The sequence below is a fragment of the Gossypium hirsutum genome, chromosome D06 (assembly GCF_007990345.1).
Source record: "Gossypium hirsutum isolate 1008001.06 chromosome D06, Gossypium_hirsutum_v2.1, whole genome shotgun sequence".
Taxonomy (NCBI): Eukaryota; Viridiplantae; Streptophyta; class Magnoliopsida; order Malvales; family Malvaceae; genus Gossypium; species Gossypium hirsutum.
This window is the reverse complement of record NC_053442.1, coordinates 33,690,492-33,762,580: the sequence shown is the minus strand read 5'-3', so window position 1 is coordinate 33,762,580 and position 72,089 is coordinate 33,690,492. Positions and strand designations below refer to the sequence as shown.

The window sequence follows — 72,089 nt, the reverse complement described above, 5'->3', positions numbered from 1 at the left end:
GACTTTGCAAGTGTGACTATTCCATGACTTGTGTCTAATAGAGATATAAAAGACAAAAGGATATAATACATGAAAATTTATCATATAAAGGTTATGTTGAACCATGACTTCTTGTAACTTGGGTAGCGATGATGCAGTGCTAGATGCCACTCATTGCTTGTAACATTAGAAGTGTTCTAGTATTACTACCAATGTTACAAGAGCCTACAGGGTCACACCCTATGGTTGAAACGAACATAATCTAAACACAGTTGGTATTAAATTTAACTGTCACGAGAATTATATTAATTATTGAGTTAATTTAATTTGACAGTTAAATAATAAACACAATACATGTACAAATTCATTGTACAAGAATAGAGAACATAGTTAAAATAAATCTATGAATTCGATTCATATTAAATATTAATTATGATTTGTTTACCGAAATTATTAAAATAAAGTATTATAATAACTAATTTCGGTCAAACATAAAATATATATGGAAATTAATATCCTTTTGGAAAGGATATTTCACTGTGATATTTTCATATATATTCTGGCACCAAAAATAGGATTCCGTTTTTTAGGGGATATTAAATAAAAGGAATCATAAAAAAACCTTAGGGTATAGAAGAGTGTTAACCAACATTAACTAGAAAAAGATAAAAAACCTAGATTTCTTTTTGAAAAAAACTCTCTGAAGCATTCAGTGAGAGTTTTTGTTCGCTTTTTCGCAACAGGGTGGACTAAGTAGAGGCCGGGATGATTCTGTTGCGACTTTGGATTGACAGCGTGTGAAGGGATTAAAATAGCAATGATTCATTCCTATCTTTCAGAATACGAAAGGTATATTTTTCAAAACTTTTCTTGCCAATTCGTTCCTCATGCATGGGTTCCTAGTTTGGATTGCCAGAATAAATTTTCTGCTGCACCATGAGGCATCTCGATGATCCAACAGTAGTATCAAAGCCACTTGGATGATACAGATTCGGGATTAAATTCAATGGTTGAGTCAATTGTATAATATGCATGTTGTTTGTTTCAATTTGTTCAATCTGTTATATGTATATTTGATGCATGTAATCTGTTTAACAAAAAATTATGATTGATTAATACACTGCTTGTTAAGGGTTAACGAATATGTTTAAGAGCAGTGGGGTTTTCATTGAAGTTAACAGTTAACTTATTGGAATTTCTGAAAGGGAACAATAGTTGCTCCAGTAATCCTATTTGAAAATTTACTTATGCGACAAGGTTCGTTTTTTAACAATCGACTAAAGAATAAAACATAACATATTTTATTTTACAAGGGAACAATAGTTGTTCCAGTAATCTTATTTGAAATTTTACTTATGCGACAAGGTTCATTTTTTAACAATCGACTAAAGAATAAAACATAACATATTTTATTTTACAAGTATGTTGTATGTTGTATGTTATGGTTGATTTACACGGTGTTTGGAAATGCATGGTTATAACTCGATAACCAATTTATTTTATTATTTGAAAAAGTTATAAATCTTATAAATACGACCTGCATGTCGTGCCTTACTATTTTTCTCTTGTATTTATCTTCTCATCTTACTCCCTCGTATGTAAAATAAGTTTCTACAAATTGTAAATTACATGAGTTGCTGTAGGCTAGACAAGTAGAAAGATATGCAAACTAAAGTAGACAAGAAGCTTGTGAAACGCTTACACCTTTAAGTTTCCTTTTGGTTCTCCCATTGGCTTGGGAGGACCGACCTTAGTTTATGGGCTAGAACTATTGCATTTATTTATTGCTTGATTTATTCATGTATGAGATGCTATGGATGTCTAAAACATGCCAAATTTTAAGTATGTTAAAATTTGATAACTATAAACAACATTAATTGATGAGATTAATTAAAGGACTAAATGGACTAAAGTAGACCATAATTGGTGAGATGCAACCTTAATAAAATCCCCTCAATCAAAATATTAAGTCAACATTGCATTCCAATCATTGTCCTCATTAAGACCTCGATCGATACTAAGTAGGTTCTGCTAAAGCGAAGTACTAGTATCTATCTTGGTTAAACGCGAAGAATAAGTAAGTGATATTCTCTAGTTAAAACATTGGCTAGTGACTTAACTAGGTTACTCTAATAGGATTAGAAACCTAGAGGCAAGTAATTTGGATATATCATAAGATGATTAGAACAAGAGTTGTTCACCTAATATTTAGGAGTTACATGTGATGTAATTAGTAAGTGTTGCTTACCTAAATAACCATAATCTTGAGAGTAAAGCCAAAGCCAACTTAAGAGGAGGTGAAATATGATCCTTACCCACTAGAAAAACATTCGAGTAAGTCTTTTCGAAATTAAAATATGAGGGTTATTAATTTTGAATAAAATAGTGAGAAAATCTTTTAAGAAAGTCATTTTAATGATTAATATAAACTTGGTAAATTTACTCACTCGCATATTTCATTGTTGTAGATATATTATGGTTGCAAACACAAATTCACTTTCATTACGATCGGTCCTTGTCCTTGAGAAAGACAAATTGAATGGTTTGAATTCCCTTGAATGGTTCAGTAACTTAAGGATTGTCCTCAAACTAGAATGGAAATTATATGTCATTGAATAACCCCTTCCTAATGAACCGCCGAGTAATGCCTCGAGGGCTGATAGAGATGTTTACAATAAGCAGCTCGATGATATGGTAGGCGTTGGATGTCTTATGCTTGCCACTATGAATCCTGAGCTTCAGAAGCAACATGAAGACATGGTTGCTTATGATATGATCGAGCACCAGAAAGAACTTTATTAGGGGCAAGTACAGCAAGAGAAGTTTGATACCTCTGAGGCCCTTTTCCAATGTAAGATGGCAGAAGGAAGCCAAGTAGGGCCTCATGTTCTTAAGATGATAGGCTATATTGAAAGCTTGTCTAAACTTGGATTTCCATTGAGCCAAGAGTTGACCACTGATGTTATTCTGCAATCGTTGCCTGATAGCTATAGCCAGTTTGTCTTCAATTTCAATATGAATGAAATTGACAAGACTTTGCCGTAGTTACTCAGCATGTTGTGAACTGTTGAAGGTAACATGAAAAATACTGAACCCAATCCCATTCTGATGGTCCATAATAACAAAGGCAAGGATAAAGCAAACCTAGGTCTATTTTAAGGAAGTCAAGAAGGCCAAAGTAAGCAGAGCATCTGCTTCAGGTATTTATGTTATTGATATTAATTTATCAACTACTTCTTCTTGAGTATTAGATACTGGTTGTGCTTTTCATATTTGTATTTCTGTACAGGGACTACAAAGGAGTAGGACTATGACTAGAGGAGATGTGGACCTACGAGTTAGAAATGGAGCAAGAGTTGTTGCATTAGCTGTAGGAACATATACTTTGTCATAGTTCAAAGAATTAAAAAATGAAGTACAAAATCAACTAGGAAAAACTATCAAGACACTTCGATTTGATCGAGGTGGAGAAATTTTGAGCCTAGAGTTTGATGACCTTTTGAAGGAATGTGGGATAGTTTCACAACTTACTCCTCCAGGTACTCCTCAATGGAATGGAGTTTCTGAGAGAAGAAATCAAACTTTGCTAGACATGGTTCGATCAATGATGAGTCATGTTGATCTATCGACTTCTTTTTAGGGACATGCACTTGAGACAGTTGCTTTCACACTGAATCGTGTTCCATCTAAATTGGTTCAAAATACACCATATGAGATATGGACTAGAAAACGTCCTAGTATGTATTTTATGAAGATTTGGGGTTGTGAAGCTTATGTTAAACGTTAGAATTCTACTAAGCTTGAACTCAAATCTGAAAAGTGTATATTTGTGGGATATTCGAAATAAACTAAAGGATATTATTTCTTTAGTCCTACTGAGAACAACGTATTTATTGCTCGGACTGGTGTCTTCCTAGAAAAATAATTTTTCTCTAGAAAAGGAAGTGAGAGAAAGATTGCACTTGAAGAAATTTGAGACCACAAAAAACCAATGAACCAGGGATAGAACAATAGCAGGTTCCATAAGAAATTGAGGAACAAGTAATTACTGTAGAAACACAACCATCGCGCAGATATTTAAGAGAATGCCATGCACTTGAGAGATATGGATTTATCATTACTACACATGGCGACGTTCTTCTTATGGATTAAGATGAGCCTTGGACTTATCAGAAAGTGGTGGCGAGCCCAGACTCTAAGAAAAAGTTAGAGGCCATGAGGTCTAAGATGGATTCCATGTAAAGAAACCAAGTATGGATCTTGGTTGACCCACCTAAAGGGTTAATCCCATAAGGTGCAAGTGGGTTTTCAAAAAGAAAACCGACATGGATGGTAATGTACAAACATACAAAGGGCGATTGGTCACTAAAGGTTTTCACGAAATTTATGGTGTCGACTATGATGAAACTTTTTCTCCTGTTGCTATGTTTAAATCCATTCGAATCTTGCTTGCAATAGTTGCATTTCATGGTTATGAAATTTGGCAAATGGATGTCAAAACAGCTTTCTTTAATGGGAAACTGGAAGAGGATGTGTACATGACACAACCTGAATGTTTTGTCGATTCGAAAGATGCTAGAAAGATATGCAAGCTACAAAGATCTATTTATGGATTGAAGAAAGCTTCTCGAAGTTGGAATATTTGTTTTAATGATGCAATCAATGAGTTTAGTTTTATCAAAAACGAAGATGAGCCTTATGTTTACAATAAAGTTAGTGGGAGCATTATTATGTTCTTTATACTGTATGTAAATGACATACTTATCATAGGAAATGACATACCTACCCTACAGTCTGTTAAGACTTGGTTAGGACATTGTTTTTCTATGAAGGACTTAGGTGAGGCCACGTACATTTTAGGATTCAAAATCTATAGAGATAGATTAAGGCGACACATAGGTCTAAGCCAAAGTACATACATAGATAAAGTATTGAAAATTTTTAGTATGGAAGAATCTAAGAAAGGATTCTTACCTATGAGACATGGTATCTCACTTTTGAAGGAAATGTGTCCTTCAACTCCACAAGAGAGAGCGAATGAGGAAGATTTCATATGCTTCAGCTATTGGGTCTATCATGTATGCCATGTTATGTACTCGTCCAGATGTATCGTATGCTTTAAGCATGACGAGTCGGTATCAAGTAGATCCCGGTGAAGGTCATTAGGTAGCAGTTAAAAAAATCCTTAAGTACTTGAGAAGGACTAAGGATGCATTCCTTATATATTGAAGTGAGGAAGAACTAAGTGTAAAAGGGTACACAGATGCTAGCTTTCAAATCGATAAGGATGATTCACGATTGCAATCATGTTTTGTGTTTTGCTTTAATGGTGGCGCTGTGAGCTGAAAAAATTCAAAGCAATGTATAGTTGTTGATTCTACAACAGAGGCCGAGTATACTGCAGCTAGTGAAGCTGCAAAAGAGGCTGTTTGGATCAAGAATTTCATATCTGAACTAGGGCTTGTGCCTAGCATATCAGATGCTATAGAAATTTGTTGTGGCAACAATAAAGTAATTGCACAGGCAAAGGAGCCCAGATCTCACCAATGATCCAAACATATACTTAAGCACTTTCATCTCATTCGAGAAATCATTGATCGAGGAGATGTAGAAATTTGCAGAGTACCAATAGATGATAACATTGTTGATCCATTGATGAAGCCTCTAACACAGTAAAAGCATGATCATCACACTAAGTCACTTAGTATTAGATATCTGAGTAATTAGTGCTAGTGGAAGATTGTTAGAGTATGCCAAAAGACCAATCATGAGATGATTGTAATAACATACTTATTTTACCTCATTTATTAATATAAGGCATTGCCATTATCATTTTAGTTTCTTTTTTTGTGTATATAAATAAACTATTTTATAATAATATCCTAAGAATAATATGATTATTCTTAAAAGGTCCTTGGTCGATTATTGTTGAGGGCTTGGACAACAATAATGCATTAAGACTAACATGTAGTTGATTGATGACAAAGTGTTGTCATTGAAATGTGGATGTCAAAATTAATACATGAGTATATGTTAGAGAACAACATATTGGACTGACCCACTATGAGTATGTTTCTTGGATTATTATATAATAGTCACAACATTACTCATAGTGATAACTATGTATACGATCCTTAGACTTGAGATCATCATTGTCCTAACATAGTGAGTTGTATATTTTGATACAATCAAACGTCTACTGTAGCAGGTTGTACTATAAAGACTGATGTTGGGTATGCCACAATCTATGTAGTGGGATATGATTGATCAAGATAGGATTTGTCCCTCCTGCATAATGGGAGTAATATCTTAGGCCACTTGATGAAGTGAGACTTGAAATGCATGGCCTTGCTCAAATAAGTTAACATGAGATATTACACTTATTTGTTTATTGTAGTCAACTTCGGGTATCAAGAAACATGAGCTTGGACTTTGCAAGTGTGACTATTTCATGACTTGTGTCCAATAGAGATATAAAGGACAAACGGATATAATACATGAAAATTTATCACATGAAGGTTATGTTAAACCACAACTTCTTGTAACTTGGGTAGTGATGATGCATTACTAGATGCAACTCATTGGAAAAGCCTACAGGGTACACCTTATGGTTAAAATGAACATAATCTAAACATAGTTGGTATTAAATTTAACTGTCACGAGAATTATATTAATTATTGAATTAATTTAAATTAACAATTAAATAATAAACACAATATGTGTACAGATTCGTTGTACAAGAACAGAGAACATAATTAAAATAAATGTATGAATTTGATTCATATATATTCTGGCACCAAAAAGGAGATTTCATTTTTTAGGGATATTAAATAAAAGGAATCATAAAAAAACCATAGGGTGCAGAAGAGTGTTAAACAACATTAACCAGAAAAAGAAAAAGAGCCTAGGTAGACTAGTGAGAGTTTTTGTTCGCTCGGTTTGCAACATGGTGGACTAAGTAGAGGCCGGGACAATTTTGTTCCGACTTTGGATCGACACGACGCGAAGGGGATTAAAAAACAATGATTCATTCTTATCTTTCAGAATACGAAAGGTATATTTTTCAAACCTTTTCTTCCCGATTTGTTCCTCGTGCATGGATTCCTAGTTTGATAACGGAATAATTTTTCCACTATGCCATGGCACATCCCAATGATCCAAAAAATATATGTTGTGAATTTTTGGATTATAATGTGACATTGTGACATGTGTAATAAGCTTATGATGGCTATTGTGAAAGAGTGAATTGTGGGCATGATATACGTGCCTTATGAAAATGAATATGTTGTGCTTATAATGTGATTATGTAGAGAGAAAGTGCAGTGAATGGTAAGTAAATGTGTGTGTTAATAATGGATATTTTGGCCTTGTGAACCTTGAGACCATTGGATATAGTTGGCATGCCATAAGATTGTGAGTACTCACTTATATGTGTTATGTGATTTGGGTATTGAGGCATTGGGACATGTTGGAGAGAAAAGAAAATGTGAGCTAAGCTATATTCAGCGAGATATGTTTGGTGTGATGGAGAGTGCTAGCTATATGTTTTACTTTTTGGGATATGTTCAACTCTATGAGTCATTTGGTGTGTTGGAGATCCGTGTATCCGATAAGTGGTGATAGAGCCCACTTTTACGTTTCATAGCTCAATTGCCAAATTATCAATGAATATGTTTATGAGTATTGTGGTGTATGCTTAAATGATATGTGATTATTATTTAAATAAATCATTGAAAGATGCATGAACAAGTAATATGAAAATAACATTAAGATGTTGTATTTATGCTAAATGGAGGTTTTGTTAATGCTTGATGAACTGTTTGCATGGTAGTTGTTCTAGACATTCACTAGCTTGTTAAGCTCACTCACTCCTTTCTTTAACCATTATAGATTAGTTGTGTGCCGGTGTGAGTGGTGTGGTTTCGAAGGGGTGATCCAAACAAGTCCATTTTCGTGTTTTCGTAGGTATTATTGTTATTTGTTTATGTTTTGGGAATAAGGTAATGTGGTGACTTTTAATGATATTTTTCATGATGCTTTGGAAGTTCTATAGCTTAATTACTTTTAGGATTTTAAGAATTGAATCGTATTATGTCGATTATCATTTGAAGTTAGTTTCGATGTTTGATACTACTATTAAGGCCATTTTGATGTTTATTTGATGACAATATGTTAGCATGATGAATTGGTACATGTTGGAGTGATTTATATGCTCAAGTTAATTGTATTTTTCTGATCTGGAACAGAGGTATCGATATTCATGTTTTAAAATGATACCTCTGTTGAACTATACAAGGAGATAGTGACGCAATTTGGTATCGATACCTTATCACGAGAATTGATACTCGAGATAGAAATATCGATACTTTGGCAGAGGTGCCAATAATTTTTGAGGTTTGGGTTTTTAAGCGATAAATAATAAGCAGTTTTGGTACTGATTTTCCAAGTGGTATTGATACCACTTGAGAGAATTATCGATACCTCACCTTCAGTATCGATACTTACGTGGTCAGTTTTGAGATTTTGCTAAATGGACCTTATGCATGTTTAATTATTATTATAAGACTATTCGATGCATGTTTAGCATGTAACAATGATGTTTAGAATGAGGTTTTACTTGTTGTGTATAATATGATACGGTGGTGTGGCATCCTGATATTCATGCTTGGCGACTAGGCCGGGTATATGGTGTTACAATTTCTAAAGTTCTAAGGCAAACCATTTCCAATCATTTTTACCTATTCAAAACACATTAAAACATGCCAAAACATACCAAAATCATCCAACCTAAGTGCCTAACCAATATGCCTTCAGTGACACCTCAATTTGAAATATAAACACCCATCATACAATCAAACATGTACTTCAAGTAAAATTCTTTCAAACACAAAGCATTTCAAGGTTGCTTATTATCCTAAATTACTAACACAACCATTTAAATGCATCTAAATATCAGCTTATGCAACCACCATCACAAACCACAACCAACCGAGTTACCAAATAGGATTTACATCAATATACATACCATAATTTCAAGTCCCCATAATATAACCAAAATAATTATAATTTACATATCCAAAACCCTATTTACATGCCACTTATAATCGGGCCAAAATAAATAAAAAGGCTATCAGATAAGTTGTCGAATAGTGTGATCTCCAACAATGTTCCAATCAACAGTGAAAATTCAACAATCTGCAATGAAACAAACCAAATAAAGTAAGCTTTCATAAAGCTTAGTAAGTTCGTTAAATAAAACAACACATACCTGCTAACTTAATTATAAATTATACAAAAACATGAAACTAACGATCCTTGTCATATCTCATCTTTTAAACTTTCCAAAATACTTAAACCTGGATGATTCATGTCATCAAAATACAACACATCAAATAATCACATACTAAGATACGGTTCATCATATCATATCATATCATCTCATTCCATTTTCCTTTTAATAATTATTTATTTTTCTGGAAGAAAGATAGTAAATCAACTTCGGATACACGAGAGGGTAATGCTCATACGAGTCAGCATAAAGACTTTAACCAATACACGATGCTGCTCAGACAAGCTTCAGAAAATCCATAACACTTGCAGGATCTCAAGTCATCGGTATGGTATCTATCACCGGTACATAGTACTTGCTAAATAAACATTGACTCACAGCTTGCTAAATAAACACCGGCTCAAGGCCTACTTTTTCGTACATCTCATACTGACTTTATTCTTTCATTTCATTCCTCTTCCAATAAATAATAACAACATTAAATACATTTATTTAAACACGTAATAATTAAAATCATTATAAATATAATAAGCATAATGCGAACTTACCAAAATACGATAGCTAACAACACAGACGACGATTACTCGATGACTTTTCCTTTCCCCTGTTTATCCACAGACTGGTCCGTTTCTTGATCTAAATATAATAGTTTGATTCACTTTAACCAAATTAAACATCTTAAAACACTTAAATTTAAGCAATTAACCCTTTAATGAAATTTTACACATTTACCCTAAACTTTTACCTTTTATCCAATTTAGCCCCTACAACCTAAATTCTCACAATTATCACAATTTAGCCCAAAAAACATTGTGCCGAATTCTATATGATCCCTAAAAAGTCCACTTTTATCATTATATTACAAGATTTACATGTTATTTTACAATTTTAATAACTTAGTCTTAATCTCTAAAATCAACAAAAGTTACTTAACAAAATAGCCGTATTTAACAACCAAGCTCAATAATCTATCATAAAAATTCATAAACACCACAAATTCATTCATGGTAAAATTATAAACATTTAACAGTTTTATGAATTAATCCTCGATTTAGCTAGATTAAGCTACAACGATATCAAAAACATAGAAATTACTAAAAACGGGTAACAAAAGCATACCATGCAAAGTGAACTAAGCTTGGCCAAACTTCAACTCATAAAAATGGTTTTTTTCTTCTTTCAATTTCGGTGATGAAGATGAAATGTAGATGATAACATATTTTTATCTTTTAATTTTACTTATTTATTAAATTACTAAATTAACCTTGTTTTTTAAATTTAATTTCCACCTACCCACCACCTAACCGTTTACTATGTTTCAAATGTGTATAATTACCATATAAAACCCATAATCCATGATTTATAACTATTTTATACAAATAGACATATAGTGAGTGACTTTTGTAGCTACTACGATTTAGTCTTTTTTTACTTAATTAACTATCCAAACGGTAAAATTTCTGAACCAAATTTCAATGTGACTATATAATCATTCCGTAAATATTTAGTAAAAATATTTACCGCATCGGTTTCTAGAAACGAGGTCCCAATACCTCATTTTCCAAAACCACTTGACTTTAAAGACAAATCTCTTGTACTTAACTATTCATTTAATTAAAAAAATTATCATATCTAAAATTCAATATAATATTAGATTTAATTCATAAATATTAAATAATAATATTTACGAATGCATTCGTCAAATTTGTGGCCCAAAAACCACTATTTTCGACACCACTAAAAAATGAGCTGTTGCACACACAACCATGTGCCTAGGCCGTGTTACAATCTGCAACCGTGTGGACCTAAATGCAAAAACTTACAAACAATCACACGGCCGTGTGGCTGGGCCGTTTGAGAGACTGAGACCGTATGGAAAATCCATTGACCATATTTATAGTACCACATGGGCATGTGGCCAGCCCGTGTAACAATATGAAGCTGTGTTTAACTAAAACCTCTTAATTCATAAATAGTACATAGCCATGTCACATGTCTGTGTGTGACACACGGCTGTGTGTTAGCCCGTGTATGAATTAGGTACCTCTTTATTCATGTTACAAAACCACATTTTCTAATATGACATAAGTATACACTTAACCAATCCTTAAACCTGTTCAATATGTACAAAAGCATGCCAAAATGTATCATTTTCTAGTTTTAAGCAATATGCCTCAAGACACCATCACAAACATGAATTAATACCAAAGTTCAACTCTATTCATGCCAAGATAGAAAGTAAGTACACATGTACCCTGTATACAAACAAAACAAAACTTTCAATCATCTAATATTTACCAAAAAGGCCAATTCTATAAACCATAAGCTTGATATCAAAACTAAACCACATATCATACCTAAAACATCTAATTCATTTGTTAAACTTTTATGCCATAATATCCAACACAATCTCACCTATTCAAACATTACATATCATAACTAAACATGCCAAACATCCATATAAATCTATCACAGTTCTCATGCTTAACCACCTTCAAAATTACCATTTCAAGCTATAATCAAACATATCCCAAATGCTATCAAACACATATACATTATATAACACCATTCACACTTTGCTTTTACAAGACACTTATATACAATTCAACCCCTATTTACATGCCACATAACTGAGTTGAACGATTAAAAGTCTACCAAAATGGAGGCTGGATGTGTGATCTTTAGAATGATCCGATTGTCGTGTTCCGCAAAACAATAACTATAGGAAACAAAAAGTGAACTAGAGTAAGATTCTAATAAGCTAAGTAAGTTCACAGGTTTAAAACATATAACTTATCTTAATTCCCACAATTATAAATTAACACAATTAACTAAACAGTTTACCCTGTTATCACAATTCATATCATCAGGTGAATTCATTGTATACATATTGAATAAAACATTTCATTCAATATAATTCAATATCAATCGAAGAGATCATCAAACCATTGAACATATTCACTTTTACATCATAAAACTATACTTTATCTCATTATAATACTTTTACCATTCATCATTATTCACTAACCATATCAATTTAGCTTGATGAACTATAATGAACAAATATGGATACGCGAGTAACCACCCAAAACATACCTAATTGCTCAAACAAGCCATACCATTGATGAACACACCTGGGCACTAAGTGTCAAGACCGTAGTGTAACACCCTCACCTGTAGGGGTGTAAATGAACAGAACGTTCGATGAACTGTTAATGAACCGTTCGTATACTGTTCATTTACTAAGCTAAATAAATGAGTATGAACACAATTTTTATGTTCGTTTAATAAACGAACGAACATGAACTGAGATGTGTTCGGTTCGTTTATGTTCACGAACAAGCTCGTTTAAAAGCTTGTTTATTGGCTCGTTTATAGAATCGTTCATGACTCATTTATTTATTAATGATATTTTCTTATAAAAATATTAAAATAATATCTTTCTAGATGTATGTATGTATTTATTGTTTGTTTGTTTATTATTCATTAACATTGTTCGTGAACATGTTCGATTAAGTTAAATGAACATGTTCGTGAACATTAAATAAGCGAACATGAACACACATCATTTTAAATAAAAAAACATGAACAAAAATTTGAAATTCTTAGCGAACATAAATTAAACAGGAACAATCTTAAAAATAAACAAACGAACATGAACAAAGGTTTGTTCATTCAAGCTTAGTTCATTTACAGCCCTACTCACCTGACCTGATCATTGAATCTGAGTGTGGAGTGCCACAAATGGATCGGTTTGGACTAAATACTGAATTTTAAACTTAATAATTTCAAGACAAACTTTATTAAATAATAAATACCTCTTACAACTGAAACTATAAATTAAAACAAAAGTTTACTATCTCCAATCTCAAACTTTAAGGGAACTATTTAACTACAATATATTTGACCTCGAGACGAAGCCTTTAAAGTTACCCCATTTTCTATGTGCATGACACCTTACTGACGATGATCTTGTATCTAACATGGTTTGGCTTAGTCCCTCATTGAGTTCCTTATCTCGCGAATCCTACAACGACAAGTCAAAATCCTTTTAAGTTCGAATGAACATAGCGAGTTTCTTTATTACATTACACAAAAATAGACCCCATATTACATGGTTTAAATAGAAAAGAACCAATCACACACTACTCTCTATTCACCTTTCGCCTTTCTTTAATGGCGGAATGATTGTTGGGCGATCGTTACTTGGTCTGCTTATGACCATTCAACTAATTCCAGTGGATACTCACTTGTCCCTTACACATATCACCTACTGTCCACCCTATTTCTGTAAGATAAATAGACATTCTACTCATAATGCCTTCTAGAAATGGCCCACGCCGCACTAGCAGTCTTATCCTTATTTTATCATTTCTAATTCTACTATTCATTCAGGTTGAAATTTTGTGCGGATTACTTCCTTGAAATCTTCCCTATTTGTGATACCTTGCTTTTAGGGTGTAACAAGTTCGTCTATATTGGACTTACAGTTTTCGATAGACAGTTATCTAAATAACCGTTCTAGTTCTCGGTCTCCCTTATATGACGATTCTCTATGAAAATTTTCCTTAGTGGATTTTTCGTCATAGATTTTCCTTAGAGAGGAATAGCCTTAACAGATATATTTGTCACCTAGATTACCCTCCTTAGTACCTCTTCTTGTCAATGGGTTCTAACTAACCCCTCTTTACCCAATAGACTATCCGGGCTACTTGTGATGGAACCCCTAGGTTACCAACTTTCTCTAAGCACCTTCTGGCGTTTCTTAATGACAGATCATTATCTGTGATCATCAAATAGGTCTTCTTTCGTTTTCCTATATTCCATACCTTATTGGCACGTCCTTTCCAATGTCTAAATCTTACTGGGTTACCACCTATGTGCCTTACAGCTTCTTCAATTACTGTTTAAGCAGACTATTCTTATTTCTACTACCTTTGCCTTGCTTGACAGAGTCCTAAGAATCCACTTGATAACTAAAGCTTGCCAATATTAGCATTTTCCTCAAACTCTTTTTTCCATATTCGTGATTTGCCATCATTATCGTCTTGGTGGTCTACCCCATGTTAAATGTCCCAACAGACTACATGGCGTTTAATGTCTTAGCAGACTACATATGTTTCCATAGTCATGCTAGAGTCTTAATCATCAGGCTCCATGTGTAATGTCTTGACGGACTTCCCTGTGTTTACTATCTCGGTGGACTACTCCATTTTTAGTGTCCGACGGACTCTCTTGCTGCCACAGTCGAGCTATGATCTTACAACATACTTCATGTTTAATGTCCTGATAGATTACCCCGTGTTTACTGTCTTGGTAGACTGCATCGCTTTTAATGTCCCAGTGGACACTCTCTATGCTGCCATAACCAAGCTATGGTCTTACACAATATACCCCATGTTTAATGTCCTGACGGGATCTATTGGTTGCCATATCCAAGTTATGGTCTTACACCTGAAATCCCATATTTAAGCTCTTAGCAAACGTCTTTCTGTTTACTGTCTCTGTGGACTACTTCATGTTTACTATCTAGACAGACTGTACTGGTTGTCAAAGCTAAGTTATGACCTTGTCTTTTGTAAGACCTTATCGCCATCGCGATGTAGCTCCATAGAGCCTGTTGATTGCAGTCGCGGTGTTGTTCTATAAAACCTAATAACTGTTGTCACAGTGTAGCCTCAAATGACCAGTTGATAGCATTTCATTTCACATATAACCTTGATGCTCGAACACTGCAGTGTTCCCTCCGCAAGGCTCGGAGCTTTGCACATCACGATTTGCATCCAGCAACATTGTATGGCAGAATATTAATGGAAATCCATTTATCTATTCTTCTGCCCATACCTTCAGTTCATTATACATGCATTGATGCTCGAACACCAAAGTGTCCCCACTGCAAGGCTCGGAGCTTCGCTCATCACAGTTTGCACCCAATAACATCGTATGACGGTATCCATAACATCCTTTCCCAATCCTAACTTCAGCTAAGTCATCAATAATCTCCCCCTTTCGTACTCCATTGTCACAAAAATGCAACGCATAACATACTTTCAAGGGGTGCGCTACTTTTCAGGCATAAAATGATAACCATTTCTTTCATACCGACACTATAACAGCCTGATTTTTTGCCTAGTCGGAACAGTGGTTTCGAGACCACAAATTTGACGAGTAAAAAATTATTTTTATTATATTTTTATGGTCTACGATTTCATGGAATGATTTTGTGAAAATTTCGTTCAAAAATTTCGATGTTTGGGCACTCAATCTAGTAAAAAGGACTAAATTGTAAAAAGTACAAAAGTTGAGTTCTACACGTTAAAAGTGTCCAATTCTTATGAAATTTTAAATTAGAGATCCTTAAATGGAAATTAGACCATTGGTTAAATTTTTGGACAAAAATGGACATGAGATAAGTGAAACAAGATATTTTTAAGTTGGGGACATTTTGATTAATTAGTGATTAAAAGAATTAAAAATGCCAAAATAGCCAAAAATTTGTCCATCTTCAAGCCTTGGCCGAATTTCAAAAGGGGGGGGAGCCATATTTAGGGTTTTCAAGCTTCTAATCTCCATAGTAAGTGATTCCAAGCCCCGTTTTTAATGTTCTTTACGTTTTTGGAGACCCGATAACTTGATTTAGCTTATTCTAGCAATAATTTAGCCTAGGGTTTATATTTGGAAAAATACCCATAGGTGAAATGTGTTTATTTTGATGTTTTGTGGTAAAATATGAAGCTTGAAATTATGTTAAACAACTTTTACTAAGCGATTTTAAGTGAAAACGAGTAAAACGATATAATCGGTAAAAGTACCTAATGTTCATAAGTAAGTGTTAGAGTGGGAATTCGATGCTACCATAGAAGGGAAAAATTTTCAGCATGTCATAGTACATAAGAATAAGGTATGAAGTTTAATTTATGAGCTTTGGGGCAAAAGTATAAATATGCAAAAGTTTAAGGGTAAAATTGTAATTTTTTAAAGTTTGAGTCAAGGACTATTTTGATAAATGTGAGTATTAAATAAGTTAAATGTGTTATTATAGATCAAGAAAGAAGTGGAATCGACCTTGATCGGAGAAAAGAAAAGATTAAAGACTAAATTGCTAAATTTTATATTGTTGCACCAAAATAAGTTACGTGTAAATAATAACAATATACTTTTATAAATTGTGAATTATATTTGATACATGAATTAATATTGAATGCGGAAGGAAAACTGTTCATGAATTACTCAAGTGATAAAGTGTTTAAAATAAAGTGTAAAGTGTAAATTCCCGGTTGAACTTAGGAATAGAAGTGGATACAAGTGACATGTCATTAGAGACCAGTGTTATAGTGTTACACTGAGTCCCGGGTGCTGGGTGATCTAGCATGTGTTGCAGATACCTGACAGCTTGTGTGAGCAGGCCCGTGGACATTTCCAGTGTTATTGATCAGTGGTAGCTTCGGTTACATTTCAATAGTAGCTATGGCTACATATCAGTGGTAGCTTCGGCTACATTTCAGTGGTAGCTACGACTACGTATCAGTGGTAGCTTCGGCTACATATCAGTGTGTCACTTATATGCTAATTCTCTACGTATCCGTGTATATTCCGAGTGTTCAACCGGAAATTGACTAAGTGAAAATACATGAGATCATGTAACGATTAAGTGTAATTGAATGATGGATATATGTGTGGAATTTAATTGAATAGTGATCGAAAGTGAAAAAGTGAAATTATGAAATAGTAGAATTAGCAACAAAATAGTTTTGGACAGAAACAGTTGTGTGATTTTGAAAAATCACCATAAATGGTGGAAATCGAATTAGAGAGTGAATAAGATATGAAATGAAAGCTTAATGAGTCTATTTTTACAGAAAAGAAACAAAGCAAGCAAAAGACTTATATATTTTGAGATATTTTAAGTTTAGTGAGACAGGGTCAGAATGAGTTTGGAATCCCCTGTTCTAACTTTGGAAAATTGTTAAAAATTGTACAAAAATAATTACGGGCTAAAATTATGTTTAGAACCCTGAATGAGTCTATTTTCAAGTGAAATAAACGTAAGTACCATCCGAATTCTGTACAGTGAGATAATTAATTTTTAGTGAAGAGAGGTCAAAACTGTCGATTAGTGAAACAAGGGAAAATTTAAAGAATAAAATGTACTTATTGGATAAGTCAAAAATTCTAAAAATTTTATGGTAAGAAGATATGTGAAACTAGTTTCAGGGAAAATTAACGGATCTTAATTTGGAGCTCTATAGCTCCAGATAAAAATAATTTAGTGACTCTGACTCGGATAGATAGCTTTGAATATACATGTGAGTGAATAGTAAAATTATAGAAACTGTTATTTATAAGAGTGTTATGTACATTAAGGATGTGGAATGGAGAGGAGGAGGAGGGAAAATAAAATATATGAATAATTTGTATATAAATTGGTCATATGCCGATTATATTTGATAAACGTTGAATTAGAAATTACATAATGTTTCATTTCAATTAGTTATTATGAATTGAATTGTAAATTCATATGGATGAAACCAAATAATTATTTGTTAGTATTATGCATGACATAATGTATTATTCTATATATATATATTTATGGTTGAATTATGATTGTTGAGAAAGATAGATAAATTGGAAAGAAAGTTCAAATTGAGTAGAACGTAGGGTTGAGTACTTTCGTTCAGTGAGAAAGACGAATTGACGGAAAATACCATGGATGAACCATGGCAATAAGTGATATGTAATTCCGTGTAAGACTATAGATGGGCTATGGCATCGGTATATGTTATGTGATTACATGTAAGACCATAGCTGGACTATGGCATCGAGAAAATAAAGTACTCAATTCCATAAGACGTTCACTAATTTGACAAAGTTGGTAAGTGTTACATGGACTCATACTCAAGTGATAGATTTATTGTGATCGTTGAAGTTCAATTCAATTAAGTGATTTCACCAATTGGATATTGTATATGGCAAGATGTGTTAGTGAATTACATATTTATGAAATGATATTTGAAGTTCAGTAAGTGATATATGAAATTAATATGAAAAGATTTATGATTGTTATTAGTATTGTTTTTGACATAATGTGGATTCTTCGATGTTGAAATGATTTAACGGATTTATTGAGCATATGAATGAGTATGAGACTCATACGAGTTAGTATAGATATGTACATGTGTCTTATAAGCTTTGAAATGATAAGACTTGTGAATTGTGAATTAATCTGTGTGAAAGTGTATAGGATAGATTAGCGAATCTTTATAAGATATTGAATATTTAATATATTACAATGGTTTAATAGGAAAAATATGACGATACAAGAATATGAAATGATACGGATCAATTCAGGTACTCGTGAGAATCAAGTAATAATTGATAAATTCATATGACGAGAAAGTGAAGGATTATAAGTTCATATATGGTTATGAAATGAACAAATGGTGATAACTATAAGGCTTGGATCGAATGAGTATATATATATTGGGCCTTGTAAGCCCTAATTAGCGATTCGAAGATAATAATTTGAAAGTTTTAATCTGTATGAAATTTTATAACTCAGTTTAATAAGTTTCTAAATGTATGTGTTTTGGTAATGCCTCGTACCCTATTCCGGAGTCGAATACGGGTAGGGGGTGTTACAATATGACATAGCCAGATTCGGCCATAACGTTTAGGCCGGGTTTGGGGTGTTACAGACACACTAGCGGATACTCATAAACCTACTCAACCTTATGCATACAAGTATTCTCAAACAACAAAGATAATACATTATGTTAGAACTCAACAATGACTTATGTTATTGACTGCCTCCGAACGTACCAATGTCTAGAGTATAAATCATAAACAAAATATGTTAAATAGGTGGTATCCGCAAGTATACAGGTCAGTTGTAATATAGTTACAACGAAGTTGGTGAGTACTCCGAGGATAGTACCCAAGGGAGGCGGACACTAAATTAATCCTAACCTAAGAAAAAATATAACTAATTAGTTCTTTAAATAAATTATATTACCACAAAACATAAAGAAAGAGTTTTTAATAACTAAATACATAAAATAATATAAATAAAAAAACTTGGAAAATCTGCTATGGAAACTTAATCAGATCTGAGCATGGGTGACTAGCTCACTTCGATAATAATAATTAACTGTTACTTTAGGTTCCTTCTTTAATAAACTAGTTGTTATCCTAGCAGGATCTCTTAATCTTCTGCTAGAATAACGAGTCAGCAATAACTACTTATCTCTCGACCTTACAGTCCAAACTGGTTCGGGGTTAAGGTGTTCACGGATAGGCCATATCAATTTTGGTTTAATTTCTCACCTAAATGACTTCCTAGGGTCGTCAAGCCTAGGATTTAAATTCGTCATTTCCCAAACAACTGATCCACTTAAGAGAGCCCTGCACAACAATCAATTAATCATACCTCTACTCGCTAATCCCCCACAAGAGGATTAGTTCCTCATGAATCTCAAAACCATAATAAACTTGATGTAAAAGATGAATATTAATTAAAAATCAAGAGATTATGGTTTAAGAGAATCCTAAATTGTATTTAATTGAAGCACGGAATCCATAAAGAGTTGATCAATGTTCCACAAATCAAATCTCCCGAAAAATGCAAAATTGAAAATAACCTAAAGCCTAAGAAAAAAGAAAAACTAAAAACTGAAACTATAAAGAAAATTATACAGTATGAAAAGTTGTCCATAACAAATGTTAAATGAGCTTATTTATAGATTTAGGGCTGTCATCGTCCTCAACCCTAGGTCAGATGATGCATTCGTGTTTAATATTTGACTGTACAGACCAAAACGCCAATGGCTCGTAAGTAATTTTCGTTCAGGACCGATGTCGCGACATCAAAGGCAGTATGATCGTACTCAGGGTAGCTTTAGGGGTGTGTCACGACTCCTTTGGTTGTGTCGCGACACTAAAGGCAGTCTTGAAATTCTTACTCTCTACTCCCTATGTTGCCACATCAAACTCCTCGTGTTGCAACACAGTAACCAGTATTGAGTTGATACTCCTAATGGTCTTTTGCACACCCACAAAATATGTTAGATTACCCTTAGGCCTCATTCGGCCCCTAAGGCCAATAAAAGACTTGAATTACACTTTTTATTGAATGTAAATGAAACTAAGAAAACTTAATTAAAACATAATAAAAAATACTTGTATTTAAGCTTTTCAAGTGCAAAAACTAGTTTAATCTGCTATACCGAATTACGATAGATCAGTTTGTTATACAACATTCTAAAAATGGAGTATGAAAACTCACTTGATACTTCTTGGGCTTCTCAGCTAAGCTTTTCCAAATGCCAGAGCTTCCATTCTCTTGGAAGCTAAGCGTTACAACCAAAATCGTAAGTTAAACTTAGCATTTTCAGCTTAAAACTCGATTTTCAAGAAGCATGCAAAACCTCTAAAAAGGTTTCTGGAAATCTTTTACTTCATTTTCTTAATCTTATGTATATAGAAGGACTAAGAACCTTACCATCTTACTGGATTCTCTATTTTTTTGGTTCAAACCTCATGATCACCTCATAACCATCTCTTTCCCAAGGAAGAAGATGAAGAAGAGTAGAAGGTGAAATAGATTTGTGAAGAACTCTTCCTAGGAAGTCATTTCCCAACTATCTATAGCCATTCACGCTTGATTATCAACCCCATAGAAACCATCCATTGGTAATCATTTTGTCTCCCACTAAGGAACCAGCTGGTCTTAATCCAACCAAACCAGAATTGGATCTCAATCACGTCTAAAATCAATTACTAAAGTTTCCTGATTTTTCAATAGAGGCCACCACCTTTAGCTTCTTTCAATTTAACCCCTCAATTATTCCTTAATTTTTGAGCTTAGAGGAAACTAAGTGTGATACGTAAGCTAAACATCCTTCTAGTAACACACTTGGGCACTGAGTGCCAAGCTTGTAGGCTTCATATCCCCCAAAACACACATGGATCACTGTAACGACAACTCAATAATCCGCAACAAATGTTGGATTTCAATACGATCAATAAATAAATAGTACGTCATCATCTTACCTCATATCAAACCTGTACAGTGCATGATATAACCCTATTGCTATTCCAATTGTATCCTATCCTATGGCTCAGTAAACATATCATATAACACTTTTTAATTCAGTCATTTTTCTCTCATTTTTACTAAATTGCAACATTTAAGTATACATTCGAATATTCCAGAAAACACAATTCAACATAAACATTATAAAAATACATAGAACTATATCGTATGAACTTACCAGGTGTAAACAATAATAGTAGAAGTGTTAGGGACTAATATGTTATTTTCTTTTTTCCTCGATTATCTATTGGTTGATTCGTTTCTTGATCTATAAAGTAATTCATTTTAAATTATAAGTTCTAATTACCTTATAACAACGTATTTAATGCATATGATATCCTATTATCACTTTTCACAATTTCTCTAAAGTTTTACAGGTTATTCAATTTAGTCCCTAAAATCGAAACAAGCTTATTTTCCATATTTAAACCCTAAAATTTAATCCCAACTTCAAAATCATCCTTATACAACTCTCAAGCATCTATATTATAATAATTTCATGCTAATTTCAACATATTTTCATTTTAGTCCCTAAATTCAAAACTAACCAAATTCACATTACAAATTAGTCTTTAATCATTTCCAAGCTTACAGATCTACCATTTAACATCAAAAACCTTAAAATAATCAATGATAACTTTTAAAATCTTTAACAGTTTTACAAATTAATACTCGGACTCGTTAAATAAAGCTACAACGATCTCAAAAACATAAAATTTACTAAAAATGGACCTCAATTATACCTTCATGCAAGATGAACAACTTGGCCGAACCTTGAAGCTTCAAAAATGGTGCTTTGGTTTGAATTTCAGTGATGAAGTGAAAATGGTTTTCTAATTTTTATGTTTTAACCTTTTATTAATACTATTTTGACTTAATTTTAACATAAAATCATTAATTAACAAGCATTAACCGTCCAAACTTTAGCATTAGGGTCTATTTGCCTTACGGATCCTTAAACATTTACTTAATATATATTTTAGCTAATAAAAATCAATAAAAATTAACCTTTACGATTTTTACGATCTAGTCCTTAATTAACCATCAAATCACTAAACTTTTCGGACCAAAATTTTAATTCACCTATATAACAACTCTGTAAATATTTAATAAAATATTTATGGGCTCAGTGTATAGAAATGTGGTCCCGATACCTCATTTTTTAAAATCACTGACTTTAGGGTCAAACCACTCATACTTTAACTATTTGACAAATTAGCAAATTTATTAGACTAAAATTCAATATAACACTATCATAAACTCGTAAATATTAATAAATAATATTTACTGACTCAATCATCAAAAAATGGGATTCCAAAACCATTGTTCCTGGTACCATTGAAAATAGGCTGGTACAAGGTGTCACTGTTTGGTTATTTCGTCAACTCCACCAATTTTTAACTGTAAAAATAGAAGAAATTTTTAACATAAATGATCAATTTGCTCTTTGATCTAACGTATAGGGGCTAATTTATTTATTTTTTAGAAAAGAGATAAAATATAATCTAACTACTAATACAGGAGACTCCATGATACTTTTACCCAATAATTATAGAGTTATTATTTATTGGCGAGGTTACAAGGAAGTTCAAAGGCTTAGCCGACATAGCGTTAGTAGAACTTGTAACATTCCAAGAGGGCCCAAATCTTTATCCGGCCAGAAAACCCTTAAAAACACAACAAACAAACCGAAAGATACCCAACAAGATAGCAAAAATCAGATTGCTAACATTTCGTTGGGTATGGTTTGGGATGTCAACTAAGTAGAAGAAAACATCAGAAAGAAGAAAAAAAAATGGGAATTTTGGCAGGCATAGGGGTTTTGTTGCCATTCCCATTTTACTACTTGTTATGGACATATCCACAGTCATGGGTGAACCTTTGTGGGAAAGGAAGGGACCCATCAAAGGTGATGGCCCTTGTCTCCCATTTCATCAAGCTAATTCAGTTCGTTTCTCTCTTTTCCGTTTCTTCCTTCTCTTGGCCTCCCCCTCTTTACTTTTGGCCCCTCTTTGCCTTCGGTCAGTTCCTCAACTTCAGGTCAGTTCCTTTCTATTTTTGTTATTATTGGTTTCGAAATAAGCATTTCTAGGCGGATTTGAGGAGCCTATTTTTCATTTCTATCCAAATATTGATGGAACAGAGTTTCATTTTTTATGATACTTGGGGGGTTCATCCCTGAGCCAGTTTTTGGATCAGAAAATATATATTTTTTGCCTGGATATCAGTGTATGAACTATCCTATCCGGTTGGCTTTATTGGAAAAGCTTTCTAGGTATGCCGTTTAGAAGATGTGGATAAGCAGGCCTTGAACAGTTCTTTTGGGGGAATTCTGTGTCTGAGATCTTTAGATTGAAATACCAAATATTCCAATTTGAAGGAGCAAATAAAATATTAAAAAAATATAAGTAGCTGAAGAACCTTAAGGTTAGGGTACTTAAAGAAGGCAGATAAAGTGTCAATGGTCCTAAAATTTTCTCATTATACTGATATGAGTCAAGGTTTCCCTCGGCGGAAAGTCCCGAGTTCTTACATGTTTTGGGATACGATGGGGGCTTCAAACCCCCTTTAGTGTCAACTTTTACTTTTCTCATTTTCCTACGGGGTTAAGATTTTGCTTTCCTCTGTACTGGCAAACGATTAGGTGTACGGATAATATGTTTTGATTTGACTATTTGATCACCTGGTGTTCTACCGTGAAACTGGGGAGAGAGTTTATTGATTATCATGGCAAATGCGGAGGCATTGCTCTAAGACTGGTTTGCTTCCCATGATAATATCTTAGACATGAGCATTAAGATGCAGTGACAGATAGATGACTCTGGGGGTACATAGAGCACTGGTTATTTGATGTTGAAAGCCTCCAAAAAGTAAAACTGGTTCACATTGTTCATCACCAAAGTTTTCTTCCATATCTTTTTCCACATGATTGTCGGATTTTAGCTTGTAATTACACATTGTTAATTGTGATGCCATATTGTTACAGTCATTATCATGGTACCGAATATATATTAAGTGTCCAAAGAATCTGATGGCCTCATTCTAAGAAATGAATTCCATGGCAATTCTAGGTAGTTCTTTAGGAATTTACTACTTGATTGCTCTTCATATAACAAATTATTTTTATCTTCCATTTAGTCAGTTTCCTTGTGGATTTAGCATCTTTAGGTTGTTGGATTGAATTAATTTGGTGCAATGTTGCTTGGAGCCTAGATCTTACCTGCAGAAGTTAACTGAATTCAGTTTTATAGGGTGTATCAATTGCTTGGTGAATCTGGAACTTATTACGGTGTACGCTTTGGAAAGAATATTCCATGGGTAAGGGAATTCCCTTTTGGGTTCATTAAAGATCCACAGTATGTTGGGAGCATCATGAGTCTTGTAGCATGTCTATCTTGGGTACCGTTTCAATATATTCTCCTTTGGTCGTTGGGCTATCTATTTATGATCCACATCGAATCAACTGAAGATGTGACAACACGTGCAAAGCCTTTATCCTAATTGTTGGAGGTTGCAGTCAGCTCTTTACTTATTTCTGAAAAACGTTTCCATGGTGAGAATTGGGCTCCTTTGTTGTTGTGAATTTGGAAATAAATCCATGTTTATGAGGATACAACTGAAAGCTAAAAATGAGGGTGAGCTTCTTTGACTGAATTGTTTTGGATAACTATATTTGTAACACTCCATAACTGCTCCTGAATTTGGTTTTCTGGTCAATAGCTTTAGAACATGAACTGGACAATAGTTTGATCTTGAATTTACTTGAATAGATCCAATAAATTTTGTATGTTGTATTTCATGTGTTCTTTTAGTATTAAGATTTAAGGCTTAGTTGAAAAATGCTTGTGAAATGGTGAGGACTGATCCTTTTCATCTATATTTTCATTTTCCATGAGGATAATGCAAGTTCTTCTTTTGTGTTTGGCAAAGAAAGCCTTGTCTCATTATTATCAGTATCTGGTTTTTCACATGGTGATGGTGCGGAGAATTGTAAGGTGCAAGGTAGAAGGTGAGAAGTGAGTTGGGTAGTAACAATGTGTTCGGCACATGTCCCATGCATGAAGTGTTCAAATTCTTTATGTACAAAGTTCTTTAAGTGTCTTTTAGACAACGGACTTAAATGATCATGGAGAGTATTGACTTTGTAGGTCGGTTCAAGTAGAATTTGATGGGAGCATGCGAAGTCCGTGGTGACGCTGATTATGTAAGGCAAAGTATGGTCCTCTAAATGAGTCGTCTTCAGATAAGATAACTTGGCGAGATATATATTGAGGTTAACCTAATAGGATATACTTTATGTGAGGTATAATAATTGTTGTTTAGTCGAAAGTGATCTTCTTTAAGACAAGAAGCATAAGGTATACCGAGTATTCAGATCACATGTGTGAGTAATATGTTAGACAATTGTGGAGTTGACGGAAGCGTGTTTTAGTGGAACACCTTGCGCTAGCTACATTTTGTTTCTATTAAGGACATTCAGGCATCAAATGTAACATCGACAATGTCTGGGTAATGAGTGTTACAACCAAAATGTCTACAAATAGCAAGAGACAAAACAACACTAAACACTAAAATAGCTCTTAGAACTTCGAATTTTGCCTTAAAACAATGCAAAATTGAAGGTAAAGGACTGAACAACATTTAAGCACAATTATTCACTTATCAAAATCCTTTTCGTTTGAGACAAAAAACCACTGACTCGTATGATTTGAAAAATATCCACTAACCCATCTAAGGCTTTTTTATTAAATGATTTTTACACAAAATGAAAACTTTGCCTTTTATTAATTAATTATTATTCTATTTTTTTTATCTTCAATATTTATCTTCAATAATTTTTAATTAAAAACAATAAAAATCTAATTAGAATAAAAATGTTTAATTATTATTATTAATTATTGTATTATATTATTAAATTAAACTATATATTACATTATATTATATCGTATCATATCATATTATAATCACATGTTAAACATAATGTGTTTTCAATTAACATATGTAACTACTTTTTGGAAGTTTCACATGCAGTATTATATTCTAATATAAGCATATGTTAAACATAGTATAATTTTCAAATAATATATGTAATCTTTTTGGAAGTTATACATACATCATACTTGTAATTATGAAGAATGAATTCAATTAATTGTGATCAAAATTAATCATTATAGATCATGGTTAGACTGATAACTAGAATATATCCAAACTTATACCAAAACAAATAGATACAAGGTCCAAGATATAAATCGGAATAAATATAAATTGAGAACCCATACATGTTGTACACATAGTAAGACTTAAATCTATACTAGATTTAATCTATAACATGGTTCACCTATGGTGGGACATAAACTATAATAAATGGACTCAGAACTTACATATGGTTTACACTTAGTGAGGCTCAAACTTGAGATATTAAAATTTCTAAAGGATTTAATCTTACTATTAAGTTAAAACTTCATTGGCTGTAATTTTTTTTTAAATTATTATAAATGATAATTATATTTTGTTGTCTTCTCTTTTATTTTTCTAAATAATTGTTTTTAGGAAAATACACGTTAAATATTTAATTTTAATTTAATTAATAATATTGACTTTAAGATGAATTTTTTTAATTCTATATTTTAATCAATTCCTTTTCCATTAAAACAATATAATTTTACATAAAAATAATTTAACAAATTCATCTAATAACTTAATTAAACATAAATTTAAAATATTTAATTTTAGTGAAGTTAGATATTTTTTAATGAAAAAATCGAATATATTTAATTTTATAGCAGTTCAATATGTAAATGTATATTTATATTATTTTATAATTAATAAAAGATAAATAAATAATCTAATTGGAATACATAGATAAATAATAGTAATGGTATAATTATATTTTTATTTAAAATTTTCTTAGTAAATATATTTCAAACGGATCTATAAGATTTTTCTTAAAGAAACTTGAGAAGTAAGCATAATATAAATCAAGTGTCTTTTACTTTATCTAAAATAATAAAAGTAATTTTTTTTTAGAAAAAAAACAAGGGTAAAATAGTAACAGCGAAAACGAAGTACTGTAAATATCCATTTATTGTTCGCAAGAGGTCAAATTATCTAGCTTTCCTGGTATGTTGAATCTGTTCGGATCGAAGATTAGACAAGTAGCGATTAAATTAATTTGTATTTTTGTGTGATGCATAGGTTAATAGTGTCCCTTCTTCGTATTTGGTGTGCCTGTAGAATGGCATGGGCAGGGCATTTGTTCGGTGGTGGATTGGTTACTGGCATTCCGTACCTTCGAGCGTAATCGATGCCCACCAGAGACATTTCTTGCATCCACCATATTAACCACTCCATGTCGGACAAATCATTGAGCCCTTGACTCGATTGACTCTTTTCTTTACTCATTCACTTTAGGAATTGCGGGTCATCCATTTTATTTTTCTGACGTTGGTTCCACTTGGTGATTTATTTTCATTCAAGCTCGACGTACTGAGTGTAGATTGAATTGACGATGAGGATAGATTGCTCCGTTGAGGACATCGGAACTTTCACTTTCTTACACGGGGCAGTCACGAGGTCTAGGAAAAATATCCTGACTTTTTTGCCACTTATGCAAGTAAGCATGGACTGGTAGATCCACTTGCCCAAGCAAATTTGTCTACACTGCAAAATGGAGTAAAGAAGAAAACGTTAACGTTAGATACATTAAGGGACGATGATATCTGGGTACATATAAACTACATCCACATTTTGGCAACCAGAAACATGATTGCCTGATTGAACGATAAAGGTTAGTTCATGTTCGGTTGGCATTTCCAAAACGCCTCTCCCCTCATTGAGGTATTCAACAATAATGTCCATATCGACACCTCAAAAATAGTAAATATCTAAATCATCTAAAGCATCCGAGACATAATATGGAGCATTATAAAAATTATAAATTTCTCGGGGAGAGCAAAGGGCCTCTTTTCCCCGAATCGTTACATGTGTATGCTTGTATTAAATCTTTCAATATAGATAGCATCACAATATCACAATGCAATCGCATATATACATATTTTGAACACATCCCAATTGTATCAAGTGATCAAGTATATACATACCTCAAATCATATTCACCACCAATATCATTTGATTATATTTAGCTACCTATTAAATTATGGATTGAAGACAAATTATGATAGCACAAACCAAAATGACTTTTCATCAATGGCTTTCGCTTTTCGTTTAGGTTTGGACGTCCTAGTATTATCTTTTGCTACGTTTGTTAAATTTAATTACCAAAAACTTATTAGTTTCACGCATTAAACATAGAAACATACAAATTGAACATGCAATGAAATTTATTAAAATAGGTCCCTAATATCCATATTTCTCGTAACTCACAATACACTCGTTCAATTCTAAATCTAACTTCCTAATAATTCTTTAGTGACCTCAATCTATCAATATTCTTCATTTGCATCCATAACTTCTTAACATCTCTCTCTCTAAATATTCAACAATGGTTATGTCAACCAAACCAAACTTGATTCAATAATTTTTACTATTTTCATAACATGATTTTACCATTGTTCTAACTAACATCAAATATGTATGAATTTAAGCTATTAACATCCTAGTTTCCTAAAATTTTTAGCAATGAAGATTCAATAAAAAATTCATCAATATCAATTTTAATTATTAGGTTGCATATATCAAACTTCCTTAACTAAAAATCCATGAAAAAATATCATCAAAACTTGCTAACCTTGGCAATCTTCTTTACTAAGGACAACAATGGTAGATGAGGAAGATGATGTGTTGTTTCTCTCTCTCACTTAAAATTAAATATATACTTTGATTAACTTTCCTAATTAAGTCTTAATTAACTTAATGCTTACTTAATCTTAAGGTTATTAATGAATTTGGTAATAGCGAGTGGAAAACAATGGCTAAGATAATCTCATATCATTAACTAAGAACTAATGATAATTAAATAGCACTTAGGCCCTTGGTTCAATTGCCATTCAAGGACTTACTCTATTCTTAATCCAATCTCTCTAATTAACTCATTTTCCAATTTGGTCTTTATACTATTATTAGCCAATTATTTAATTTGATCATTTGATAATCAATTCTATTATTTCGTAATTGACATGTAAGTTTCCTAAGTATTATCCCAACTGACTAATTTTATGAAATCTGGCTTCAAAATCATATTTTTTTTATCATCAACTAAAATTTAGGTCATTACAAGTTTAACATGAAGTATTTGGATGAAGCTAACTATGTTCTAGGAATTTGAATACTAAAAGATCGAAAGAACAAAGTGATAGCTTTATCACAAGCTTTATACATATACATGATATTGGAATGTTTTACAATGACCAGCTCAAAGAAGGGATCACAACCTTCTATTTTAGGATTTCACCTTTCTCTAGAGGATATTATTAAGACTGCAGAAGAAAGAGAATACTTGAGAAAGGTTTCTTACACATCGACAGTAGGAAGTCTCATGTATGCTATGTTATGAACACGTCCAGATTCATGTTATGTAGTATGGATGGTAAGTTTACATCAGGAAAGTCTTGTTCTAAGACACTAGCATGCAATTAAGCATATACTAAAGTATTTATGAAGAATGAGGGGTTGTATGCTTGTGTATTCCAGAAGGGATTTAAATCCTATAAAATATATCAATTTTGACTTCCAAACATGTCGAGATTCGAGGAAATCAACATTGGGCTATGTCTTTGTCCTAGGCCGGGGGGGTCCATAGAGTTGAGAAGTGTCAAGTAGGGTTGTACTGGTGGCTCCACTATGGAGGCTAAATATGTAGTTGCTTCTAAGGAAACAAAGAAATTTGGCTTCAGAAGTTCCTTATGGTTCTTGAGGTCATTCCTAGTATGGAGAGCTGTTATACTATTTTGCGAAATAGTGTGACAATAGCTAATAGTTTGGAAAGACAAAATCATAAATGACCAAAACACATTGATAAAAAATATCACATTATCCAAGAGGCGGTGGCTAATGAAATAGTAGATGTAGTCAAAATCTCATTTGAGGACAACCTTGCAAACCCATTTACTAAGACTTTGGTGGCTAGTAGTTTTGAAAAACATGTAGACGGATGGGAATGCGAAATAAGACTCATTTACTTCACTAAGGCAAGTGGGAAATTATTAAGATATAGTTCCCTAAATGTATTATATTCTTCAATTTACACTTGTATCTTTTTTGAATGAATTAGTTAAATAAGTTTCCAATTGTAACACCCCTTACCTGACCCGATCATCGGATCAGAGCTATAGGATGCCACATTCGTTGCTAGAGCAACTATAGTCAATGATGCAGTAAATTTCATTCAATAATGCATTTAAATGTTTAACTCATTTACATTACACTACACGATCCAATCTGAACCTGAATCGAGCTTACGAAAGCTCAATGCCATCTTGACCACCGTCAAATGTGTGAACGTTTGACTAGAAAATACTACACCAAATATATATACGAAATTAAAAAAGCAGTGTCCGCAAGTATACGGGTCAAATTGTAAAATAGTATGTGTTACAGTGAAACACAAAGAACTATTTCGAGGATCGTACTAGAGAGAGGATGAACTAAATCTATTGAAAACCTCTTTATAATAAGTCTAAATAGAAGTAATTAAATTTTATATTACAATAGATCATAAAATAGATGAATATTAGAAATTAACTTCAATTCGGGTTTTAGAGTGGATTAGCTATTAACTAACTAATTATTAACTCTAGTCTCTAATTGATTAATTAATTGGTTGATACTTGCTTATCTCCCAACCTCACTTTCTGAACTAGGATAAATTATAATTTACTCGGCAAACTTATCTCCAGACCTCATTTAACCTTTGGTTAGTTCCTAGGATTGTCAATTTTAGGGTTTGAGAACGTGCAATCTATCCCAACTATTTTGATTGGCAAACCCTTAATCCTCTATTAATCACTTTCCCATCTTCTCATTAATCTCCCCTGAGGGAATTGACTACTCATGACGTTCATACTCTCAAACTCAATTGACATGAATATGCAAATAACATGATTAAACTGAAAGAGAAAAAAAAGATTTAGAATAATCCTGATTTGTGTCGATTAACGAATCTCTCTATTGGGATAAAAAAATCTTATCGCTTGCAAAGGATAATAAAATAAAAAACTTCAATTGCATAAAAGAAATATTGGATTGAAATCGATTCCAAGATAAAATAACAAAGTGTTTAAGAAAAATAAGAGAAAACTACGAGGGTTTTTGGATGTGTCTAAGATGAGTTTTTCACATCAAAACCCTAAGGTTTTATTTATAGGAGTATTAGCAGCCCGAATTAGGTCTTCAACGCATCCGAGGTCTTCGTATAAGTTTGATTGTATGGATGAAAATAGCCTCGAAATACTTGGGCTCCATGTCGATTCTTTGTCGCGCCATAGACAATAATTATTTTGTGGCCTTGGAAGTCCTTATCTTGCTTTCGCGACTTGGGAAGCTTATGCATCACTTGTCCTTTGATCCTATGTCTATTGGGCCTATAATTCATCATCCTATGCACTTAATTAAACACATTAGAACTACCTAAGGCCCGTGTTGGCCTAATAGGTCACTAACACTTGCAGAATGTGTAAAAACACTTATTTTATTAACTTTTACTACCTAAATACTAAATGATGAAAATGCACTAATTAATACTAAAATGACTAGAAAATAAGCTCATTAAGTGCGAAAATATACCAAAATAACTACTACATTTGATGTCAGGTCACATCTCGAGGTTGAATTAGGATTAAACTGAAAATTTTCAAAAATACGCCAAGTGGATATCGCGATATCCAGGGCTTGGTATCGCGTTCCATAGACAGTAACTAAACTTCAAAATAAGCCAGGTAAGTATCATGATATCAAAGACAGTAGTCAGACTTTCCAACCTGATGATCAAATTGTAAAGCTTTCAAAATATAACAAGTGGGTATCGCGATATCTTTGGTGTGGTTTCATGATACCTGAAATAGTCCACTAATTCCCCTATTTTTGATAAATATACAACTTTGATATCTATTTCAAGTTTCTACCAAATCTATCATTTCGTGAATAAGTGTCCAATACCATTAGCACCAAAACATCACAAATTTATACAAAAACAAATGCAGATAACCATATTCAATTTCATATCAATGTATATCACTTAATAAATCATTAGACATATCATTTCCTTACCTTAACATACATTTCATTCAAATTATCCAATTGCCAAGCATTACTTATACCAAACTATCTTGTTTCATGCCATTCAAGTCCCATACATTTTTAAAATGTGGCAACCAAAAATATGCCATTTCAACTAGGTATAAACCATTTTCAAATCATCCATTTCAAACCATATATCAAAACAACATATAAATCACATATACCAAGTTTATTTCCATATGCACATCATCAAGACTTATGTACTTCAAAACACCTATATACATGCCACAACTCTAAGGTTCAAAACGATCAAATATTTATCGATTCAACGATAGGATAGTGTGAGACTCAAGTTGGTCTGGCTTGACTTGTTCCACAAGATGATCTACAAGGGAAGGGGAAAAAACGAGGTAAGAATATACAATACTTAATAAGTTTATAGGTATTTAAATAAGAAACTTACCACATCTTACAGTTAAACATAACAAACTAATTAGCTTGACAAAGTTTGCCTAACATGGCAAGTCACAACAACAAGGTGAACAAAACATATAATCAACCATAATGTCATTTAAACATATACCAATGCAATTCAATATCTCAATATCATGCTTTTATTCAATTTCACATCTATTCATTCAAACATGAATATCATGTTAATTCATTTCAAACTTTCCTTTTCATTAAATAGTTAGTCCAATGAACTATAGTAAATGGATTTAGTTACATAGGTATCTCCAGTACAATAATTGCTTACTTTAGCTAAATAAATATTCGTGTCAAGCTACCAGTCTAGGCTAAACCTTTAATGACATATTCATTCGCTTGGCCAAGTTGAAAATATACATGTAAGGTTACTAGTCCAGGCTAAACCTTTAAAATGACATCAAGTCACTAGTCCAGCTTAAATCTGTGTCACATGTATCTTCAAGTCCGCAAAAAATGCTACATTTCGATAATCGTTGATAATCAATCCGTACAAGTGTATAAAAAAACATTTACTAAGTTCACTAGGACATTTTTAACACATATATACATATCTTTACAATTTAGTCCAATTATCACCTTTTGTACCAAATCGCAAACAATCCAAATTTCAACCAAACATACACATATTCATAATTCAAATACATATAAATTTAAATACAATTATACCATATGAACTTACCTTTTCAAATTAGCAAACAAGTCGAATTTGCAAGGACTAATCGATAATTTTGGCTTTTCCCCAATTATTTCACTTTTGTTCAATTCCCTATCCATACAATTATTCAATTCAATTTATCAATATCAAACACTTTTATATCATCCCATACTATGCATGAACTAGTTTAATTTCATTTTCTGAATACCCCTAAAGTTTTGCATTTTATTCAATTTAGTCTTTCAAATCAAAATAGCCATATCTTTTAGTTTTGAGCTTCAATTTCAAAACTGATCTCAATGACATCCTTCTATGACCCTCTATTATCTAGTATTACAAAAAATTTACATTAATTTTGAAATTTATACACTTTAGTCCTTATGTTAAAAAATTAACAATTAAACATTACTAATTAGTCCTTTTTCACATTTAAGCTTAAAACATAACAATTTAACACCAATTTCTTCAAGAACTCATCAATGAAAACTTTCAAAAATTTTAACAATTTTAAAAATTGGTACATGGCATAACTAAATCAAGCTCTCATGACCTCAAAAACATAAAAATTACAAGAATATGACTAAATTGAACTTGCCTATTAAGAACTAGAAGTTTGAGCTTCCAAATAGGGTTTTTCTTTGGTTTTATGACAAGAAAGATGAAAGGTAGAAGATGACCATTTTAATTAATGTTTTTGGCTTCTATACTTATAATTAACTTAATTAAATCAAAATTAATTTAATTAATCATTTCTTAATTAAGCCTTAAGCCTAATTAACAAAAGTGGGTGAATTTCCTTATCATCCACCACCATTTAGCCATTTACAAATGGGGTAATTGCTCATTTGGTCCTTCAGCTATTTAAAAATCTATAGCGATAAACTTTTACAATTTAGTCTATATACCTTAATTAACTATCAATTTTAAAAAAATAAAGGACCAAACTTTAATAAAATTTAAAACTAGCTTTGTAAATATTAATATTTAATATTTACGAACTCAAATTACGAAAGCGGGGTTCTAAAATTTCCATTTCCAACACCACTGAAAATCGGGTTTTTACACCAATATACATTAATATCATTTGTATTTTTCCTCCTAATTGCAGCTAACGATCTTGTGATGCAGCTCCTGCTACCCTTTGCAGCATATTCACGATGGTGCGAAGCAAAGCCATATCACCTTTACCCTCTTAGCGGGTTCTAGTAGTCATAGTTGCTCATCAAGCACTCAACTTGATCATCATTGTTAACTTCGATCCTATCATGATCTCCTTCCCCAATAGATGGATCTCTACTCTATACCTCTTCATTGACAACATTTTTTGATTCTTCTAACATTTTAGTCTATAAGCACAAATAACAAACAATTTAGCATCCAATTCTCAACTCAATCTCGACATGACTTTGGCATGTACCTCTAAACTTGATAGAAGGCTTAGTTTAATTTGATAATTGGCTAAATTTGTAGCTCTAGTACCACTAAATGTGAAACCCTACAACTAACCTAGTCGTTGGGTCCGAATATGAGACACCACTTTCGTTGTCGGAGCAACTCAAACTAACTTCCACTTCAATTTCAACAAGAACATCAAGCACTAAATAATTCATAAAAATATATCCACATTGATTAAAATTATTTTCAAGTCATTTGAAATAATTTATAAACATTTGAAAATAAGTTTTAAGTGTTCAGGGGTGGTCGAGACCAAGTACGAGTTTTCATGTATCAAAACAAGATAGGGGGTTTGGCCCAGTTGTATCGGCACATGTGGGTATTTGTATTGATTCAAGTACCTATTTTTGTTCCTTTTTAGTTGCTAACTTACTTTTATCGATACATCTGAACACTTGTATCGAAAAAAGTTTGCCATGACCCAAAAATCACCCCTATAGTCACCTATTTTGACCTAAAACATAACCAATTAATTTCCAAATCTTATAGAACTTAAAATACATATCCTAAGCACCAAACATACTTACAAAACACATTCAATCACATAATCATCAACATTGTCATTGTATCTCTAATTCCAATTATCAAAATAACTTGCTTGGCAAGCAAGCAACTCATGAAACATAGCATAAATATTATAAATATCAAGCATACCATCTTATTAACACCATTATACATATAAAAACATACTTATATTTAAAATTCATTAGCATTATAAGTACCAAATCATCAAATGGACTCCAAAGCTAAGTTTGACACTCAATACATGCCAACTTTAAACACAACATAAAATGGGTTATACATGTTAGAGTATGCCCAAAGATCAATCATGAGATGGTTGTAATAACATACTTGATTTATCATGTTTATTAATATAAGGCGTTACCATTATTATTTCAGTTTCTTTTCTGTGTATATAAATAAACTATTTTATAATAATGTCTTGAGAATAATATGATTATTCTTAAAAGTTCCTTAGTCAAGTATTATTGTTGGATAGGACAACGATAATGCATTAAGACTAACATGTAGTTGATTGATGATAAAGAGTTGTCATTGATATGGAATGTCAGAATCATTACATGAATATGTGTGTTAGAGAACAACATATTGGACTGACCCGTTATGAGTATGTTTCTTGGATTATTATGTAATTGTCACGACATTACTCATAATGATTAATATTTATATGATCCTCAGACTTGAGATCATCATAATCCCAACATCGTGAGTTGTATATTTTGATACAGTCAAACGTACACCGTAACTGGTTGTTCTATAAAGACTGATGTTGGATATACCACAATCTATGTAGAGGGATATGGTTGGTCGATATAGGATAAGTCCCTCCTACATAATAGGAGTAATATCTTAGGCCACTTGATTAAGTGAGACTAGAAATGCATGGCCATGCTCAAATAAGTTGATATTAGATGTCATACTTATTTGTATATCGTAGTCTGCTTAAGATATCAAGGAACATGGAATGGACAATGCAAGTGTGACTATTCCATGACTTGTGTCCAATCCAGAGATAAAGGACTTAAGGATTATTGCATAAAAGGTTAATCATAAAAAAAAGGTTATGTCGAATCATGATCTCTTGTGACTTAGGTAGCAATGATGCATTGCTAGATGCCACTCATTGTTTGTAGCATTAGAATCATTCTAGTGTTACTGCTAACGTTATAGGAGCCTACAGGGTCACACCCTATAGTTGAAATGAACGGAATAAACCATAGTTGGTATTGTTTTTGGGGTCGCTTGAATTAAATTAATTATAGAATTAATTTAATTCGGTAATCAAATTTCCAACACATTATGTACAAGGTTGTTGTATGTATAATGAGGACATGAATTTGGTTAGTATAAGAATTCAAATAAATATATGGTTTACCGAACTTATATTATAATTAATGTAATTATAATTTTTGGTATAAAAATATTATTATATTTATTTAATTCCTAAAAACCCTAAAACAAAAGGATATATATAATCCCGTTTTTCTTTGTTTGAGCCTAGCAGCCATCAAAGAAAAATAACTCTCAAAACTATTTTGGGGATTCCTTCCGTTCGTAGTCACTGGGTGGATTACGTAGAGGTCGGGATCACGATAGATTGCGGCTTGGTTCGACAGCAGATCACACTACTCGTTGTTGAGGTGTTGCTGTCTACTCTGAATAAACATTAGGTAATTTTGTAACCTTGATCACCCCGATTCGTTCCTCACACATGGATCCATGGTTAGGGTCGCCGATTTTATTTTTTTTTCGCTGCGCCGTAGGGGTGCCGGCGATCCAACAATACAATCCTTGCTAAGCCGATAAGTGAATCCTGGATACTTTTGATCTTCTCCAATCTTTGATACCTATTCATCATTTGTGCACGGGAATAACAAAACTTGTACGCTAAGCAAAAGAGCTCAATGATGCAAACATAATTTGAAAACAATACATAATCAAATTGAGCATATAAAATAGTTATAATTATATATATACACACATATAATATCGACAATCATTGTCTCACTCTTATTTATTTTATGCTTTCTTATTAATCTTCATTCAGTTTTAAATCTATATATATGAACTTACCAATATGTCTTTCAAACTTTACATTATCATATTTAGTATCTACTTTGAAACAAATCATAGTGTAACAGCCCAAAATTGACCCTAGTCGGGAAGTGGTTTCGGGACCACAAAACCGAGTCATAAAAATAATTAATTTCCATATTCTATGCTTATTATGTGTGTACATGAGTATGTGGAAGTTTCATTCTCCAATTTTGCCAATTGCATGAGAAATTATTAAATAGGGATCGATATGAGACATGGTGAAAATATGATAGGCTAATTTAAAATGGTCTATTAATGCATGTTGTGAAAATGATGGGTTTGCATGTCAAATTACCCAAAATTTGAGCTAGTGGTTGGCCATGCTATGGGTGGAAACATGTTGGGAACATGTTGGCCTAGTGAGGTATGTAGGAAAAAAATAAAATAAGGAGTATGGGTAATAAAGAAAGGAAAAACAAAAAAATGAGTGGTTGTTTCCCCCCCATTGCCGTGAGCTAAAGAAAGGAAAAGAAAAACTTGTTCATCCTTTTTCATCCTCTTTTGACCGAAAATTCTAAGGGAGGAGGAAGGAGTTCTTGCTTCATGTTTGGTTTGGAAGAGAATTAGGAGGAAGTTTGGCCATGCATGTAACTAGATTGAGGTATGTTTGATATTATTCTTTGAGATTCATGTATATTTTAAGTTGTAAGTTTGAAATCTACCTAGCCATGGTTCAAACTTTGTTAAATGATGGAGATGATATTCGGCCATGCATGTTACATTCTTGGTTGGTATTTTGATGTTTGATGTTGTGGTGATGAGGCATGAAGATGAGTTAAGATTCGGCCTAGGTGGAGTTTGTGTTAATGCCATTGCATGCTAAATATGAAGCTTGTTAATGATGCATGTGATGGTGGATTGATGATTCTTGAATCTCTTTTTTTTTTAGCATTTTTGAGTGAGCACATATGTGCATTGGTTGCTAGATGGGGAAGAATCGGCTAGCAAGTTGTGTGCTAAGGCCGAATATAATTTTTGTAGGTTAATGAGTAATGCATGTGCTAAATTGATGGAAAGGGAGAGGATGCTTTACTAGTGTATAAATGATATAAAGATTTTAGAAATTATTTTTGGTTAGGTGTATGTATGATTAGGTATATTCGGCCATACGAGTAAATATATAGATGATGTTAAATTTGATTATGTATGATGGGCCATATAGGGTACACATTGTGATATTAACTTTGATTCTCTATAATTGATCAAGTGGGTGATTAGTAAGGGTGATTGCCGAATATACTAACATACATATGCATGTGTAATTGGATTGTAAATATTTAGCAAGGCGGTTAAACTAGTTGATTTATTGATTAAGCTCAAGGAGTTAAAGGAGGAGAATCGAGCAAAGGCAAAGAAAAGATCATCGAGTAGCCGAGTTGGAACCATCTTACCCAACACAAGTAAGTCATTAAGCATATCTTTGGTATTGATTTAAGGGATCGTAATACCTATACCATTGTGTTTAATGAGATGAAATGTAAACAAATGTATATGTAAGTAGAGATGAAATTTGTCGAATGTAAAAAGGAAGTGAAGCCTATTGAGTGGCTGGTTTTCGGCACTAAGTGTGCGGGCAATAAGTGTTCACGGTCATGAGATTGGCACTAAGTGTGCGGGTTTAAATTGTACAGCACTAAGTGTGCGAGTTTAAAGTACATGGCACTAAGTGTGCGTGGTTGATTATTAAGCACTATGTGTGCGAACCCAATATATATTTTCTATAAATTATTTACATTAAGGGTGCAACTTTACCGAGTCAATTTTGGACAGCGGAAAAGGTAAGTGTGCGAACTTGAAATGCATGGCACTAAGTGTGTGAGTTTAAAGTACATGGCACTAAGTGTGCGCGGTTGATTATTAAGCACTATGTGTGCGAACCCAATATATATTTTCTATAAATTATTTACATGGAGGGTGCGACTTTACCGAGTCAATTTTGGACAGCGGAAAAGGTAAGTACCTTGAGTTCATGGCTAATAGGCGCTATGTTTATATTTGGAGTTGAGCTTGGTAAGTTTTGAACCTATGTGACGATTATAGTTGAAGTCACGTACATAAGGTTCATTGTGGAATAGGTGAAGGTTCGTTTAATTGTATGATTATAACGAAAATAAAATGATGTATGAAAGGCCAATGTAGGACTTGGTATGAGATTGAACCATAGGGTTTAAGGAACTATGGTATAGTTTGGTATGGATGGAGTACTTAACCTCATTTCATTGTTTCCTGTTGTGATAATTTTATTAATGGATGGTTGTGGAATGCTTATGGCTTACTGAGTTATATACTCATTCGGTGTTTGCTTGTCACCTATTCTAGGTTTCTTGGACTCGTCTCTTTTTGCGTGATCGTGCCGTCGTCGAAGTCATCACACCGGCTAGCAAGTTTTGGTACTTTCTTCTTAGTCGGCTTAGGAGAACATTTCGGCATGTATAGGCTATTATGTTGTGTTTGAACTTTGGTATGTAAACTTTTAGCCATGCGAAAATGGCATAAATGTTCGGTTGGGTTTGGTTTCATAACGTTAGGTCGTAAATCTTGATAATTCGACCTTTTTATGCCATATGTCATGGTTGATTATTTTGGTGTTAAAATTCATGATATGGCAATAGTGTAGTAGGGGGATGTTTGACAATGATTAGCCTTTGGCATGGCTAGTCATGATCATAATTTGTGATATGTATGACGAATTACTAGTTAGATCAAGGAGAAATCACGAAATGGGCATAGTTGCTTTCGTAACAGATGCTGGCAGCAGCAGTGACGTGAGATTGAAAAATCACTAAAAATAGTAGGAGTGGAATTAATTGATGAATAAATTATGTATTCGAAGCTCGATGAGTCTATTTCATATAGAAGCAACGAAAAGATCATATGGACAGTATGTTAAGAGATATTCAGGTTCTCGTGAGACAGGGCCAGAACGGTTTCTGGATTCCCTGTTCCGACTTTGGAAATTTATTATAAATTAACCAGAGATAATTAGGAGTCATACCATATATGTATAGATTCCTCTCTGAGTCTAGTTTCTATAGAAATAAACGGCATCAGTATTGAAGCTCTGTGCGGGGAGATATCCAAGTCGTAATGCACAAAGGTCAGTGTAGTCAATCCCTGTAAAATGGGAGACTTTGACTAATAAACTGTACTAATTGGCCCAACCAAAAATTATAGAAAAAAATGTGTAGATGGGAATATGAGTCTATTTTCAGGGAAAATTTACGGAACTGGATTTCGAGTTTCAGAACTCAAGATATGATTTTTTTAAGCGACTAGTATGCAGATTGACAGCTTGTCTGGCAAATTTTTTTAAGTGGTTTGAAGTCTGTTAACACCTCGTGTTCGACTCCGGCGACGGCCTCGGGTTCGGGGTGTTACATTTGATTGGTATCAGAGCTATGGTTTAGTCGGTTCTAGGATTACCATAGCACGTATGAGTCTAGCTATTCATGCCGAATGTTAATGTTTAACTGTGTGATGACTTCTGACGGTTAAAATTTATGTTTTGATTAGTAAATGGATCCCGGTGTAGAGAGAACCTTGGCGGATGACATTGAAAGTGTAGCGGCTGCTCCTGCACAAGGGACACCGCCTGTTGAACCTCAGTCATCTGCGAATAATCAAGGTGAGGGGGCTAAACAAGCCTTCTTTACCATGATGAATGAGTGGGTCGCGCAGTATGCCCGAACCAATCCGGCTGTCCAACAATTCCCGAATTTGAATAATCCACCCCCGGAGCCAGTAATGCCATCAGTTACTGATCCTGTGAGGCTGAGTAAGCCACCTGTAGACTTGATTAGGAAGCGCGGGGCTGAGGAGTTCAGGGCCATAGTTACTGATGATGCTGAAAGGGCCGAGTTCTGGCTTGATAACACCATTCGGGTGTTTGATGAACTGTCATGCACACCTGATGAATGTCGAAAGTGTGCTATATCCTTGTTGCGGGACTCATCCTACTATTGGTGGATGACCCTGATTTCCATAGTCCCAAACGAACGAGTAACTTGGGACTTCTTTCAGACGGAATTTCGAAAGAAATATATTAGTCAACGGTTCATTGATCAAAAGCGTAAGGAATTCTTGGAACTCAAGCAAGGCCGTATGACAGTATCTGAATACGAACATGAATTCGTAAGACTCAGTAGGTATGCCCGGGAGTGTGTAGCTGATGAGGTTGCTATGTGCAAAAGATTCGAAAAAGGATTGAATGAAGATTTAAAGCTACTAATGGGTATTTTGGAAATAAAAGAATTCGTAACACTAGTCGAACGAGCCTGCAAGGCGGAAGAACTTGGAAAGGAGAAGAAGAAGGCTGAATTTGAAGGTAGAGACTATCGTAAAAGATCGACGGGTAAAGCTCTGTTCTCAGCCGTAAAGAAGTTCAGGGAGGACACTAATAAGTCGAGGACGACTGCGGGAATTTCCATCAGAGCAAGACCATCGACGGACTCCCGAGCTACTTCGGTAGCTAGTGTGGGCAATAATCGTCTAGAGAAACCTGAATCTCCCCAATGTGGAAGACGACACATAGGTGAATGTTGGGGTAAGTCTATTAACAGGGCCTGTTACGGATGCGGTTCGAAGGACCACTTCATTAGAGATTGCACGGAGCTTGATGAGAAGAATAAGATTCAAGGTGCAAGACCTAGTGGAGTGACAACTAGAGGTAGACCACCGAGAATTTTAGGAGGTAGGGGTGGTAGTCAAAGAGGGACCTCTGATACGGCTGTTCGAGCCGAGAACCGTACTCCTGCTAGAGCATATGCCATTCGCGCACGAGAGGAGGCATCCTCCCCTGACGTCATCACTGGTACCTTCACTCTCTTTGATACTAATGTGATTGCATTGATTGACCCTGGCTCTACTCATTCATATGTATGTGAAACCTTAGCATCCAGTAAGACTCTACCTGTTGAGTCTACTGAGTTCGTAATTCGGGTGTCAAATCCCTTGGGTCGTTACGTGCTTGTCGACAAAGTGTGTAAGAGATGTCCTCTAGTAATTCGAGGTTCTTGTTTTCCGGCGGACTTGATGCTTTTGCCGTTTGATGAATTTGATGTTATTCTTGGTTTGGATTGGCTGACCGCGCATGATGCGGTTGTGAATTGCAAAAGCAAGACTATTGATTTGAGGTGCGCAAATAACGAGGTAATCCGAGTTGAGTCTACGGATTTGGAGGGGTTGCCAGCTGTAATATCAGCAATGTTGGCCCAGAAATATGTAAGAAAAGGGTACGAAGCATACCTTGCGTATGTACTTGATGATATAGAATTAGAAAAGAAACCCGAATTTGTGCGGGTGGTTTGTGAATACCCGGATGTTTTTCCTGAAGAATTACCGGGTTTACCACCTGTTCGGGAGGTAGAGTTTGGTATTGAGCTTGTACCTGGGACTATGCCGATTTCGATAGCTCCGTATCGTATGGCACCAACCGAGTTAAAAGAGTTAAAATCTCAGTTGCAAGAATTGACGGATAGAGGTTTTGCTCGACCAAGTTTCTCACCTTGGGGTGCACCAGTATTGTTCGTGAAAAAGAAGGACGGAACCATGAGGTTGTGCATTGACTATCGTCAACTGAATAAAGTGACGATAAAGAACAAATATCTGTTGCCGCGCATCGATGATTTGTTCGACCAACTGAAGGGAGCCTCAGTGTTCTCAAAAATAGATTTGAGATCGGGCTATTATCAGTTGCGAATTCGAGATTCGGACATACCCAAAACTGCTTTCAGAACGAGGTACGGTCACTACGAGTTCTTAGTGATGCCGTTTGGGCTCACTAATGCCCCTGCAGTATTTATGGATTTGATGAATTGGATCTTCAGACCATATTTGGATCGGTTCGTAGTTGTGTTCATTGATGACATCTTGGTCTATTCAAGAGATGAGATCGAACATGCTGAACACTTGAGATTAGTGTTGCAAGTTTTGCGGGATAAGAAGTTATATGCTAAGTTCAGTAAGTGTGAGTTCTGGTTAAGAGAGGTTAGCTTCTTGGGTCATGTGGTATCCGCATCGGGTATTCGAGTTGACCCGAACAAAATCTCAGCCATACTTAACTGGAAACCTCTGATTATTACCGACGATTTGTCAAAGGTTTCTCGATGATAGCCACACCAATGACGAAGCTACTTCAAAAGGATGCTAAGTTCGAATGGACGGAGAAATGTCAGAAAGGCTTCGATCAACTGAAAACTCATTTGACTGAAGCTCCAATTTTAGTGCAACCCGAATCAGGCAAAGAGTTTGTCATTTATAGTGACGCAGCCCTACTCGGGTTGGGTTGCGTATTGATGCAAGAAGGCCGAGTTGTGGCTTATGCGTCGAGACAATTGAAGCCACACGAGAGAAATTATCCAACCCATGATCTCGAACTAGCCGCCATCGTATTCGCTTTGAAAATATGGCGACATTACTTGTTTGGCGAAAAGTGCCATGTATTTTCGGATCACAAAAGTCTCAAATATTTGATGACTCAAAGAGACTTAAATCTGCGACAAAGACGTTGGCTTGAGTTGTTGAAAGATTACGAGCTTGTCATTGATTACCACCCGGGAAAGGCTAATGTGGTTGCGGACGCCTTAAGCCGGAAATTGCTGTTTGCTTTACGAGCGATGAATGTGCACTTGTCTGTTCTACCCGACAATGTGTTAGTAGCTGAATTAAAGGCCAAACCATCATTGATTCATCAAATTCGTGAAGCTCAGAAAGTCGACGATGAATTGGTTGCAAAACGGGCTGAATGCATTCCGAATATGGAATCTGAATTTCAAATTGATGATGACGATTGTTTGAGGTTCAGAAGTCGGTTGTGTGTTCCAAGAAATTCAGAACTCATTTCGATGATTCTGAACGAAGCTCATTGTAGCCGAATGTCAATTCACCCGGGAGTACGAAAATGTACAACGATTTGAAACGACGATTTTGGTGGCATGGTATGAAACGGGACATCTCCGACTTTGTTTCGAGATGTTTAATATGTCAACAAGTGAAAGTGGAACATCAAGTGCCTTCAGGATTACTTCAGCCGATCATGATACCCGAGTGGAAATGGGATCGAGTCACAATGGACTTTGTGTCTGGACTACCATTGTCAACAAGTAAGAAGGATGCGATTTGGGTTGTTGTTGATAGACTGACTAAGTCGGCTCACTTTATCCCCGTGCGTACGGATTTTTCATTGGATAAACTAGCCGAATTGTATGTTTCTCAGATTGTGAGATTACATGGAGTACCTATTTCTATCGTATCGGATAGAGATCCGAGATTCACCTCGCGATTTTGGAAGAAATTGCAAGAAGCTTTGGGTACCAAGCTGCATTTTAGCACCGCTTTTCATCCCCAAACCGATGGTCAATCCGACCGGATAATTCAGATACTCGAGGATATGCTGAGATGCTGCATCCTTGAGTTTAGTGGTTCATGGGAACGGTATGTACCTTTGATTGAATTCGCTTACAACAATAGTTTTCAATCAAGTATTAAGATGGCACCTTACGAGGCTTTGTACGGTCGTAAATGCCGTACACCATTGTTTTGGACCGAGCTCAGTGAAAGTAAAATTTTCGGAGTTGATTTGATTAAAGATGCCGAACAGAAAGTAAAGGTAATCCGTGAAAGTCTGAAGGCAGCCACAGATCGTCAGAAATCGTATGCGGACTTGAAACGAAAGGACATTGAATATCAGGTGGAAGATAAAGTGTTCCTTAAAGTTTCACCTTGGAAAAAGGTACTCAGGTTTGGCCGTAAGGGCAAGTTGAGCCCGAGATTCATTGGGCCGTACGAAATCTCCGAACGAGTTGGTCCGGTTGCGTATAGATTGATTTTGCCCCCTGAGCTTGAAAAGATTCACGACTTCTTTCATGTTTCGATGCTTCGACGCTATCGATCTAATCCATCGCATATAATTAGCCCATTAGAGGTTGAAATTCAAGCTGATATGAGTTATGAAGAAGAACCGATACGTATCCTAGCTCGTGAAGTGAAGGAGTTGCGAAACAAAAGGGTTTCGTTAGTGAAGGCGTTATGGCTCAAACATGGGATCGAGGAAGCTACTTGGGAAACCGAGAGCTCGATGAAAGAACGATACCCAAACCTATTTACCGGTAAGATTTTCGGGGACGAAAATTTCTTAAGTGGGGGAGAGTTGTAACAGCCCAAAATTGACCCTAGTCGGGAAGTGGTTTCGGGACCACAAAACCGAGTCATAAAAATAATTAATTTCCATATTCTATGCTTATTATGTGTGTACATGAGTATGTGGAAGTTTCATTCTCCAATTTTGCCAATTGCATGAGAAATTATTAAATAGGGATCGATATGAGACATGGTGAAAATATGATAGGCTAATTTAAAATGGTCTATTAATGCATGTTGTGAAAATGATGGGTTTGCATGTCAAATTACCCAAAATTTGAGCTAGTGGTTGGCCATGCTATGGGTGGAAACATGTTGGGAACATGTTGGCCTAGTGAGGTATGTAGGAAAAAAAATAAAATAAGGAGTATGGGTAATAAAGAAAGGAAAAACAAAAAAAATGAGTGGTTGTTTCCCCCCCATTGCCGTGAGCTAAAGAAAGGAAAAGAAAAACTTGTTCATCCTTTTTCATCCTCTTTTGACCGAAAATTCTAAGGGAGGAGGAAGGAGTTCTTGCTTCATGTTTGGTTTGGAAGAGAATTAGGAGGAAGTTTGGCCATGCATGTAACTAGATTGAGGTATGTTTGATATTATTCTTTGAGATTCATGTATATTTTAAGTTGTAAGTTTGAAATCTACCTAGCCATGGTTCAAACTTTGTTAAATGATGGAGATGATATTCGGCCATGCATGTTACATTCTTGGTTGGTATTTTGATGTTTGATGTTGTGGTGATGAGGCATGAAGATGAGTTAAGATTCGGCCTAGGTGGAGTTTGTGTTAATGCCATTGCATGCTAAATATGAAGCTTGTTAATGATGCATGTGATGGTGGATTGATGATTCTTGAATCTCTTTTTTTTTTTGCATTTTTGAGTGAGCACATATGTGCATTGGTTGCTAGATGGGGAAGAATCGGCTAGCAAGTTGTGTGCTAAGGCCGAATATAATTTTTGTAGGTTAATGAGTAATGCATGTGCTAAATTGATGGAAAGGGAGAGGATGCTTTACTAGTGTATAAATGATATAAAGATTTAGAAATTATTTTTGGTTAGGTGTATGTATGATTAGGTATATTCGGCCATACGAGTAAATATATAGATGATGTTAAATTTGATTATGTATGATGGGCCATATAGGGTACACATTGTGATATTAACTTTGATTCTCTATAATTGATCAAGTGGGTGATTAGTAAGGGTGATTGCCGAATATACTAACATACATATGCATGTGTAATTGGATTGTAAATATTTAGCAAGGTGGTTAAACTAGTTGATTTATTGATTAAGCTCAAGGAGTTAAAGGAGGAGAATCGAGCAAAGGCAAAGAAAAGATCATCGAGTAGCCGAGTTGGAACCATCTTACCCAACACAAGTAAGTCATTAAGCATATCTTTGGTATTGATTTAAGGGATCGTAATACCTATACCATTGTGTTTAATGAGATGAAATGTAAACAAATGTATATGTAAGTAGAGATGAAATTTGTCGAATGTAAAAAGGAAGTGAAGCCTATTGAGTGGCTGGTTTTCGGCACTAAGTGTGCGGGCAATAAGTGTTCACGGTCATGAGATTGGCACTAAGTGTGCGGGTTTAAATTGTACAGCACTAAGTGTGCGAGTTTAAAGTACATGGCACTAAGTGTGCGTGGTTGATTATTAAGCACTATGTGTGCGAACCCAATATATATTTTCTATAAATTATTTACATTAAGGGTGCGACTTTACCAAGTCAATTTTGGACAGCGGAAAAGGTAAGTGTGCGAACTTGAAATGCATGGCACTAAGTGTGTGAGTCTAAAGTACATGGCACTAAGTGTGCGCGGTTGATTATTAAGCACTATGTGTGCGAACCCAATATATATTTTCTATAAATTATTTACATGGAGGGTGCGACTTTACCGAGTCAATTTTGGACAGCGGAAAAGGTAAGTACCTTGAGTTCATGGCTAATAGGCGCTATGTTTATATTTGGAGTTGAGCTTGGTAAGTTTTGAACCTATGTGACGATTATAGTTGAAGTCACGTACATAAGGTTCATTGTGGAATAGGTGAAGGTTCGTTTAATTGTATGATTATAACGAAAATAAAATGATGTATGAAAGGCCAATGTAGGACTTGGTATGAGATTGAACCATAGGGTTTAAGGAACTATGGTATAGTTTGGTATGGATGGAGTACTTAACCTCATTTCATTGTTTCCTGTTGTGATAATTTTATTAATGGATGGTTGTGGAATGCTTATGGCTTACTGAGTTATATACTCATTCGGTGTTTGCTTGTCACCTATTCTAGGTTTCTTGGACTCGTCTCTTTTTGCGTGATCGTGCCGTCGTCGAAGTCATCACACCGGCTAGCAAGTTTTGGTACTTTCTTCTTAGTCGGCTTAGGAGAACATTTCGGCATGTATAGGCTATTATGTTGTGTTTGAACTTTGGTATGTAAACTTTTAGCCATGCGAAAATGGCATAAATGTTCGGTTGGGTTTGGTTTCATAACGTTAGGTCGTAAATCTTGATAATTCGACCTTTTTATGCCATATGTCATGGTTGATTATTTTGGTGTTAAAATTCATGATATGACAATAGTGTAGTAGGGGGATGTTTGACAATGATTAGCCTTTGGCATGGCTAGTCATGATTATAATTTGTGATATGTATGACGAATTACTAGTTAGATCAAGGAGAAATCACGAAATGGGCATAGTTGCTTTCGTAACAGATGCTGGCAGCAGCAGTGATGTGAGATTGAAAAATCACTAAAAATAGTAGGAGTGGAATTAATTGATGAATAAATTATGTATTCGAAGCTCGATGAGTCTATTTTCATATAGAAGCAACGAAAAGATCATATGGACAGTATGTTAAGAGATATTCAGGTTCTCGTGAGACAGGGCCAGAACGGTTTCTGGATTCCCTGTTCCGACTTTGGAAATTCATTATAAATTAACCAGAGATAATTAGGAGTCATACCATATATGTATAGATTCCTCTCTGAGTCTAGTTTCTATAGAAACAAACGGCATCAGTATTGAAGCTCTGTGCGGGGAGATATCCAAGTCGTAATGCACAAAGGTCAGTGTAGTCGATCCCTGTAACATGGGAGACTTTGACTAATAAAATGTACTAATTGGCCCAACCAAAAATTCTAGAAAAAAATGTGTAGATGGGCATATGAGTCTATTTTCAGGGAAAATTTACGGAACTGGATTTCGAGTTTCAGAACTCAAGATATGATTTTTTTTAAGCGACTAGTACGCAGACTGACAGCTTGTCTGGCAAATTTTTTTAAGTGGTTTGAAGTCTGTTAACACCTCGTGTTCGACTCCGGCGACGGCCTCGGGTTCGGGGTGTTACACATAGTATCAATGTTATCTCAATATAATTTAAATTTATGACATTCACACATTAATATCCATATATCAATTTCACCAATTGAGTAGTTCAACTCATTTGACAACATCATCGGCCCCAAGTGTAACAGCTCATTTTCAGTGAAATCAAAATAGTGGTTTCGAGACCACAAATTTGAGTCTGAAAAGAAAAATTATTTTAATATTATTTTATGGTCTGAATTATGATAGAAATATCGTATGAAAATTTCGTTAGGAAAATTTTACCGATTACATGTTTAATTGATAAAATGACCAAAATGCATGAAATGAAAAAGTTGAGTTGTAGTATTTATAAGTATCAAATAGCTATGTAATTCAAAATTTGAGGTCCTTATATGGAAAATATACCATTAAGAGGAGTTAGTATTTAAGTATGATGATTCATTAATGGAAAATTAAATAAAGAAAAGGACTAAATTGGAAAAATGAAATAATAAAAGATGACATTTTAATTAAATACTAAAATATCATCATTTTCATCATCTTTCCCAAATAAAAAGATGGAACCCTAGCCATGGAAATTGGGTTTTGAGCAAACTTATTTGGCTCAATTAGGTATGTTTTCTTGTCCTGTTTTTAATAATTTTTTATATTTTTGAGATTGTAATAGCTTAATCTAGCTATCTCGGGGATTAATTTGGAAAGTTATCAAAGTACTAAGGTTTTACCATGGATGAATATAGTTAAATTATGAAGTTTTATGGTAGAAAATGAAAGGTTTTTGATAGATAAACAACTTTTGTAAAATGAATTTTGATGAAATTGTGATTTAGGGACTAAATTGAAAAGATGTAAAATTCATGGAAAATTTTTGAATTTTGTGAAATGCATGGGCTGTTAATGTTACATGTAAAAATTTACTAGACTTGGAATAAGAATTAAATTTCATGAATTTCATTTTCTGAGCCTAGGGATGAAATCAAAATTAATTAAAAGTATAGGGGCAAAATGGTAATTTTGCCTAAGATGTGAGTTGGATTGAATTAAGTATGAATTTTATTAAATTGATGTTAAATTCATTCATATAGATTCAGATAGACAAAATACAAAATTAGATCGAGGAAAAAAGAAAGTGTCGAATTAGTAAACAATAAATCAACGAACACTTGTCAAGGTAAGTTTGTGTAACTAAAATATGTATATTTATATGTTTGAATTGAATGTTGTACATGTGAATTGTGAAATTTCTATCTGTATGAAAGTGATTACATATCTGACAAAGCCCGATAGATGTTAAGTTCCATTTGAATAGATGAAATTTCGATGGATATAGGGTTCCCGAATTGGTTGTGGTCCTGCATATGTTGCGGGCACACCACAGCTCGAAAGAGTGTCTCGTTAATAGCCCTCTCGAGATTTCTGTTATATGGTTCCTAGGAGCTTCTCGTTAATAGCTCTTCGGAGCATCTCGATCGGTTGTGATCCTATATGTGTTGTGGACACACAACAGCTCTTATGAGTGTCCCGTTATATGCTTCTCTGGAGCTTCCCAATATGGCTCGCTTGAACTTCCCGATGTATGGCTATTTGGATCTTCCTGATTAATGGTTCTTCAAAGCTACCCATTATTGGCTCGCATGAGCTTCCTGGTATACAGCTTGAATAAGCTTCCCGTTATACAGTTCAGATGAGCTTCCTGTTATATGGCTCGAGAGAGAGCTTCCTGTTTATATGCTCAGATGAGCATTCCTGAATATGAATTGACGAATTACAGTTTTGTACACTTCGAGTGTACTACTTGTGTATCCATTGATATTTCAAATAAATTCAATGGGAAAAGTTCTAACATTGGATAATCTGAACTTGAGATGAATTATTATGGAAATGTACATGTTATATGAATATATGACATGGAAAGCATATATGTATATGAAAATTGTTACATGAGCTCATCCTTGTTTCTTGATATTCACATGAAATACATGACTAACATGTTTCTTGAGATTATATGTGTTTAGGTAAATTGTCAAATTTCTTTAGATAAATATTTGTATGCTTACCTTATGTGTGAAATAATGGTAAGTTAAATTTCATGTTATACGAACTTACTAAGTATTAAATGCTTACTCTATTTTATTTCCTCTGTTTTATAGTAACCCAGAAGCTCGTTAAGGTTGGAAGCTAGTCGGAGCCACATCACACTATCAATTGCCTTTTTTCGGCATATTTATCAAATCAACCTTGGTATAATGGCATGTGTAGGTTAATTTGGCCATTGATGGCATGTAAACATTTTGTTGTGATTAGCCATTTAAATGGCTTATGTTTGATACATTTTGATATATATATATGAGTATATAGTCTTATCATAGTTGATATGTGTTTTGGTATAATTGATTGATGGTTAATTAATAGGTAAAATGATAATATGGTTTAAGTTGGTATAGTTGGTTATATATGATGGTATGATATGCATAAGACTTGGTTATGGCTTGATTCAAATGTTTTATATTAGTTTGTGAATGTGTTTAAGTGTTATTGTAAATGGAAGACAAGTTTGGGTAAGAAATATGGCTAGGAAATGGCCTTATTTTGTCCACACGGGCAGAGACACGGGCGTGTGATTTGACCGTGCGTCCCCTGCTCTTAAAAATTTCAAAACAGAATGCTCAAAATTGATCACATGGCCTGGAACATGGGCGTAAGGCTTGGCCGTGTGATCCCTGCACCTATTTAATGCAAAAGTTTATGTTCACATGGCCTAGCACACGGGCGTGTGACTTGGCTGTGTGACCCAAGTCAGAGAGTTACCTGGGTACTAACACGGGCAGGGACACGGCCGTGTGCCTATTTTGAATGCCTACACAGCTTGAAACATGGGTGTGTCTCTTGGCCGTGTGAACCACACCGCCTAACCACATGGGCGTGTGTGTCCCTACACCTTGGATAAATTTGGAGATTTTGTGAAAAATTCTTTGAGTACCCGGTTTAGTCCCGACTTGTTTCTGTTGTGTATTTTGGACCTCGAGGGTTCATATAATGGACTTTATGAATAGTTTCTGATATGAATGTTAAATAATATGAATTGTCTGTATTTGATCTGTTTATTTTGGTAATGCTCCGTAACCTTGTTCTAACGATGGATATAGGTTAGGGGTGTTACACGAATTCTTATATTACACATTTGACATGATCATTCACATGCTATGATTCATCACACTTGCATTTATTTCAATTATTCAATTCAAGTATAAGTTATTTATTTCATATATCAACTAACATATTCAATGACGTAGCATATAGTTTGTGGCCCCAATTAACTGGACACAAACTCAAGACATATACACGGATCAACCACCAACACTTAGTATAAATGTAGAACTCAATCTATCAACTCCTTTTCAGCCAGATGTAAGGGTACACACTCTTCTCTATTAACATTAGAGGCCCTACTCTCTACCTCTTCATCCACAGCTTCTCGAGAATTATTGGACATCTTCAATATATAATCACAAGTTTTAATTTTATCAATAAATAAAATCACATCTCATCACTTCATTATATCGTATGACATGTACTTCTAGACTCGTTCTCGACCCTAGAAATAGAGAACCTAGCCTCAATACCTAAACAAATGTAACAACCCTTATCTGGACTGAATCGATATATCTCAAGCAATAGATATCACATTTAGGCAAAAAGACTAATTAACTTAGGAAACCATATTCAACACTTCATTTTAATATATTTAAGCTTGTTTTAAGTAATTCGAGTCATTTCTAGGCTTTCTTTAAAATTTGATGGCATTTAAGGGTCATTTGGGGACCTTTTTGGAGTAAACTAGGGTAAATAAGATCAATGTTGCAACATTGACTAGTGGTGTTGCAACATTGAGTCCAGAATTGCCCAATGTTCAACCTTGGTTAGTGAAAGTCACAACATTGGGATAATTTTCCCAAAACCTGACTAAAACACCTAAAACTAAGTCAAAACTATCTCTAATTATTCCATAACATTTCTAAACATATTTAGAACTCAACATGTATCAAATTATCATTCAATAACTCATATTACAAATGTATATATTGACCGCCTATTGTTTATAGTAAAAATATAACACCAAAAATATAAGAGATTAAAATGGCAGTGTCCGCAAGTGCACAGGTCAAATTGTAATATAGTTTAGTACAACGAAATACTTGGAAGTATTTTGAGGGTTGTACGTAAGGGAGGATGGAATAGATTATGAAAACCTTTTTACAATAATAAGTCTAAGTAGTAGTAATTAATTCCTATATTATGATGAACATGAAATAGGTAATTGGGATAAAAATAAATAACGAAAATAAATAAGAAAAACAAACAAACGATAAAAATGAATATACCAATCAAGAAGATTAACTCGCTTCAGGGTTTGCAATCAAATTTGGATTAGGGTTTTAGGGTGGATTAGCTATTGGGTTAACTAGTTATTACCTCACGACCTCTAATTAACTAATCGATTGGTTGATACTCGCTTATCTCTCGACCTCACTTTCTCAACCAGGATAAATTATTATTTACTCGGTTCGACTTATCTCCCGACCTCTTCTAGCCTATATAACTTCATATGATTGATAAACTTATAGTTTAAGAACACATAATCTATACCAACTAATCCCTCTTAGGAAAACCATAAATCCTCCATTAATCACATCCCTATCCACTTATTAATCTCCCCTAAGTTATTTAGCCACTCATGTTATTCATAATCTCAATCTCAATTGAACAAATCATGTAAAGAACACGATTGATTTGGGAGAGAAACTAGATTTGAATAATTGTGGATTGAATATTAAATAGGGAACGGAGTAGCATATCGATTGATTGGAATAAAGAAATAAATCGAATACAAAGAGAAAAGAACTTGAAATACTTCAGTAGAATAAAAAAAACTCTTGGATCAGAACTAATTCCAAGAGGAAAAACAAAAGAGTTATTGAAAAGCCAAAAGAAAAATAATCTAATCATACTACTAAACTACTAAGGTTTTTTGAAGGCATCTAGGACGACTTAGTTACATCAAACCCCTAATGTCTTATTTATAGAAGTGTTGGTAGCCCAAATTAGGTCTTTGGCACGTCCTAAATCTTTGTATAAAGTTGATTGCACTGACGAAAATAATGAAATGCAAAAACGGTGATATTATCCGGGTTAATTCAGATGAGTCAGATAGTTCTCTTGCTATGATTTCTGTTATGTCTGCTCAGAAATGTTTGAGGAAAGGGTATGAAGCTTATCTTGCTTTTGTATTGAATATTAAAGATCCAAAGTTGAAAATTGAATCAGTTCGAGTAGTTTGTGAGTTTTCCGATGTGTTTCCAGAAGAATTGCCAGGTTTGCACCCTATTAGAGAAGTTGAGTTTGGTATTGAGTTGATTCCAGGTACCACTCCTATTTCTATTACTCTTTATAGAATGGCCCCGTTGGAATTGAAAGAATTGAAAGCTAGTTGTAGGAATTAACTGATAAAGGTTTTGTAAAGTTTAGTTGTTCTCCGTGTGGTGCACCAGTGCTTTTTGTGAAAAAGAAAGACGGTTCGATGAGGTTGTGTATAGATTATTGGCAGCTTAACAAAATAACAATAAAGAATAAATATCCACTGCCTAGAATTGATGATTTGTTTGACCAATTGAAAGGAGCCACTATGTTCTCCAAGATAAATTTGAGATCCAGTTACTATCAGTTGCGAGCTAAAGAGTCAGATGTTCCGAAGACTGTTTTCTGGACTAGGTATGGTAACTATGAGTTTCTTGTGATGCCATTTGGTTTGACTAATGCTCCTACCATATTCATGGACTTAATGAACTGAATCTTTCGACCGTACTTGGACAAGTTTGTAGTTGTGTTTAGTGATGATATTTTGATTTATTCTCCTGATGAGACTGAACATGCCGAACATTTGAAAATAGTTTTATAGATTCTGAGAGATAAACATTTGTATGCCAAGTTTAGCAAAAGTGAGTTCTGGCTTCGAGAAGTCGGATTCCTGGGGTACATTGTCTCAGGTGATGGTATTAAAGTTGATCCGAGTAAAATTTCAGCAATTATTGAGTGGAAACCACCTAGGAATGTATCAGAGGTTAGAAGTTTTCTTGGATTAGCTGGTTATTACAGACGATTTGTAAAGGGATTTTCCATGATAGCTACCCCATTGACAAGATTGTTACAGAAAGATGTCAAGTTTGAATGGACTGAGAAGTGTCAGCAGAGTTTTGACAAGTTAAAGACATTGTTGACTGAAGCTCCTTTTTTAGTACAGCCATAACCAGGTAAAGAATTTGTGATTTATAGTGATGCATCCTTGAATGGATTGGGTTGTGTACTTATGCAGGAAGGTAAAGTAATAGTATATGCTTCTAGATAGTTAAATCCACATGAGAAAAACTACTCGACGCACGATTTAGAGCTGGCTGCCATTGTATTTGCGTTGAAGATCTAGAGACATTACTTGTACGGTGAGAAATGTCGAATATTCACCGACCATAAAAGTTTGAAATACTTGATGACTCAGAAAGATTTGAACTTGAGGCAAAGAAGATGGCTAGAGTTGATTAAATATTATGAACTTGTGATCGATTATCACCCGCGTAAAGCAAACGTTGTTGCTGATGCCTTGAGTAGAAAATATTTGTTTACATTGAGAGCTTTGAATACTAGTTTGGCTTTATTAGATGACGGTTCTATTTTAGCTGAATTGAAAGCTAAATTGATGTTTCTTGAAGAAATCTGTAAAGCTCAGAAAGATGATAGTGAGTTGCAAGCTAAAAGAGCTCAGTGTGAGTCAGGTGTAGAGTCTAATTTTCAGATCAGTTCTGAAGGTTTTTAATGTTCAGGAATCAGATATATGTACTGAAGAATGATGAGCTTATCCAAAAAATCTTACAGGAAGCACATAGCAGTTCTTTGTCTATTTATCTAGGTAGTACAAAGATTTATAATGATTTGAAGAAAATGTACTGGTGGGTAGGAATGAAAAGAGATATTTCATAATTTGTTTATAGATGCTTGATCTGTTAGTAGGTAAAAGCCGGACATTAGGTACCTTCAGGTTTATTGCAACCTGTGTTAGTTCCTGAGTGGAAATGAGACTGAGTTACCATGGATTTTGTACTAGGGTTGTCGTTGACACTGAAAAAGAAAGATACAGTATGGGTTGTGATTAATAAGCTAACGAAGTCAGCTCATTTTATCCCGGTTCGTATGGATTATTCACTTGACAAGTTGGCTGAGTTGTATATTTCAGAGATAGTCAGACTACATGGAGTATCGTTATCGATTATCTCAGATAGAGATCCGAGATTTACTTCGCGATTTTGGAAGAAATTGCAGGAAGCTTTGGGTACAAAGTTGAGTTTTAGTACAACTTTCCATCCTCAGACCGATGGTCAGTTAGAGAGAGTTGTTCAGGTACTTGAGGATATGCTCAGATGTTGTGTTTTAGAATTTCAAGGTAGTTGGGAGAAATATTTGCCGTTGGTAGAGTTTGCCTATAATAATAGTTATCAGTCGAGTTTGAAGATGGAACCTTATAAAGATTTGTATGAACGTAAGTGTCGTACGCCTTTGTATTGGACAAAGCTTAAGGAAAATGAAATTTACGGGGTTGATCTGGTCAAAGAAATAGAAGAGAAAGTAAAAGTCATCAGAGATTGTTTGAAAGCAGCTTCGGATAGATAGAAATCTTATGCAAATTTGAAAAGAAAAGCGATTAAGTTTCAAGTTGGTGATAAAGTATTTTTTAAAGTATCCCCGTGGAAGAAAATTCTCAGATTTGGCAAGAAAGGCAAACTAAGTCCACGTTTTATTGGACCGTTCGAGGTGACTAAAAGAGTTGGGCCCTTAGCATATCGGTTAGCTTTGCCGACTGAGTTAGAGAAGATTCATGATGTGTTCCATGTGTCCGTGTTACGCCGTTATTGTTCAGATTCGTCACATGTGATTTCTCAGACAGAGGTTGAGATTCAGCCAAACATGGCTTACGGTGAAGAACCGGTAAAGATTTTAGCTCGAGAGACCAAGGAACTAAGGAACAAAAGTATTGCACTTGTGAAAGTATTATGGAATAGGCATGGGATAGACGAGGCTACATGGGAGCCTGAAGAGGCTATGCGAAAATAGTACCTAAATCTCTTCAGAGTTAAGATTTTCGGGGACGAAAATCCCTAAAGGGGGAGAAATATAACATCCCGATTCCGGGCCTAGTCGGAACAGTAGTTTCGGGACCACAAATCCGATGAGGAAAAATAATTTATTTTATTATATTTTTATGGTTTAAAATTTTACAAAATGATTTTTTAAAAATTTCGTTCAAAAATTTCGACGTTTGGGTACTCAATTTAGTGAAAAGGACTACATTGTAAAAAGTGCAAAAGTTGAGTTCTACATGTTAGAGGTGTCCAATTGTTATGAAATTTTAAATTGGAGGTCCTTAAATGGAAATTAGACCATTGGTTAAATTGTGGGAAAAAATGAACATGAGATAAGTGAAATAGGATATTTTTAAGTGAAGGGTATTTTAGTCATTTAGTAATAAAAAAGAATTAAAAAGGGGAAAAGATGGAAAAATATGCTCATCTTCTTCATTTGGCTGAATTTACCAAGGGGGAACCCATAGTTAGGGTTTTCAAGCTTCCAAGCTCCATAGTAAGTGATCCCAAGCCCCGTTGTTAATGTTTTTTTTACGTTTTTAGAGTCTTGGTAACTTGATTTAACTTATTCTAGCAATAATTTAACCTAGGGTTCATATTTGGAAAAATACTCAGAGGTGAAATGTGTTTAACTTGATGTTATATGGTAGAATATGATGCTTGAAATTATTTTAAACAACTTTTGCTAAGCGATTTTAACTGAAAACGAGTAAAACAACATAATCGGTAAAAATACCTAATGTTCATAAGTAAGTGTTAGAGTGGCAATTTGATGTTGCCATAGAAGGGAAAAATGTTCAGAATGTCATAAAACATAAGAATAAGAGATGAAGTTTAATTTCTGAGCTTTGGGAAAAAACTGTAAATATGTAAAAGTTTAGGGGTAAAATTATAATTTTGCCAAAGTTGAGTCACGGACTGTTTTAATGAATGTGAGTGTTAAATAAGCTAAATTTTTCATTATAGATCAAGAAGAACGAAATCTGGAGTTAGACCGGGGAAATAAAAAGATTGAGGACTAAAGTGCTAGATTTGATCATATTTTGTACCGAGGTAAGTTTATGGTAAATAAATGCAATATTTTGATATTTATTATTAAAGCTGTTATTTTTCAGCAATTATGTATTTATTTCATGAAAATATTTAATGTTGACTTAAGTATGAGATGATAGAGAATCAGTGATAAAACCCCGGTTGAAACATTGGGAATGTAATGGATACAAATGTCATGACCTTAAGGGAATGAGGTCCCATGTAAGACCATGTCTAGGACATGGCGTTGGCACCGAGATAAGAGGTCCCATGTATGACCATGTTTGGGACATGGCATTGGCACTGAGATGAGAGGTCCCCCGTAAGACCATGTCTGAGACATGGCATGGGCATCAGTATGAGAACTCCCATGTAAGACCATATCTGGGATATGGCATTGGCAGTACAAGAAACATCCCATGTAAGACTATGTTTGGGACATAGCTTTGGCATGTTATATTCAGACAAGAGACCCGAGTATCCTTAGTATTCCAAGTGATTCAACGGGCTAGTAAATAGACGGTGTTACATGAAAGTTCAAGTAAAAGCCTAATAGACAAGTTCAGGTGAGTTAATAAGATTAAGAGTATCTCAGTTATAAATTGAGAAAATAAATTTGAGCAAGGAAGGAGTAAGTTATAATCATGAGTTGTTTAAGCAAGCAAGTAAGTAAACAAGTAAGAGAGTAAGTAAAGAAGAAAGTAAAGATCTTAATGCTTAATGAAAATTTATGAATATAATTGTTTATGATAAATGTTGATATTTATTTATTTGTAAACTTACTAAGCTTTATTTTTACTTTCTTTATTTTCCTTCTTTCTTTTATAGTATCGCTAAGTCAGTTCGGGGATCATAAGGACGTCGGAGTTCGTCTCACACTATCCACGGACATCTCGATATTATGTAATTTCAAAACTTGTAAAGTTATGGCATGTATAGGAACTTAGTCATTTTTAGTGTGTTCGTATGATATGGCTAATGATTTTCTATTAAAATGGCTAATTAAGAACATGTTTGGTATTATGGATGTTTAAATGTCAGTTAATACAAAGAAATTATAAAAGAGTAAGAATTTGCAATGGTTTAGTTTTTTGACAGCAGCAGTGACGCGAACTTGAAAAATCATCAAAATTAGTAGAAATGAAATTAGAGAATGAATGAGATATAGAATTAAATCTTATTGAGTCTATTTTCATATGAAAGAAACAGTACAGGCAAAGAAATTTTATATTATGAGATATTAGAATTTTAGTGAGTCAGGGTCAGAATAGTTTCTGAAGTCTTCTATTCTGAATTTATAAAATCATTAAAAATTGTACATAATGAATTAGGAGTTATAACTTATATTTTTTGATTCCTTAGTGAGTCTATTTTTAGTAGAAACAAGCAGAAGCACCATATAAAGTCTATATAATGAGATATTTAATTTTTAGTGATGAGAGGTCACACATTATATATAAAATCATTAATCTATAGTATAATATATAAATTTAAGTAATAATTTCAATAGATTTTCTAAAGCTATTACTTACTTGACACTTTACCAATTGCATATTATGTTCATATAGCCATTGCATTTTCATTCTTCACTATCTTTTCATTGGAGCCCAATGTAGAATTAATTGAACATTCAGGTATACGAAAATATCACAATGGTGTTTCAAAAAGCTAATATAAGAGAGGTGCACCGGAGTGCCTTAATAGAGTCGCACCAAAGTGCCATCACAAAGCTACACCAAAATGCCTTTCACAAAATTGCATCGAAGTGTTATAACAAAGGGGGCACTAATTGTTTCTTATTGGCATGTCATCTATATCATACTAGATCACATCTTAACTATATGGGCAAATGTAATAGAATTAGTATCATATTTTCATTTCATTTAATCTAATCTGATATAAACTTTTACATTCTTTACGATTTTGTCATTTTCATTATGGAATTCCATAACCACTTTATAACACTTTAACATTACTATATATATATTTATCTATCATGTATCACTTAACTTATAAACTCAACCAAAATATTTGATTTTATCATTTTTACACATTTTACAAATTAATATCTTTTCCATACTTTCAATATATAACATCTTATCACTTTGTAATTGAAGTTCAATTAAAATCAATACATTCATTAATCAATTTCATATTAAATATTAACATATCATGTATAAATTATTCACATAATTATTAATATATCTAATCTAACATACTTTTATACTTAAAGTTTATTAAGTAAAAATTCTTATTGTATTTAGCACGGAAGGCTGGGAACAAGCTTCTTCTTTACTCCTTAGCTACAGTCTTTTCCTTTTTCTCCTTCTTGAAAGTCACATTTCTTCTCATTCTCTTCATTTTCATATAAAAAAATATACATGTTTCAACATTAATACAATAATTAAATATTGTTTCCAAGCACTTTGTATAATATAAATATGATATTCACGAAGAAATCTTATTATTCTAACGTTAAACCCTTAAGATTTCACTTAGACTTAAATTTCTCTCTCTTCCTACATGAACATACTTTCTTTCCACTTAAAACTAAGGTTACTATTAGGTTTCTCTATTGATTTTACTAGTAACTTACAAAAGAAATTGAAGATACTGAGCTTGGAAAGCTTAATAATGGTAAGAAATGACTAAAATGAAAGGAATGGAAAGTTTGTTTTCCCCCACCTGTGGTAGACAACAATGAGATGACGATGATAATTATTCCTGCATCTTTTTTTTGTCTACTTAACCATTAAGCAAAAATATAATAATTCTAAAATAATTACTCATTTCATAATTTTCTAAATTGGTAATTGATTTTTTTAATCCCTCAACTTTTTCTACAATTCCATCCATGATTCATATCACTCTCTTGATATATTTACTCTTCTAATTCTTCCTATTTTTACCTTTTCTTCAATTTAATCATTTATACTTTTAATTTTCACTCTTGCCCCAACACTTTTTATTCTCTTACAAATTAATCTATACCCCGAATTTGTTTCTCTTAAAACATGAGTCTTTTCAATTAACTTTAGTATCACTTAACCTTCACTTTAAACACTGTAATTTATATTCCATTACCTTCGCCTATTCACACACATATGCTCCCGATTTTAATACCATTCCCGACTCAAGGGGGTACTTGGGATATTGCATAGCCTCAGTGATTGTTCATTTGCAGCCAAAGTTTGGAAACAAATTCTGCCATCTTAGTTTTGGATTGATTTTTTTTCCTTCTCCCGTTTGGCTTGGGTGATAAAGAATATTGCTCATACTTTAGTTTACTTGATGTGGAATGGAGTAAACTATTTGGGGTAGTGACTTGGAAATTTTGGAAAGGTTGAAATCAACACATTTTTTGCATCGAGTAACATGTGGTACACTGATATGTTGCCTAGAGCTGGGTATGAGCTAGGCACATTTTGGCTGCATCATTAAAAATGGTGTTGCCAACACCAATAAATCTTGGACGAGTTGGCAGCTTCAAGACTCAAACAGGATAAAAATTAATTGCGATAGAGCAGTGAAGCCCGGAGGTAAGTATGCTTTTATTGGTGAAGTATTTTGGGACCATAAGGGGAGATGGATTATTGGCTTCAGTCAATTCTTAGGGAGTTGTTCTATGTTTCATGCGGAACTATGGGCGATACTTCAAGAAGTGTTCCTAGAATATGTCAGTTTACTGATTGTCCAAATGATTGATGCCTCTTCTGACCATGTGAACTCTCTTGCTTTGGTTCGACTGATCAAGGAGTATTGTAACAAGTAATGGGAAATCTCATTTCACCATATCTCTAAAGAGGCTAACCGGGTGGCTAATGCTTTGGCAAAAATGTCAGTGGTCGGGTGGTTTGAGTTGCAAAAGTTTCCTTCACCTCATCACAATTTATAACTACTGAGGACTGATCTTGACGAGGCATTAACATATGTATTTTTATATGAATTGGCAAAATAATAAGAATATAAATTCTTTTGACAGATTTGCTACTTCATCACATCACACCTTCAAAGAGCATCAAGTTCAATGCTATTTGATTATATATATAAAGGAAATTAGTTTGACATGCACATAGGTTTTGGACTTAGTCAAGGCATAGATATATGGTAATGTTCATATGTAGATATATGATAATGTTTATATGATGTTAAATTATTCTAATTTCTTGTTTCTTTGTTTTAGGGAACTCCAAGATTTAGAAATTATTCCAATTCCGATTCAAGAAACTATTCGATCTTATCAAGTTCAACTTTAAACATTTGACCCGTTTTGTTGGATCCAAGATTCCGCATCATATATATTTCTAGCAAAGACTGACAATCAATATATGATAAATATTGGAAAGAAGCGTCGACAAGATAGTTGTGAAAATTCTTCTAATGAGATATAGACCAAACTAATAGTAAGTGGAATGAAGAACAGGAGATAATGCTTCGCGAAAAATGATGCCTCATGGTTAGGGGTGTGCAAAATTCGGGTAAAATCGAAAAAATTCGGTTAACCGACCAAATTCGGTTAATCGGTTGGTTAACCAAATTTTTTCGGTCAGGGGTTGGTTAATTATTTTTTGATTTTTCGGTTAACGGTTAATTCGGTTTGAAACTGATCGGTTAACCAAATTTTTTCAGTTTAACCGAAAAAATTAATAAATAAAATTATAATATATAAATAGGCCCACTATTCACCTAAACCCAATCCAAACCCAAGTATTCAACCCAACCCAATTATCCAACCCAACCCAATCATAAAAATTACAAATAATTTAATAAATAAAAATAAAATTCTAAAACTAAAACTAAAACTAAAGTCTAAAAGTCTAAAAATAATTTAATTATGTAGTGATTCAATTCGGTTAATTCGATTAATTCGGGTAATTCGATTAATTCAGGTAATTCGGTTAATTCGGTTAATTTTTAACAAAAAATAAAAAATATATAATTTTCGATTAATTCGGTTAACCGACTGAATTAACCGACAAAATTTCGGTTCGGTTAACGGTTAAAAATTTTGAAAGGTCGGTTAATTCAGTTAATGTTATTTCGGGTCGGTTAACCGAATGAACACCCCTACTCATGGTTCCAACTTGTACGAATGAACAATCAGCAATGCAATAGAAAATGGAGAAGGTTCAGCTTGAACCTCAAATTAATATTTTAGGATAACAATGGGAGCAAAAGTTGGTACAACATACACATAGAAGGCCTATGCAAATGTGAGTCAAGAAAACAGGATAGACGTATAAGGAAATGGGGGCAAGAGCAGGCAGAGAGTTAGAAGGGAAAGTGAGGGGAGCAAAATAACTTGGGAAATAATCTAGTTCTAGAGGATAGGATAGATACAATAACAGGGCACTTGAGACAAGAATGAAACATTCTAACACTTCCAGAAATGGGCATCTAGTATTAAATAACTCAACAGAAGTAGCTCATAGACTATGGCATAAATGTTGTGATCATTCATTGCTCCAACAGTTTCTGTAAATATTATGTTCCATCATTTGTCTAATTTGCTCCCACATAATATGTGTAATAGGCCAATTTTGGCCTGGCTAAAAAGCCATTTATGCAGCCCAAATAATTCAGCCTAATAGGGCCCAAATTGCTAGTCATAATCTGCTAGCCCAAAATACAAAATAGAGGCAACAAAACCCCTAAGCAGCAGATAGTATTTGCGCCGCACATCCCCACGTTGCAGCAACTGTCCCTTGCCTCACGTCCTTGCCCGCACGTCCAATAGCCCCGCACAACGCACGTTCTCCGCACACTTGCAACGAATGATGAATAGTAGCAGAATATACAGCAAAAAGGTAAAAGGGGAGAGAGGAAAAGATTTGTGAGAAGAAAAGGCCAAGGGATTTTTGTAAAAGGGGGGAGATCAGGAAAAAGTGTAAAAGAGACAAAAATTGTATTGAAAAAGAAAAAAGGTACGAAATAAAAGAAAAGAAGGAATTTTTGAAGGTATCTCATTTTGTTTTTTAAAATCTGTGGGATATTTGGTTCTTTTTCTTTTTTATTTTCTGTTATAAAACAAAAACAAAAGGGAAAGAAAAAGGAGGGCTTACCGTTGCGAGATTCGTCGTTATCAGGTCGGACATGGGAGGGGACTGCAACGACGGAGGTGAACTGCCGCGGCGCAGCTTCAAATGGCAGAGAGGGGAAAATGATTTAGGGTTTTTAAAATTGGGTTTTTATAGGGCTTAAAATGACGTCATTTGGGGCCTGTTCCAGTGGCCCCAAAACGGCGCCGTATGGGCCACGCCCGCGTGCATTTCTTTAAAATGGGCCATTTGCGCAATTGGTCCCTTTCTTTTATAGTATTTTTAAATTAATTTTTTTATTTCTTTTAAATTTCGCCATATTTTTTATAACTATTTCAATTTGGTCCATGTTGCTGCGTAGTGTTTGAGAGGTTTGGGTAAATTTCTCTTTGGGTCCTCCACTGTTGATTGCGTGTTCTAATTGGTCCATTCGCATTTTATTTATTTCAAATTTGCCCCGAATTTCTGTTTTAAGTTTAAATTAGTCATTTTTGTTATTATTGCTATTAAATATTTTAATTTCAATTGAATTATTTATTATTATTATTATACATGTACATACGTATTTCTTTTTATAATATATATGCATATATTTTTATAAATACATGTGCATTTTTTTTCATATATATATATTTTATTATTATTCTATTTACATGGTTTTTATATACATTTATATTTTATAATTCATATACATTTTCCTTATTTTATAATTGGTACATATATATACATTTTTTTATATATAATAGATATATTCGTACACTTTTTCAACATTATTATAAATATATTTCCCGCATATCTTTATAATGTATATACGCATATTTTTTTTCCTTTATAATATACATGTATATTTCTAAACTTTTATAGGTTCATGTATATATTTTATATGTTTTTTTATATTACTTTTTTCCATAATTTTTATATACATATACATATATAATTTATATTAAAATATTTGTTTCATATTACATCAACATTTTTAACATATCTTTTAAAAAATATATATTTTGATTTCGTCAAAACTTTAAAATCATTTTCTTTTGATTCAAAGGCTTTTAAAATAAAAGTGATATGCGATATCCGGGATTTTCGAGGAAATCGAGCCCTGACGTATTGGGTTTCGATTTTCTTTATTAATCCTAAATAATCGAGAATTTTCTTTTTCAAAACGCATAAATAAAAATAATTTTCGGGAATTCAACATGTTATGTCCTAACGCATTGGGTATGGCATATTGTTTTCTCGAGATGAAGATTTTCCCTAAAATAAAAGATATATTCAAAGTTTGGGGATTTTGAGAAATTATACCCTAACGTATTGGGTTTCGATTTCTTCGTTTGACTTAAACATTTGATTATTCTTTTTAGATTTCATCATTGGAGTTTTTTTTTTTTAAAAATCGTTTTAACCCTCGACACTAAGACATTAAATAATCAATTTGGTACCGATTTTTTGGGCATTACGAGAGTGCTAACCCTTCCTCGTACGTAACTGATTCCCGAACTCGTTCTCTCAAATTTCGTAGACCAGAATAATTTTTAAGGTGGGCCGATCACACCTCAATCAAGGATCGGTGGCGACTCCAATTTTTTGTTTTTAAAGTCGACAAACTAATTTTTGTTTTATCAAAAAAATGGTTTCGACAGCTTGGCGACTCCGCTGGGAACATAAGAGAGTCGAGCCGTAAAATTGATTATTTTGTGTCTTTTGTCGAGAATTAAAGTTGTTTTAAATCATGATTTCCCTTTTGCATTCATTGGTTTTCATTGTTATGTGTTTGCTTGATTGGCTTAAATCTGTTGGCTTATTTGCATTTTGCATCTCATAACGTCGGTCATTTTTACCCCTTTAGGTGGAAGTGAGAAGCTAGTCCTTCGTGAGGTTTTCACCTCCGTGCAGGATAGTGGATCGCTTTCGGGATACATCCGTACCTATGTCTTCGTGAGATTTTCATCTCCGTGTAGCCATAGGGAAATGTATCCCCCTGAACTGAACTCGGTCCATATGAGCCTATAATGGGTGAGGATTGAGGAATTTGCTTGTTCGGGTACCCTTGCTCTAGAAACCAAACCATATATAGTGAACCTTAGGAGCTTGCCCTAGGTAGAACTATGCCAAACCCCTAGAGGTCACTCAAGTAGGTACTCTATTTATTTTCTTGTTTGTTTTCTGTTTTGTACTAACCCGTTTTGTTTTGTTTTGATTATGATTGCATTGCATTTGCATCTTAGAAAAGAGATGTTGATTCAAGTTTGATTAATAACTCAGAAAGTTTATCATGGGAAAAGGGTTTCTTGATAAAATGAAAGATAATACGGCTGCCTGAATATATTTCGAGAAACGCAAGAAAGGTGATGGAGGAATACATGACTTTACTTCGTCCTTCAAGGTCAAGCTGATTATTCAAGAGTTTCTGTCATTCGAACTGCCTTAAAGAAGCTGAGGAGCATTACGGGGATGGGCAGACGATGGATTATAACCAGGATCAAGCAAAAATGAGGTAGAGGAGATACCCCTTTTGAAGAATTCGCAAGATTTATCTTAGCATCCAGATGAAGAAGGAGAGGATGTCTTCGCCTAGAGTATGAGGGCAAAGCCGTATATATATCCACTTTATGTGAAGAAATTTGTCTTCTAGTAAAGTTTTCTAAATGGAATTGAATCAGAACCAACGTCTCTTTTGGCATTCATCTCATGCATTTGCATTACATTGCATCATATGCACTAAAATCCACCAAAAGAGCCTAATCAATTAAAATTATTCTTCAGTTAACCTGGAAACCAACCAGCCAACCCAGCCCCGTTACGGTATAAGAGTGAAATCAAAGAATATGGATCAAAGATTAGAAAAGCTCGAGCAGTTCTAAAAAGAAATGCATGAGCAACTTCAGCAGCAGATGCAAGAGCAGCTCGAGAAGGTTCAAGAGAAAATGATGGGTAAAATGATGGAATCTCAAGGAAGTATGATGACAAAGTTAACGCAGTTGTTGACGGAAAGGAAAGATAAAGGAAAGAGCCCCATGACCAATGTTAAGGAGGAAGGTGATGACGGACCCCTGTATCCTCCAAGCTTCACTCCCCCAGATGTACAGCCCCAAGTGGAAATGTACCCGCGTAAATCTTCTATTACCATTAGGCTTCAGCAATTTCAGGTCGATGCTTCAAAGGCGATGAATTACCAAACTGGATCAGGCTCTAGCCCTGAGAATAATCCTGTCAATCTTATCATCCCTGACTTTGATGAGGCGATTGAAAAGAAAAAAATAAGAGAGGAATTGCCAAAGCAATTTGAAGAAAGGTGGAAGTGGGTTGAGGATAAATTCAGGGCGATAGAAAGCACTGAGAGATATAGTGGGATTGATGCTAAGGAACTGAGTTTGGTCCCAGATTTGGTGCTCCCTCACAAGTTCAAAATGCCAGAATTCGAGAAGTATAATGGGACCAGTTGCCCTGAAGTCCACATTACCATGTTTTGTAGGCGAATGACTGGGTATGTTAACAACGACCAATTATTAATACATTGTTTCCAAGATAGTCTCACAGGGGCAGCATCTAAATGGTACAATCAATTGAGCCGTACCAAAATTAGTTCCTGGAGGGATTTGGCGCAGGCTTTTATGAAGCAGTACAGTCATGTAGCAAAAATGGTTCCTGATAGAATCACCGTATAGAACATGGAAAAGAAGTCAAATGAAGGTTTTAGGCAGTACGCACAGAGGTGGAGGGAGGTCGCTGTCCAAGTTCAGCCACCGCTCTTGGAAAGAGAACTGACAATGCTCTTTATAAATACGTTGAAGGCCCCATTCATCACACATATGTTGGGAAGTGCCACAAAAAGCTTTTCTGACATAGTTATGAATGGTGAGATGATTGAAAAAGTCATAAGGAGCGGAAAGATTGATACTGGAGGAAATAACAGAAGGCAAGCCCCAAAGGAAAAAGAAAATGAGGTGAACAACGTGAATACATACAGCAAATCGATTACGGTGAATCAACCAAGAAAAGTGGTTGCTAATCAGCAGGGTTCATCAAGACAAGAATCAGGTGTGAAGCAAGGTACTGAGAAACTCCAGTTCACGCCAATTCCAATGTTGTATAAGGAGCTGTATCAAAGCTTGTTCGATGCGCACGTTGTTTCCCCTTTCTACTCAAAACCCCCATAGCCTCCGTACCCCAAATGGTACGACGCAAGTGCACAATGCGATTATCATGCAGGAATTATGGGACATTCTATAGAAAATTGCATTGCCTTTAAAAAAGTGGTTGAAAGGCTTATCAGTATAGGCATTGTCAAATTTGACGATTCATCCAGTGCAGAAAATCCGCTACCTAATCACATTTGATAATGGGGTGAATGTGATGCATGAAGAAGTGTTGAGAGGCGTTCACATCAATGTCATAGATGAAGACACAATCGAAAAGGGACCTTGTTAGATATCCACCTTTTTAAACCTGGGAGTGTTTTAAGCAATCGAACTACAGAAGAAATATTTGTAGTATTTAGGGCTTATTTAGAGAAATGTTCAAAATAGACTTGTTGCTTTTAGCCTAGAGGCAATAAGAATTCCTTTGTGAAGTAGGCTCATGTCTAAATGTCGTTATTTTAATGAAATGCATCCTTGTGACCATTTTTGAACTAATATTCTTTCAGTCTGTCTGAATAGTTATTCTTTCATTCTTTTGGATTTTCTTCCACATCATTATTCATTCATAATCATATTGTACAGATAGTTCTTCATAAATTTATACATTCTTTTGTATATTCTTTGGTATTTATTATGGGCCCCCAGATATCAATGATTTGAATGACATTGCTACAGATTTAGAATCTCCTTTTGAGCAAGTGATGTGTTTAGAGGGATCTCATGACTTTAAAGATGACATAGATCGTAGTCTATCCCCAGACTTGTTGAGGATGGTAGAGCAAGAAGAGAACAAATTTTACCTCTTGAAGAGACAATGGAGATTGTGACTTTAAGAGAACATGCATAACCGGATAAACGAAGCAAGACCTTGTTAAGTTACTTCAAGAGTTCAAAGATGTCTTTGTATGGTTATAGCAGGATATACCCAGGTTAAGCACTGATATTGTAATCTGAGCAATAGCACGACGTTAAAAATTTGCAGTATGTTCAAGATTCATATCATGAACGCTGCAGTTAGAATTCTTTACCGGGGCAATACCTTCTTCTCTAGTTTATCCCGTTGAAGTCAAGTTGTCATTTTTCTATATTTTTGTTGGATTTCATCTTAATTGAAGAGGAAGATCTAAAATTTTCTCGTCATAGTTAAATTTCGCCCCAAAAGGCTCTATGAGAGAAACCTGATGCCAAAGAAGATCTTTCGCATACAAAATGAAAGTGGAAGATCTTATGGGGAAGACCTTATCTGGAATAATATTGATTCTGATCGAAAGGGATGACCAGGACTTGCCTAATACTATGAGTGCAGATTAAAAAAAAGGCAAGAAAAAAAAGAAAAAATAAAAACAAAAAGAAACAAAAAACCTCTACCGGGGCAATGTCTTTCTCTTTAGCTTATCACGGTTTTTTCATTGAAGTTAAAATTCTTTCTCTTCAGGTATTGGCTGAGTTGAAGTTGGATGAAGATCCAATCTTGAGACGATCAGTTGAACTTAATTGAAAGAAATAGGCTAAAAGCTATTCGTCATGGCCAGATGTACCAAAAACGGATGATGCGAGCTTACAACAAAAAAGGGTTCGTCCCAGAGAATTTCAAGAGAGAGACCTGGTATTGAAAAAGATCCTTCCTTTACAAAAGGATTTTAGAGAAAAATGAGTGCCAAATTGGGACTGTCCTTATATTGTAAAGAAGACCTTTTCTGGAAGAGCACTGATCTTGAGTGAGATGGATAGTAAAAACTTTTCTAGTCCTGTAAACTCAGAATTAGTCAAGAAATACATCGTTTAAAGAAGGAGAGGACCAAGGTAAAAACCCACAAAGGGCACTTTGAGTCGCAAAAAAAAAGAGGAAAAATGTGTGAAAATAAAAATGTAAAAAGTAAAAATGGAGAGGCTAAGGTGAAAACCTGCAAATGGCGCCTTAGACCAAAGGAGATTTAAGTTGAAAACCCGAAAAGGGCGGCTCAAATTTTGATCAGACTAGGGCTGGAAGTGATCAGAGTGGCTTAGATTTTGATTGGAATGGGGCATGTGGTGGTCTTGATATACCTTAATCAGCAGGAAAGGGTATGCGACATCTTGGGGCATCGATAGAGTATTGTAGATATCCTAAACACATGTCAAACTCAGAATGGTCTTCAGGAAATTTGTACAGAGAAGTTCAAACTGCGTTATCTGGGGCACCTAGTCTTCATACTATTTATATGCCTGTTCTTGGAATACTTCATTCTTTTTCAAGATACGAGTCAATTCTTCTTGTATTCTTAATATTCTTGATAATATGTTCATTTCAAGCTATGTTCTCAAACCAATTCTATTTTATCTTTTATTTTGTTCTTTTTGCAAACGTGTTGCATTAGAATAATGATCAATGGACTAATAAAACTTTCATAAGGGAAGTTTTGCATACTACTCTAGAAGTTTATAAATAATACAGTAACCTGAAATAGGACTATTGTTTAGAACGCACCAAGTTTAAAGGTTGAAATATCTGGGAAGGAAAGGTGTAAATTGAGACTATCCCTTCAGATTTTGTTGTCAAAACATTGATTGAACAAAGTGACAAGATGTCGTGTTGGTGACAAAGCGTCAATGAACAAGCAAGCAATGATCACCTGGTAATAAGAAGAGGTTTTCTCGAAGAAAGAAATTCTTCATTTGTGCATAGGCATTTGGTATGACACCTTGAGAACGGTATAAAAGACCAAAGTGCTTCACCTTGCGATAAGAGAAGATTGAGATGCTAGATTTTTTTTCTACCCTTGGGTTACAGCGGGAGAAAGATGGTACCAATGTTGCATCCTAGTAGATTGAACATTGAAGTTCACGGTGAGGGGCAATTTGATCAAGCGTTTCTTTGGAGATGTGATCCGAACAAAAGGCGTTGCAGCACGTCAGTGATACGGTCTTAATAAAATTTGAGTAATGACTGCCTAAGCGGGATCATTCTCGGAAAAAATGACATTCTGCATTCATTTAAACGTCATTCATACATGTCTAGTTAGGAGCATTTGATTCATTCTGATCATGATATCCTAATCACTAGGCATAATTAGGTTCATAAGTTGAATTATACAGGTCATGTTCCTCAGAGGACAAACCGGTAAAACTTCAGCCTTGTCTCCCTAGGCGGTAGTGGAGTAGGTTGAAAATAGCAGATCTTGCCTTCCTGTACTGACAGAGAAGCAGATCGAAGATACCAGCCTTGTCCCCCTGGGCAGTAGTGGAGCAGCTTCAAAATAGCAGATCTTGCCTTCCTGTACTGACAGAGAAGCAGATCGAAGATACCAGCCTTGTCCCCCTGGGCAGTAGTGGAGCAGGTTGAAAATAGCAGATCTTTCCTTCCTGTACTGACAGAGAAGCAAGTCGAAGATACCAGCCTTGTCTCCCTGGGCAGTAGTGGAGCAGGTTGAAAATAGTAGATCTTGCCTTCCTGTACTGACAGAGAAGC

General features: G+C 34.3%; 1 protein-coding gene and 1 long non-coding RNA gene across 4 annotated transcripts; one reads left to right on the top strand and one right to left on the bottom strand.

The window, feature by feature from the left end:
- The first annotated feature begins 22,951 nt into the window (after window positions 1-22,951).
- LOC107901686 (phosphatidyl-N-methylethanolamine N-methyltransferase) lies at window positions 22,952-25,924 on the top strand. Of its 3 annotated transcripts, XR_005914497.1 has the most exons (3): window positions 23,039-23,399; window positions 24,611-24,994; window positions 25,508-25,924. XR_005914497.1 is itself a non-coding variant. In XM_016827770.2 (2 exons), the coding sequence occupies exons 1-2, from the start codon at window positions 23,155-23,157 to the stop codon at window positions 24,858-24,860; spliced, it is 495 nt and encodes a 164-aa protein (XP_016683259.1). In that variant the 5' UTR covers window positions 22,952-23,154; the 3' UTR covers window positions 24,861-25,153. The 3 variants fall into 3 exon arrangements, 2 of the variants coding, with proteins under 2 accessions (XP_016683259.1, XP_040951237.1); XM_016827770.2 differs by lacking the exon at window positions 25,508-25,924 and having other exon boundaries at window positions 22,952-23,399; window positions 24,611-25,153; XM_041095303.1 differs by lacking the exon at window positions 25,508-25,924 and having other exon boundaries at window positions 22,988-23,399; window positions 24,603-25,153.
- Window positions 25,925-63,897: 37,973 nt separating this feature from the next.
- On the bottom strand, window positions 63,898-64,616 carry LOC121218287 (uncharacterized). The gene is made up of 2 exons (XR_005914493.1): window positions 64,524-64,616; window positions 63,898-64,225 (listed from the first exon to the last, which is right to left on the bottom strand). It is a non-coding gene; the product is annotated as an uncharacterized lncRNA (long non-coding RNA).
- Between the last annotated feature and the right edge of the window lie 7,473 nt (window positions 64,617-72,089).

Bases quoted from the DNA above. Each gene is read 5' to 3' on its own strand.
- LOC107901686 (XM_016827770.2), top strand. From the start codon at position 23,155: ATGGGAATTTTGGCAGGCATAGGGGTTTTGTTGCCATTCCCATTTTAC. The intron at 23,400-24,610 runs GTCAGTTCCTTT...TCAGTTTTATAG, and splicing joins GGTCAGTTCCTCAACTTCAG to GGTGTATCAATTGCTTGGTG.